The 71,744-nt window shown below is 51.1% G+C and overlaps 1 protein-coding gene across 1 annotated transcript; it reads left to right on the top strand.

Moving 5' to 3' along the window:
- The first annotated feature begins 16,677 nt into the window (after positions 1-16,677).
- LOC147116818 (zona pellucida sperm-binding protein 4-like) lies at positions 16,678-70,532 on the top strand. Its single transcript, XM_085987173.1, has 13 exons — positions 16,678-16,738; positions 27,412-27,601; positions 27,845-27,992; positions 28,144-28,216; positions 28,837-28,950; positions 67,408-67,586; positions 67,744-67,841; positions 67,917-68,050; positions 68,135-68,324; positions 68,568-68,715; positions 68,867-68,939; positions 69,560-69,673; positions 69,746-70,532. The coding sequence occupies exons 1-13, from the start codon at positions 16,678-16,680 to the stop codon at positions 69,895-69,897; spliced, it is 1,674 nt and encodes a 557-aa protein (XP_085843299.1). The 3' UTR covers positions 69,898-70,532.
- Positions 70,533-71,744: the final 1,212 nt, after the last annotated feature.

The following is a 71,744-nucleotide window of genomic DNA, read 5'->3' as shown; positions in this document are numbered from 1 at the left end:
GGACAGGGCGGCAGCGAGGGAGGCATGAGTGCTGCTATGCACTGCATTGGTTCGATAGTGGCAAAGGATGCTGGTGTGAGGCACAAGTGGAAAGAGAGAGGTCAAAAAGGTGATGACCTTGCCATTGCTGTCCAGAACAGGGTCAGCATCTCCACTGGCGACGGGGCCAATCAGCCGGCCTGCCATAATGCGCTCCACACGCTGCTCCAGGTCGCTGAGTTGTTTGAGGTCAGGATGGCCTCCCCCAGTCCGTAGCTGCTGCCTGGGATTGTGGGCCAGCTTGCCCTGCAAGAGAAAGGACGGCCTCTGAGTACAATGTCAAGCCCTGATCTTGCCTGCACTGCTTCCCATGGTGGAATAGCCCTGACAGTGTCAAGCCCTCATCTTGCCTGCACTGCCTCCCATGGTGGAATAGCCCTGACAGTGTCAAGCCCTGATCTTGCCTGCACTGCCTCCCATGGTGGAATAGCCCTGACAGTGTCAAGCCCTCATCTTGCCTGCACTGCCTCCCATGGTGGAATAGCCCTGACAGTGTGTAAAGTGCTGAATGTGCAAGTGGTTTTCATGAGAGTCCCATAGCTCTTGGATGAGGGCTGGGCATTGGGGTTTTCAGGTCCCTTTGGCCAGAAACTTAGGTGCACATGCCGGGATGAAGAGGATAGTGGAAAGGGTACTCACCCTGATAACCCGAGTGAGGTCGTTGAAATTTTTTCTGCATTGAACTGGAGTCCTGGCAACCATGCTGTTGGTGGTCACCCTGTTTGCCACCTTCCTCCAGGCTTTTCGGTACTTGCTGGGAAGCAGCCTCCTCCCACTGTCAGGGAAGAGGACAGGTCGCCTGCGCTCCACTGCGCCAACCGGTAGCCTCGGCACCCTCGCTGAAGCGCTCCGCTCGCTTCCTAGCCATCTCCATTGTCCTGGGCATTGAACTGTTGAACCAGCAATGGTCAGGCCTTGCTTCAGGGCTGCAGTGTGCAGGGTGTGGCAGCCAAACAAATCGACCCTCCCCCTTTAAGAGCTGACCGGCGCCAGCGTGTCTGCCTTCAATCAGCAACTTGCCGCACCTGCGCTGCGCCCGCCCTCGGTGTTAGCACCTTGGCTCGCCGGCTTAGCGCCTTATGATAGGCGTGCATCGCCTGCTTTAGCGCAGCAGCAACCTCTTGGGGCGATGCAACTCAATTTCGGCGAAGGTGGCGCTAAGTTGCGCCGGACGCTAAATTTAGCGAACGCCCGGCTGTAGCGCCCCAAACGTGGCGATACTGAATTTCTAGGCCATTGAACTTTCTTTCCTCCAATGCCCCCAGGGCTGCGAATGTTAGGACAATTGGAATGGCCAAGGTTGAGCTTCAGGTTTAACTCTGGTAACGAGGGATATAAATCGAATGGGCTCGGTTCAGTGTTCACTCACTGATACAATTTGCTCTTTTGGTGCAAAACTGATGAAATATCTAACTTGAGAGGGACCCAGGAATGGAATGCAAACTAATTTCTAATTGGTTCCTGATGGTGCACTGGAACACGGGCCGGAGAGACGATGGCAAATGACACTGATGGCCAGCATTCTCGGGTCAGTTTTTAAAATTGTGTTTGAGATGTGGGTGTCACTGGCAAGGCTGGCATTTATTGCCCATCCCTAATTGCCCTTGAGGAGGTGGTGAGCTGCCGTCTTGAACCACTGCAGTACGTGTGGTGAAAGTGCTCCCACAGTGCTATTAGGGAGTTCCAGGACTTTGATCCAGTGACGATGAAGGATCGACAATATATTTCCAAGTCAGGATAGTGTAACTTGGAGGGGAATTTGGAGGTGGTGGTGTTCCCATGCGCCTGCTGCCCTTGTCCTTCTAGGTGGAAGAGGTCGTGGGTTTGGGAGGTGCTGTCAAAGAAGCCTTGGCGAGTTGCTGCAGTGCATCTTGTAGATGGTACACACTGCAGCCACAGTACGCCACTTTCAGCCCAATAACCTCTCTACACTGTCCCATCAGTCTCTTCCAGGTCAAGTATGGCACAGGGCTTTGTAACTTGGACTTGCTGTCCATTTCATGTCCAGTGGATGGGAAATCTGATTTAATGCTCCCTCTTCAGCATCATCTACCCTCCTTTCCATTTCCCACACCAGCGTTCCTAGTGGTCTCCCTAAGGGAGGATTGTAGTGCCACCAGGTTTTTGCTGCACCCATTGGGACAGGCTCAAAATCCCTGATCTTTCTCATGGGACCTGTGTAAGTAGTGGAGAGAAGCTACACGCCCCTACACGTGGGCAAGGGGGAGCTCTTGTGAGAAGCGCAGAGAGAATGCTGTTAATGCACAGAATGTCTGTATGAAATTTAAAAGTTCAAGCTGAGAATTTGACCTTCAGTGTTTGCCCATGTGAAGGGGCTTCAGCCTCACTGCTGTATAATTCTGGAACCAATTCCCTCAGAGCTCTGGTGCTGAGTGTCCTGGGCCCCCAAGAGAAAGCTAGGTGCGCAAACTCATTGACCCCCGCCCTGCCCACTGCTCCCTAACCACCCCCCCACAAAGTCTGCTGACCATCCAAGTTACTGCTGGAACCCCCAGACTGGGGCTACCTGTGGCTGCAGGGTGAAGGACTGATGCTGGTCTCACTGACTGGCAAACAATAAGGGTCCTTGCAGGAAAGGGGCAGACTTGCATTTCTGTAGCACCTTTCACAATGTCCCAAGTGATTTACAGCCAAGAGAAGTACTTTTATTTTTCAAGTGTTGTCACTGTTGAAGTGTAGGTAACACAGCTGCCAATTTGTGCACAGCAAGCTGCCACACACAGCAATGAGAGAATCTGCTTTCACAATGTAGGTCGAGGGGGTAAATGTGTGGCCAGCACACCTGGGTGAACTCCCCTGCTTTTGGTTGACAGTGCCCTGGGATCTTGTATGCCCACCTGAGAGGGCACCATTAGAGAGATGGCCCCTCCCACAGTGCAGCACCCCCTCAGTACTGCCCTGAAGTGTTAGTCTGGATTTTTGGCTTCAGTCTCTGGAGCGGGGCTTGAACCCACAACACTCTGACTCAGGGGTGAGAGAGCTACTCACTGAACCAAGGCTGACAATAGGGGTACTTGGGACTCCATGGGATTATACCAGGGAAAAGTGTTCCTTTGTTTGCGGTTTTGAACCATTATAGACTTAATGATAAAACTATTAGGACACGATTGGTCTGCGTACAGCACATTCAAGAAGTTTATTTTGGATTAGTTTAGAGTTAGTCAGTGTTACACTAAATCATTGCGATGCATCAGTAAATGCAGCTGCTGTTAATGGTCTTTCCAACACAAGCCAATCAGCTGCCCTTGAGAAATCGCACCCCGAGATCTGAAATGAACAAATAAAGAGCGTTAGAATTGGCTTCCTCAATTCCAGAAGAAAGAACAGATGTGCAGTGATCCAGGATTTCACCAGCATAGCCCAACATCGCAACCACTGGCTCACTTTTGAAGTATTGACACTGGTGCAGTTAAACATGGCAGTCATTGGTGTACAGCAAGATCCCACAGACAACAATGGGATGTAAAACCAGTTGGTCTGTATTTGTTTGGTGGTAGTGGAGAGCAGAATGTTCCCTATCCTTCCAATAGTGTCCTTTACCTGACCCATAAATGGAACCTTCGGCTACGGTCTCATCAAAGAGATAGCAGCTCTGACAATGCAGCACTCCCTCAGTACTGACCCGTCGACAGTGCAGCGCTCCCTCAGTAATGACCCGTCAACAGTGCAGCGCTCCCTCAGTAATGACCCTCCGACAATGCAGCGCTCCCTCAGTACTGTCCCTCCGACAGTGCGGCGCTCCCTCAGTACTGCCCCTCTGACAGTGCAGTGCTCCCTCAGTACTGCCCCTCCGACAGTGCAGTGCTCCCTCAGTACTGACCCGCCGACAGTGTGGCGCTCCCTCAGTACTGTCCCTCCGACAGTGCGGCGCTCCCTCAGTACTGCCCCGCCGACAGTGCAGTGCTCCCTCAGTACTGACCCGCTGACAGTGTGGCGCTCCCTCAGTACTGCCCCTCCGACAGTGCAGCGCTCCCTCAGTACTGACCCGTCGACAGTGCAGCGCTCCCTCAGTACTGACCTGCCGACAGTGCAGCACTCCCTCAGTACAGATCCTCCGACAGTGCAGCACTCCCTCAGATCTTCCCCCCGTGGCCACCAACCTCATAGTTCCCCAACCCCACACAACCCGCTTCTACCTCCTTCCCAAGATCCACAAACAGGACTGCCCCGGTAGACCCATCGTTTCAGCCTGTTTTTGCCCCACGGAACTTATCTCTTCCTATCTCGACTCTATCTTTTCTCCCCTTGTCCAGTCTCTTCCCACCTACATCCGCGACTCTTCTGACACCCTCCGCCACTTTAACAGTTTCCACTTTCCTGGCCCCAACCGCTTCCTTTTCACCATGGACGTACAATCCCTCTACACCTCCATCCCCCACCAGGATGGCCTGAGGGCGCTCCGCTCCTTCCTTGAACAGAGGCCCAACCAGTCCCCATCCACCACCACCTTCCTCTGCCTGGCTGAACTTGTTCTCACATTGAACAACTTCTCCTTTGACTCCACTCATTTCCTCCAAATCAAAGGTGTTGCCATGGGTACCAGCATGGGTCCTAGCTATGCCTGCCTTTTCCTGGGATATGTGGAACACTCTTTGTTCCAGTCCTACTCGGGTCCCCTCCCTCACCTCTTTTTCCGGTACATTGATGACTGTATTGGTGCCGTTTCCTGCTCTCGCCCTGAACTAGACAATTTCATTCACTTTGTCCCCAATTTCCACCCTTCCCTCACCTTCACATGGTCCATCTCTGACTCTTCCCTTCCCTTCCTCGACATCTCCGTCTCCATCTCTGGGGATAGGTTACTGACCAACATTCACTATAAGCCCATTGACTCCCACAGCTACCTGGACTACACTTCCACCCACCCCGCCTCCTGTAAGGACTCTATTCCATTCTCCCAGTTTCTCCGTCACCGCCGCATCTGCTCCGACGATGCCACCTTCCACACCAGTGCTTCCGACATGTCTTAATCTAGAGCCGTCTTTTGTCTCTTTACTGGTCCCATCACCATCTCGTCTGGTTTTGAATATCTCTTAATGTCTCTTCACTTCTCTTTTGTTCTTTATCCCCATTTCCCAGCCTCCAAACTGGCCTTTTAATCTGTTTCATTTCCTGTGTTTTTTCTGAGTCCTGTCGAAGGGTTTTGATCTGAAACGTTGACTCTGTTTCTCTCTCTATGGATGATGCCTGGCCTGCTGAGTTTTTCCACCAGTTTCTGTTGTTATTTCGGATTTCCAGCATCCGCAGTATTTTGCTATCAGAAATAAACCAGTACCGCAGCCTCTTCTACAGCAGCGCCCCTCGCAGACAGTCACCGGTACTGCAGCCTCACCTACAGCAGCGCCCCTCGCAGGCAGTCACTGGTACCGAAGCCTCTTCTACAGCAGCGCCCCTCGCAGACAGTCGCCGGTACCGCAGCCTCATCTACAGCAGCGCCCCTCGCAGACAGTCGCCGGTACCGCAGCCTCATCTACAGCAGCGCCCCTCGCAGACAGTCGCCGGTACCGCAGCCTCATCTACAGCAGCGCCCCTCGCAGACAGTCGCCGGTACCGCAGCCGCATCTACAGCAGCGCCCCTCGCAGACAGTCGCCGGTACCGCAGCCTCATCTACAGCAGCGCCCCTCGCAGACAGTCACCGGTGCCGCAGCCTCATCTACAGCAGCGCCCCTCGCAGACAGTCGCCGGTACAGCAGCCTCATCTACAGCAGCGCCCCTCGCAGACAGTCACTGGTACTGCAGCCTCATCTACAGCAGCGCCCCTCGCAGACAGTCGCCGGTACCGCAACCTCATCTACAGCAGCGCCCCTCGCAGACAGTCACCGGTACCGCAGCCTCATCTACAGCAGCGCCCCTCGCAGACAGTCACTGGTACCGCAGCCTCATCTACAGCAGCGCCCCTCGCAGACAGTCACCGGTACCGCAGCCTCATCTACAGCAGCGCCCCTCGTAGACAGTCACCGGTACTGCAGCCTCAACTACAGCAGCGCCCCTCGCAGACAGTCGCCGGTACTGCAGCCTCTTCTGCAGCAGCTTCCCTCGCAGACAGTCGCCGGTACCGCAGCCTCATCTACAGCAGCGCCCCTCGCAGACAGTCGCCGGTGCCGCAGCCTCATCTACAGCAGCGCCCCTCGCAGACAGTAGCCGGTACCGCAGTCTCATCTGCAGCAGCGCCCCTCGCAGACAGTCACCGGTACCGCAGCCTCACCTACAGCAGCGCCCCTCGCAGACAGTCGCCGGTGCCGCAGCCTCAACTACAGCAGCGCCCCTCGCAGACAGTCGCCGGTACTGCAGCCTCTTCTACGGCAGCTTCCCTCGCAGACAGTCGCCGGTACCGCAGCCTCATCTACAGCAGCGCCCCTCGCAGACAGTCGCCGGTGCCGCAGCCTCATCTACGGCAGCGCCCCTCGCAGACAGTCGCCGGTACAGCAGCCTCATCTACGGCAGCGCCCCTCGCAGACAGTCACCGGTACCGCAGCCTCATCTACAGCAGCGCCCCTCGCAGACAGTCACCGGTACTGCAGCCTCATCTACGGCAGCGCCCCTCGCAGACAGTCGCCGGTACCGCAGCCTCATCGACAGCAGCGCCCCTCGCAGACAGTCGCCGATACCGCAGCCTCATCTACAGCAGCGCCCCTCGCAGACAGTCGCCGGTACCGCAGCCTCATCTACAGCAGCGCCCCTCGCAGACAGTCGCCGGTACTGCAGCTTCTTCTACAGCAGCGCCCCTCGCAGGCAGTCGCCGGTACCGCAACCTCATCTACAGCAGCGCCCCTCGCAGACAGTAGCCGGTACTGCAGCCTCATCTACAGCAGCGCCCCTCGCATACAGTAGCCGGTACTGCAGCCTCATCTACAGCAGCGCCCCTCGCAGACAGACGCCGGTACCGCATCCTCATCTACAGCAGCGCCCCTCGCAGGCAGTCACCGGTACCGCAGCCACATCTACAGCAGCGCCCCTCACAGACAGTCGCCGGTACTGCAACCTCATCTACAGCGGCGCTCCTCGCAGACAGTAGCCGGTACCGCAGCCTCATCTACAGCAGCACCCCTCGCAGATAGTCGTCGGTACTGCAGCTTCATCTACAGCAGCGCCCCTCGCAGTTAACAGGAGGAGGCGGCTCCAAAAATATCCCCATCCTCATTGATGGTGGAGCCCAGCATGTGAGTGCAAAAGACAAGGCTGAAGCATTTGCAACTACCTTCAGCCAGAATTGCCGAGTGGATGATCCATCTCGGCCTCCTCCTCAGGTCCCCAGCATCACAGATGGCGGTCTTCAGCCCATTCAATTCACTCCACGTGATGTCAAGAAACGGCTGAAGACACTGGATACTGCAAAGGCTATGGGCCCTGACAACATTCCGGCAATAGTACTGAAGACTTGTGCTTCAGAACTAGCTGCGCCCCTAGCCAAGCTGTTCCAGTACAGCTACAACACTGGCAGCTACCCGGCAATGTGGAAAATTGCCCAAGTATGTCCTGTTTACAAAAAGCAGGACAAATCCAACCTGGCCAATTACCGTCCCATCAGTCTACTCTCAATCATCAGCAAAGTGATGGAAGGTGTCGTCGACAGTGCTATCAAGCGGCACATACTCAGCAATAACCTGCTAACTGACGCCCAGTTTGGGTTCCGCCAGGGCCACTCAGCTCCTGACCTCATTTCAGCCTTGGTCCAAACATGGACAAAAGAGCTGAACTCAAGAGGTGAGGTGACAGTGACTGCCCTTGACATCAAGGCAGCATTTGATCGAGTGTGGCATCAAGGAGCTCTAGCAAAACTGAAGTCAATGGGAATCAAGGGGAAAACTCTCCATTGGTTGGAATCATACCTAGCACAAAGGAAGTTGGCTGTGGTTGTTGGAGGTCATTCATCCCAATCACATGACATCACTGCAGGAGTTGCTCAGGGCAGTGTCCTAGGCCCAACCATCTTCAGCTGTTTCATCAATGACCTTCCCTCCAATGTGGAAGTACAGTTTCTCATTTAGACATAAAATGGCTTCCTGGGCATAGAATGAAATCCATTTAAACTTTAAAATGGCCAACAGCATGATTCACTAATCATGTTTCAAGGGAACGAGATAATTTAGGAATGCTATATACGTACTCCTTGTTTGTGATAAGCTTAACAAGGAGCCTCATTTACCAAACAAACAGCCAAGGACATGATAAGGTAAACATCGGCCCACAGGCCCAGTTGGTACAGTGAGAGAACAGAGGGAACAGAGAGATGCCATAATAAAGGATTAGTTAATCTTATCCCAAGGTATTTCCGTTCGTTATTCTAACGCAGCCCGGAATACGTTGTTTCAATAATTCGCAAGGTCTGTGCCTTTGTAATCAGTTATGATTCAATACTATGTCATGTGGCATAGAAAGCCTGTTTTGCTTCTGTACTGTATAAATATACTACAACTCCTGTATTACTTTGAAGAGGTCTGATGTAGCCCTTGTCTACACAACTCTTCCCTTGCAAGCAAATAAAGCCTGTCTTTAACGATACTTTGTGTTTAAGAGTCTTACTCGGGAGTCGAGACTTCGACACCATCATAAGGTCAGAAGTGGGGATGTTCGCTGATGATTGCACACTGTGCAGCACCATTCGAGACTCGTCAGATACTGACGCAGTCCGTGTCCATATGCAGCAAGACCTGAACAACATTCAGACTTGGGCTGACAAGTGGCAAGTAACATTCGCATCACACAAGTGCCAGGCAATGACCATCTCCAACAAGCGAGACTTTAACCATCTCCCCTTGACATTCAATGGCATTACCATCGCTGAATCCCCCACTATCAACATCCTGGGGGTTACCATTGATCAGAAACTGAACTGGACCAGCCATATAAATACTGTGGCTACAAGAGCAGGCCAGAGGCTGGGAAATCTGCGGCGAATGTCTCACCTCCTGACTCCCCAAAGCCTTTCCACCATCTACAAGGCACAAGTCAGGAGTGTGATGGAATACTCTCCACTTGCCTGGATGAGTGCAGCTCCAACAACACTCAAGAAGCTCGACACCATTCAGGATAAAGCAGCCTGCTTGATTGGCACTCCATCCACCTTCAACATTCACTCCCTCCACCACCGGCGCACTGTGGCTGCAGTGTGTACCATGTATAAGATGCACTGCAGCAACTCGCCAAAGCTCCTTCAACAGCACCTTCCAAACCCGCGACCTCTACCACTTAGAAGGACAAGGGCAGCAGACGCATGGGAACATCACCACCTACAAGTTCCCCTCCAAGCCACACACCACCCTGACTTGGACCTGTATCGCCGTTCCTTCACTGTCACTGGGCCAAAATCCTGGAACTCCCTTCCTAACAGCATTGTGGGTGTACCTACACCATATGGACTGCAGCGGTTCAAGAAGGTGGCTCACCACCATCTTCTTAAGGGCAATTAGGGATGGGCACTAAATGCAGGCCAAGCCAGCCAGCGACGCCTGTTATGTGTTTTGTGTTCTCCTCCCACCTGTGGTGGCGCTGTCACAGGAGATAAATGGTTGGGTGTTCTCTGTTAAGTTTAGCTCTCTTTGTTCGGAACTTTCCAGAACTTCCTTTCCTTCCAATAAAGCACTTCATGTTTGAATCTCTGAGCTCTGAGTCCTAAATTGTGTCTTGGTAGAAAGGTACCGACACAACAAGTGGCAACAAGGAGCGGATGAATCTGTGTACGTTACGGGTGCAGCGAGTAAACAGAAATTTTAATTTGAAACGTGAGATGGCAACTATATTAGGAAACATCAGTGATTTTGATGAAAATGTGGAGCAATGGAGCGCATATACGGAACGTTTTGACTATTTTGTATTGGCGAATGCGGTGGCAAATGAAAAGGTCGTGCCTACCTTTTTGAGAGTAATCGGGCCGAAGACATTCAATTTACTTCGCAGCCTCGTGCAGCCAGATAAGCCAGGAACTAAAACATATAAGCAACTAGTGGAAATTCTTGGAGCACATTTTTCACCAAAACCTCTGGTTATTGCTGAGAGATTTAGATTTCACAAACGGAATCAAGAGGAGGGGGAATCAGTGACGATATTTATTGCTGCTTTAAAAAGGTTATCAGAACACTGCGAGTTCAAGGAGGTGCTGAAGGACACCATTAGAGACAGACTCGTGTGTGGTCTGCAAAATGCAGCCACACAGAAGCGCCTTCTTACTGTGGACAACCTTACTCTTGAAAAGGCCATTGAAGTTAGTGTCTCCATGGAGATGGCAGAAAAGGAGGCTCACCAGTCGAGTTCAACAGGGAGAGTTCACAAGGTGTCGTCTGAGCCTAAAGGTGCGCGGAACGGCACATGTTGCCGTTGTGGGAAAATGGGCCATCACGCTAATGACTGCTGGTGTACGGACCTGGAATGCCAAAATTGTGGCACAAAGGGTCATATTGAACGCGCCTGTAGAGGTAAAAAAAGAACAGACAGAGCTGGGAAGCATGGAAGCAAAATGTCTGTATTTGTACAAGAGAGGAAAAAGAGTGTTCATTCAGTGCAGTATGATGGAACAAGCAAAACAGAGGGGAGCGACACCTCTGAGGAGGAAGAGGTGCACATACTGATGGTTGCAGGTGATTCAAATGGCTACTGGGTGTCTGTGGTAAACCACGTTCACTATCGTATCACTGTTAGTAGTTAGCACTGTTCACCACTGTTCGTTATAACTGTATCACTGACCACTATTGTATCACGGTACGAGGTCGCCTCTTGCCACACTGCTATACCTGGGATGACCACTGCCGACTCCGCCTTGGCTCCACCCACCAGGCCAGGTATAAAGGTGAGCGACTGGCTGGTATTCCTCCTGCTTCGATCGGATCACCCACGAGAGTGGGCTCTGTTATTTAGTCAATAAAAACCTTTAGTCACCTTCGTAACTCTTCGCCTTTTATTGGAGGAATTGATAGGTATATCAATTTTATTGACTAAATTTAATGATGTCCGACAACGAGTCACAACCGGCGGAGGAGCCACCAGCGCAGCTCCCAGGAGCACAGCCACACCAGCCAGCTTGGCTGCGAGCCCTCAGACCGCCGTACCTGGACCTGAACCCACGAGCAGCAAACTCAGCCGCAGACTTTAAACACTGGCTGGTCTGCTTCGAATCATACCTGAGAGAATCCAGCGTCCCTCAGGCATCCAAACTAAGTGTCCTGCAGGCACAACTGAGCCCGAGAGTATACACTCTCATCGAGGACATGACTACCTACGAGACCGCCATCAACCTGCTGAAACAGAAGTACCGGACCCCGGTAAACTACATGTACGCTAGGCACCTCCTAAGATCACGGCCGCAACAGCCAGGAGAATCAGTAGCCGAATTCTCACAGGCGCTATATGCACTCGCCAGGAACTGTGACTTTAAATCGGTGTCGGCAGCCGAAAATACTGAAGATAATATCCGCGACGCATTCCTGAAAGGCCTACGGTCCGAGTACTCACGGCAAAGACTGCTGGAAGCTAAAGACCTCAGCATGGAAAAAGCTGAAGCCCTCGCTATCTCCCTGGAAGTGGCCCACCAAGATCAGGAAGCATTCACCAGGTACTGCTCGCGACCCTGGGACTCGGGCCCGACCCCTACCACAGCACCCTTCCCAGCGCCGCCCCCGGGACCTACCTCTGCGTCGGCGTCCCGGACCCGACCGGCCCCGCCACCCCCGGCACCGGCCCCGACATCGGGCATCCGCGATCGGGCCGCCGGCTGTTTTTTTTGTGGCCAGGAGAAGCACCCGAGGTCGCGCTGCCCAGCCAAGAACTCCATATGCAAAACCTGCCTGAAGAAAGGCCACTTCTCCAAGGCCTGCAGGAGCGGATCCTCAGAGGCCAGCAGTGCTGCATGCGAACTATGGGGGCGGCCATCTTCGTTTAGGGCAACTGAGGCCAGCATCCCCACACATGAGTCATGGGGCGGCCATCTTTGTTTAGGGCAACTGAGGCCAGCATCCCCACACATGAGTCATGGGGGCGGCCATCTTTGATTAAGGCAACCGACCCCAATAGTGCCTCATGGGGCCCTACCTCGTGGGAGACGCCATTTTACTCACCACGCCCGACCACCTCGCCCGCAGATGACAACGACTCGCTCAGCTACGCACTAGCTTCCGTCACCCTGGACCAAGCCCGCCCGCACCATCTGTCCAAGTCAATGATGGACATCAAAGTGAACGGCCACGCCACAACCTGCCTGTTCGACAGCGGAAGCACGGAGAGCTTCATCCACCCAGACACGGTGAGCCACTACTCCCTCTCTGTCCTACCAACGTGCAGCCGAATCTCGATGGCATCGAGGTCCCACGCCACGGACATCAGCAGCTACTGTGTCGTGACCCTGTCGGTTAAGGGCACGGAGTATAAAAACTTTCAACTCCTCGTCCTCCCCCATCTCTGCGCTGCCGTCCTACTAGGGCTGGACTTCCAATCCCACCTCCAAAGCATAACCCTAGCATACGGTGGACCCCTCCCCCCACTCACAGTCAACAACCAGCAAACGTTAAACCGCCCACCGCGTAACACCTGCAGCCTCTCCACCCTCAAGGTCCCGCCACCCTCTCTGTTTGCTAACCTTACCCCTGACTGCAAACCCGTCGCTACCAAGAGCAGGCGGTATAGCGCCGGGGACAGAGCCTTCATTAGCTCTGAGGTGCGGCGCCTCCTGAAAGAGGGCATTATCGAGGGGAGCAGCAGCCCCTGGCGTGCCCAGGTCGTAGTCGTAAAGACCGGCGATAAAAACCGCCTGGTCATCGACTACAGCCAGACCATAAACAGATATACCCAGCTGGACGCATACCCCCTCCCCCGCATATCTGACATGGTCAATCAGATTGCACAGTATAAAGTATTCTCGACCATCGACTTGAAGTCGGCCTACCACCAACTCCCTATCCACCCTGAGGACCGCCAGTATACCGCCTTCGAGGCGAATGGGCGCCTATACCACTTCCTTAGGGTCCCCTTCGGTGTCACTAATGGGGTCTCGGTCTTCCAAAGGGAGATGGACCAGATGGTTGACCAGAACGAACTGCAGGCTACATTCCCCTACCTAGATAACGTCACTATCTGCGGCCGTGACCGGCAGGAACATGATGCGAATCTGGAGAAATTCCTCCGTACGGCCCAACGGCTGAACCTCACCTACAATAAGGAGAAATGCGTGTTTAACACCACGCGCCTTGCCATCCTCGGCTGCGTAGTGGAGAACGGAATCATCGGCCCCGACCCAGAAAGAATGCGCCCCCTCATGGAGCTACCCCTCCCCCACTGCCCTAAAGCACTTAGGAGAACCCTGGGGCTTTTCGCCTACTATGCCCAATGGGTACCCAATTACTCGGACAAAGCCAGACCCCTCCTGAAAGCCACTTCCTTCCCCCTCATGGAGGAGGCGTGCGCGGCCTTCTCCCTCATTAAGGGAGACATAGCCAAGGCCACGATGCACGCAGTGGACGAGTCCATCCCCTTTCAGGTGGAGAGCGACGCATCCGAATTCGCCTTAGCCGCCACCCTAAACCAGGAGGGGAGGCCAGTGGCCTTCTTCTCAAGGACCCTACAGGGCCCCGAGATCCGACATTCGTCGGTCGAGAAAGAGGCCCAGGCGATCGTGGAGGCAGTACGGCGCTGGAGGCACTACCTGGCAGGCAAACGATTTACCCTCCTCACCGACCAGCGTTCGGTGGCTTTCATGTTTAATAACAAGCTGAAGGGCAAAATCAAGAATGACAAGATTTTGAGATGGAGAATCGAGCTCTCCACCTACGATTATGAGATCTTGTACCGGCCAGGCAAGCTGAACGAATCCCCTGATGCCCTTTCACGAATGACATGCGCCAGCGCGCATATCGATAGGCTTCAGACCCTCCACGACCAGCTCTGCCACCCCGGAGTCACCAGACTCTACCATTTCATTAAGGCCCGCAACCTGACCTACTCCATCGAGGAGGTCAGGACCATGACCAGGAACTGCCAGACCTGTGCGGAGTGCAAACCGCACTTCTATAGGCTGGACCGAGCAAGCCTGATCAAGGCCACCCGCCCCTTCGAGCGCCTGAGCATCGACTTTAAGGGGCCCCTCCCGTCCTCTGACCGTAATGTGTACTTCCTCAACATCGTTGATGAGTACTCCCGTTTCCCCTTTGCCTTCCCCTGCCCCGACATGACCAGTAGCACGGTCATTAAGTGCCTGAATGCCCTCTTCGCCTTGTTCGGGTTCCCGAACTATATACACAGCGACCGGGGCTCCTCCTTCATGAGCGAGGAACTCCGGCAATTCCTCCTAGAGAGAGGTATTGCAGCAAGCAGGACCACCAGCTACAACCCCAGAGGTAACGGTCAGGTGGAAAGAGAGAACGCGACGGTATGGAAGGCCGTCCTCTTAGCCTTAAAGTCTAAGGGCCTCCCAACCTCCCGCTGGCAAGAAGTCCTCCCGACAGCGCTGCACTCCATCCGGTCATTACTTTGCACGGCCACTAACACCACCCCCCATGAACGAATGTTCGTTTTCCCCAGGAAGTCGACTACGGGAACCACTCTACCAACCTGGCTGACCGCCCCGGGGCCGGTCTGGCTGCGGAAACACGTGAGGACCCATAAAACGAACCCCCTGGTCGAGAGGGTGAACCTCCTGCACGCCAACCCCCAGTATGCCTACGTGGCGTACCCAGACGGGCGGGAGGACACTGTCTCCCTACGAGACCTCGCACCCTCAGCCGATCCGGAAACACCGCCACCACCCCCCCCAACCTCAGTCCAGGTAGACGGCATGCCGGAACCCCACGAGCCCTCGCCGACCATGCAAACACCAGCATCAACACCGGATAAGGCAACACCACCGCTGCAGCGATCGGAGAGGCTCACGAAGCCTCCGGACAGACTGACCTACCAGAATTGGTAGTACACTTCACCCCGCCGGACTTAATTCTAAACAAGGGGTGAATGTGGTAAACCACGTTCACTATCGTATCACTGTTAGTAGTTAGCACTGTTCACCACTGTTCGTTATAACTGTATCACTGACCACTATTGTATCACGGTACGAGGTCGCCTCTTGCCACACTGCTATACCTGGGATGACCACTGCCGACTCCGCCTTGGCTCCACCCACCAGGCCAGGTATAAAGGTGAGCGACTGGCTGGTATTCCTCCTGCTTGGATCGGATCACCCACGAGAGTGGGCTCTGTTATTTAGTCAATAAAAACCTTTAGTCACCTTCGTAACTCTTCGCCTTTTATTGGAGGAATTGATAGGTATATCAGTGTCACCACTGGTGGAGGGACAATCAGTGCGGATGGAGGTGGACACAGGCGCGGCTGTGTCCCTTGTTTCAGAAACTGTCTACAACAAAATGCTAAAGCATCTTACCCTTCAGCCGACAAACATTGTGCTAAAGACGTATACCGGCGAACCTGTGGCCATGAGAGGCGTCATTGAGGTGACAGTTAAATTGAACGGACAGACTGCAAAACTGCCACTACATGTGGTAAAGGGAAATTACCCATCGCTACTGGGATGTGCGTGGCTAGAGAAAATCACGCTGGACTGGCCTGCAGTCCGCATGATGTCAAAAGGGGAGTCAGGTCTGACTGCAGTGTTAAACAAACATGCAGAACTCTTCAATGGGGAACTTGGGAGCATGAAAAAGATCAGCGCGAGGCTGGACTTTAAACCTGACAGCAAGCCGAAGTTTCACAAAGCCCGACCTGTACCCTATGCAATTAGGCCAAAAGTTGAGGCTAACTTGGAGGCCTTAGTCGAGAATGGAGACCTGGAGCCTGTGAGCATGAGCAAATGGGCCACACCCATTGTTCCTGTCCTGAAAAAGGATGGATCTGTTCGAATCTGCGGGGATTTTAAAGTGACTATTAACCCGGTGCTGTTTGCGGAACAGTACCCTCTTCCCCTCATTGATGATCTTTTTACGGGCCTGGCCGGAGGGCCAAAGTTCAGCAAAATAGACTTATGCCAGGCTTATCTACAAATGCATGTCGATGACAAATCATAGGAGCTGCTGACAATTGTGACACACAAAGGGCTATACAGGTACTGCCGTCTTCCGTTTGGAATTACGTCGGCCCCTGCTCTATTCCAAAGGGCAATGGATCAGATTTTGAGTGGACTGCCAGGAGTCCAGTGCTACCTGGACGACATCCTTGTCACTGGGACAAATGAGGAGGATCATCTTCTGAACTTGGATGCGACACTACAACGACTGAAAGAGTACGGACTCAGAGTTCGTAAAGACAAATGTGAATTCTTTCAGTCTTCAGTTGAGTACCTGGGGCATGTGATTGACGCTACTGGCCTGCATAAGGCGCCGTCAAAGGTCAAGGCGATCGTGGAGGCCCCAGCACCCCAGAATGCGAGCCAGTTACGTTCATTTCTGGGGCTACTTAACTACTATGGGAAGTTTATTCCAGACTTAGCAACATTGCTGAAGCCGTTACATCAGTTGCTATGTCAAGGCAAAACATGGAAATGGACTGAACTGTGCAACGAAGCTTTCGCCCAAGCAAAGAAAGCATTGCTGAAATCGGAGGTCCTGACACACTTCGACCCAAAGCTACCCATGCAGCTAGCATGTGATGCATCACCAGATGGTGTGGGAGCAGTCAAATCCCACATCATGCCTTTGGGTGAAGAGAAATCTATCGCCTCTGCATCAAGCACCTTGAACAAGGCCGAGAGTAACTATGCGCAGATCGAGCGCGAGGCCTTGGGAATCGTTTTTGGAATTCGAAAATTTCATCAGTACCTGTTTGGGAGAAGGTTCACACTCCTGACAGACCACCGTCCATTGACTTCAATCTTCGGGCCCCACACCGGAATTCCATCTCTCGCTGCAAGCAGGATGCAAAGGTGGGCTTTACTGTTGTCAGGACACACATACGACATCAAATATCGCAAATCAGAATTGCACGGCAACGCAGGCGGTCTCTCGAGGCTACCCTTGCCTGTTACTCCCCCAGAGCCTCGTCAGATAGACATCTTCTACTTTAGACAAGTGGAGGGAGCACCTGTCACTGCAGTTCAGGTGCGAAGGTACACCCGCAACGATCCAGTCCTGTCTGAGGTAATGGACGATGTCATTCGAGGGAGAGCTATAGGAGATTCTCCTAGTTTGAAACCTTACGTTTCAAAAAGAAATGAGCTCTCCATCCAGGCAGGTTGTCTTCTTTGGGGACGCCGTGTCATCATTCCGCCACCTCTGAGGGAATCTATACTGCAACAACTTCATACAGGCCACAGTGGGATGGTTCGGATGAAGGAAATGGCAAGAAGCTACTTCTGGTGGCCAGGTCTCAATGGGAATATTGAGGAGAAAGCCAAAACATGTTCCCCATGTCAAAGGGTCCAGAATGTTCCACAGCTGGCAACCCTACACCCCTGGGATTGGCCTGCAGAAGTGTGGCAGCGAGTACATGTGGACTTCGCCGGTCCTTTCGAAGAGAAGATGTTTATGGTGGTTGTAGATGCTCGTAGCAAGTGGCCGGAGGTCGCTGTAATGAGGTCTACCATGGCAGAGAAAACAATTGAGAAACTTGGTGAGATGTTCAGCCGTTATGGCTCACTGGAACAACTCGTAAGTGACAACGGTCCACAATTTGTATCACAGGAGTTTGCAACCTTCCTGCATGTGAATAGTGTCCAACACATCGGGTCTGCGCCCTATCATTCCTCTACTAACGGCCAGGCAGAAAGGTTCATGCAAACTTTGAAGCACGCCTTGAAGGCATCGCAAGGTCAGGACACAATCCACCAACGTCTGAACAGCTTCCTGTTGTCCTACAGGAACGAGCCGCATGCCACAACCAAAACTTCCCCCGCTTCGCTCATGATGAAGAGGCAGTTGCGGACAAGTTTTGACTTACTCAAACCTCCAAGGGCAGAGCAGGTTGTCCATCGTCAACAACAAGCTCAAGTTGAAAAGAGAGAGAAAAGAGCCAAGGAGAGACGGTTTCATCCGGGAGAGCACGGCCTAGCTCGAAACTACAACACTGGACCGAAATGGGTTCCTGCTACAGTGATCGTGCAGACGGGCCCTGTGTCTTACACGGTTGAGACTGCTGAGGATGTCGTCTGGAGAAGACACACAGATCAACTGTTGGTAGGAGCAGAGACAGCCACAGAGGCTCCAACGGCTGTTTGGCCTGAACTGTTTCCAGATGATACCGCAAACCAGCATCCTTTGCCACAGTGCTCTTCTCCAACACAGGAAGTCAAAGAGACTGTTCCACCTGTGCAAACTCCTGACTTTCGACTGACACAGGCACCTTCTCCATCCAGGCCTGTGTCAATGCCTACTGCTGTGGAAGCCAGCGATGACCGCCGGTATCCTGTCAGAGAGCGGCGGCCTCCAAGACGCTTGGATCTGTAGGCTTAGTGACTTACCCACAAGACTGGGGCAGAATAAACCCCAGGGTAAAGTCAGTGGTTGAGGCAGTCTACCTCTACCCTAGGTTCGTTGAGTGCAATGAAAGTAACTTACCTGTTGAGGAATAATGTGGACCTTCCATTTAAGAGGGGAGGAAATGTTATGTATTTTGTGTTCTCCTCCCACCTGTGGTGCCGCTGTCACAGGAGATAAATGGTTGGGTGTTCTCTGTTAAGTTTAGCTCTCTTTGTTTGGAACTTTCCAGAACTTCCTTTCCTTCCAATAAAGCACTTCATGTTTGAATCTCTGAGTCCTAAATTGTGTCTAGGTAGAAAGGTACCGACACAACAACGCCCACATCCCATCAATGAATAAAAAAAAAGATAGTCGCCGGTACCGCAGCCTCATCTACAGCAGCGCCCCCCTCGCAGACAGTCGCCGGTACTGCAGCCTGATCTTCAGCAGCGCCCCCTCGCCGACAGTCGCCGGTACTGCAGCCTCATCTACAGCAGCGCCCCTCGCAGACAGTCATAGAAACATAGAAGATAGGAGCAGGAGTAGGCCATTCGGCCCCTCGAGCCTTCTCCGCCATTCAATGAGATCATGGCTAATCATCCAAATTCAGTACCCTGTCCCTTCCTTCTCCCCATATCCCTTGATCCCTTTAGCCTTAAGAAATATATCTAAATCCTTCTTGAATATATTTAATGAATTGGCCTCCACTGCCTTCTCTGGTAGAGAATTCCACAGGTTCACCACTCTCTGGGTGACGAAATTCCTCCTCATCTCTGTCCTAAATGGCTTACCCCTTATCCTTAGACTGAGACCCCTGGTTCTGGACTCCCTGGCCATCGGGAACATCCTTCCTGCATCTAGTCTGTCTAGTCCTGTCATAATTCTATAAGTTTCAATGAGATCCCCTCTCATTCTTCTAAACTCCAGCGAGTATAAGCCCAATCGACCCAATCTCTCCTCATATGTCATTCCTGCCATCCCAGGTATCAGTCTGGTGAATATTCACTGCACTCCCTCCATGGCAAGAACATCCTCCCTCAGATAAGGCGACCAAAACTGCACACAATACTCAAGGTGTGGTCTCACCAAGGCCCTGTACAACTGCAGCAAGACATCCTTGTTCCTGTACTCGAACCCTCTCGCTATGAAGGCCAACATACCATTTGCCTTCTTAACCGCCTGCTGCACCTGCATGCTTACCTCCAGCGACTGGTGCACAGGGGCACCCAGGTCTCGTTGCACTTCCCCTTCTCCCAATCTATTGCCGTTCAGATAATAATCTGCCTTCCTGTTTTTGCCACCAAAGTGGATAACCTCGCATTTATCCACATTATACTGCATCTGCCATGCTTTTCACAGAATCACAGAATCACAGAAACACCACAGTGCAGATAGAGGCCATTTCGGCCCATCGAGCCTGCACTGACACATATCCCACCCGATCCCCGTAACCCCTACACCGACACATATCCCACCCGATCCCCGTAACCCCTACACCAACACATATCCCACCCTATCCTTGTAACCCCACGTATTTAATCCCCCTAACAATAAGGGTCAATTTATCATAGCCAATCAACCTAACCCGCACATCTTTGGACTGTGGGAGGAAACCGGAGCACCCGGAGGAAACCCACGCAAACACGGGGAGAATGTGCAAACTCCACACAGATGGATCTTTTGCCCAATCACCTCTTCCTCCTCCTCTATGTCTGACTCGGACACAGTGTCAGCTTGAGGGGCCGCCTGCTCACCTGGCGAGTCACCATCTGAAAGCAGGGAGGCACAAGAGTTGCTTTAGAGTGAGGACAGGGCGGCAGCGAGGGAGGCATGAGAGCTGCTGTGCACTGCATTGGTTCGATAGTGGCAAAGGATGCTGGTGTGAGGCGCAAGTGGAAAGGGAGAGGTCAAAAAGGTGATGACCTTACCATTGGTGCCCAGAACAGGGTCAGCATCTCCAGTGGCGACGGGGCCACTCAGCCGGCCTGCCATGATCTGCTCCACTCTCTGCTCGAGGTCGCTCAGCTGTTTCAGGTCAGGACGGCCTCCCCCGGTCTGTCGCTGCTGTCTTCTGTTATGCGCCAGCTTGGACTGCAAGAGAAAGGACCGCCTCTAAGTGCAGTGTCAAGCCCTGATATTGCCCGCACTGCCTCCCATGGTCGAATAGCCCTGACAGTGTCTAAAGTCCTGAATGTGCAAGTGCTTTTCATGACAGTCCCATAGCTGCTGGATGAGGGCTGGCCATTAGAGCTTTCAGACTCGTTTGGCCATAAAGTGAGGTGCACATGCAGGGATGAGGAGAATACTGGAAAGGGTACTCACCCTGACAACCCGCGTGAGGACGTTGAATTTTTTCCGACACTGGGTTGGTGTCCTGCCAACCACGCTGTTGGACATGACCTTGTTTGCCACATCCCTCCATGCTTTCCAATATTCGGAGGGCAGCGGCCTCCTGCCACCCTCAGGGAAGAGGATATGGCACCTGCGGTCCACTGCACCAACCAGCAGCCTCAGGTCACCCTCGCCGAAGCGCTGCACTCTCTCCCTGGCCTTCTCCATTCTCCTGGGCATGGAGCTGTTCCAGAAGCAGTGTTCAGGCCTTGCCTTAGGGCTGCAGTGTGCAGGGCGTGGCAGCCAAGCAATTCCACCCTCCCCCTTTAAGTGCTGACCGGCGCCTGACTGTCTGCCCTCGATGAGCAACTCGCCGCACCTGCGCTGCGCCCACCCTCGGTGTTTGCGCCCTGGATCGCCGGCTTAGCGCCTAATGATAGTCGTGCATCGCCTGCTTTAGCGCAGCAGCAACCTCTTGGGGCGATGCAACTGAATATCGGCGAAGGTGGTGCTAAGTTGCGCCGGGCGCAAAAGTTAGCGAACGCCATGCCGTAGCGCCCCAAACGTGGCTATACTGAATTTCTAGGCCTTGGTGTCTAAATTCTATTGGTGCTGCCTCCTTAAGAGGGACACTTGTGGAGCTGACTCTTCTTATTACTGGCAATTGCCAATTTAAAGTCAACTACAATTTCCACACTTTTGTACTCTACACCTCTATTTATGAAGCCCAGAATCCCGTAAGCCTTTTTAACTGCTTTTTCAACCTGTCCTTCCACCTTCAACGATTTGTGCACACATACCCCCAGGTCTCTCTGTTCCTGCACCCCCTTCAGGATTGTACCAGTTAGTTTATATGTCCTCTCCTCATTCTTTCTAACAAAATGTATCACTTCACACTTTTCTGCGTTAAATTTCATCTGCCACGTGTCCGCCCATTTCACCTGCCTGTCTATGTCTTCCTGACTTCTATCACTCTCCTCCTCACTGTTCACTATACTTCCAAGTTTAGTCTCATCTGCATATTTTGAAATTGTGCTCTGTACACCCACGTCCAAGTCATTAATATGTATCAAGAAAAGCAGTGGTCCTAGAACCGACCCCTTAGGATCACCACTGTATACCTTCCTCCAGTCCAAAAAATAACCGTTCACCACTACCCTCTGTTTCCTGTCACTCAGCCAATTCTGTATCCATGTCCACTGTCCCTTTTATACCATGGGCTTCAACTTTGCTGGCAAGCCTATTATGTGGCACTTTGTCGAACGCCTTTTTGAAATCCATGTTCACTACGTCAACTGTATTACCCTCATCAATCCTCGCTGTTGCCTCATCAAAGAACTCGTGAAGTTAGTTAAACACGATTTGCCTTTAACAAATCCGTGCTGGCTTTCCTTAATTAAACCACACTTGTCCAAGTGACTGTTAATTTTGTCCCTGATTACCGTTTCTAAAAGCTTCCCCACTACCGAGATCAAACTGAATGGCCTGTAGTTGCTGGGTTTATCTTTACACACGTTTTTGAACAAGGGAATAAAATTTGCAGTTCTCCAGTCCTCTGGCACCACCACCGTATCTAAGGAGGATTTGACGATTATGGCCAGTACCACCGCGATTTCCTCCCTAAATTCCCGCAGCATCCTAGGATGCATCCCATCCACTCCTGGTGATTTATCTACTTTAAATACAGCCAGCCTTTCTAATACCACTTTTTTATTAATTTTTATCCTATCAACTATCTCCACTACCTCCTCCTTTACTATGCCTGTGGCAGCATCCTCTTCCTTGGTGAAGACAGATGCAAAGTATTCATTTAGTACCTCAGCCATACCTTCTGCCTCCATGAATAGGTCTCCTTTTTGGTCCCTAATCGGCCCCATCACTCCTCTTACTACCCTTTTACTACTTATATGCCTATAGAAGACTTTTGGATTACCTTTTATGTTGGCTGCCATTCTATTCTCATACCCTCTCTTTTCCCGTCTTATTTGATTTTTCACTTCTCCTCTGACCTTTCAATATATAGCCAGATTCTCAGATGCATTTGCAACTTGACATCTGTCATACGCACTCTTTTTTCTGCTTCATCATATTCTCTATCTCTTTCATCATCCAGCGAGCCCTGACTTTAGTTGCCCTGCCTTTCCCCCTCGTTGGAAAGTTCCTCAACTGCACCTGAACTATTTCCTCTTTAAAGGCAGCCTTTTGTTTATTACAGTTTTGCCTGCCAATCTTTGATTCCAGTTGACGAGGGCCAGATCCATTCTCATCCCACTGAAATTGCATTTCCCCCTGTTAAACATTTTTACTCTAGATTGCTCCCTATCCTTTTTCATAGCTAACCAAAACCTTCTGATATTATGATCACTGTTCCCTAAATGTTCACCTATTGAAACTTGCTCCACCTGACCAACCTCATTCCCCAGTCTGGAGTACAGTTACGTTGAAAGACTGAAGAAGCTGGCGTTGTTCTCCTTGGAGCAGAGAGAATTGAGAGGAGATTTGATAGAGGTGTTCAAATCCATGAGGGGTGTGGACAGAGTAGATAGAGAGAAACTGTTCCCATTGGCAGAAGGGTGGAGAACCGGAGGACACAGATTTAAGGTGATTGGCAAAAGAACCAAAGGCCACGTAAGAAAGACTTTTTTATACAGCGAGTGGTTAGGATTTGGAATGTTCTCCCTGAAAGGGTGGTGGAGGCAGATGCAATCACAGCTTTCAAAAGGGAGTTGGATAAGTATCTGAAGGGAAGAAATGTGCAGGGCTACGGGGAAAGGGCGGGGGAGTGGGACTGGCTGAAGTGCTCTTGCAGAGAGCCGGCACGGGCTCGACGGGCCGAGTGGCCTCCTTCCCCGCTGTAACCATTCTATGATTCGATGGTTCTATGACCATGTGCTGTAACTTTGAAAAAGGTTAAAAGGAAATTGAACAAATTAAATTAAAGTACTGTTCCTTATGGTGATGCAGCACTCCAGTCCCTGCGGTGCCCACCGGTCTCGGAAGGCCTCGCGCGTGCCGGCGGACACCGCGTGCTCCATCTCCAGGGCCAGCCAGGGGTGAACGTGGCCGCGGAAGGGAGGCAGGCAGTCGGGCCGAACGACCCCCTGGACCGCCCGCTGCCTGGACCAGTTAATGGCCACTTTGGCGCCCAGGAGCAGTCCCACGAGGAGGTCCGCTGACCTGCCCGCTCCATTCCGCACCGGGTGACCGAAGATCAGGAGCGTGGGACTGAAGTGCAGCCAATAATCGAGGAGCAGCCCCTTCAAATTCGCTCCCCAGGATGGAGGTCGGCATCCTATTGGGTGAGCGTGAGGCCTGTCTGGACAGATGAACGAACGCACGCATGCACGCAGGGAGACAAATGACACGCACGCACGCAGACATTCACGATGGAATTTACACTTGAGCGAACGAACAGAGGAATGAATGACTGAATGATTCAGCGATGCCAGTAGGACTGGCGAATGCGGGTTCTTTCTTTTCTTGGTTTATTAAACAGTGGCAGTTTGTACTGTAAACATTATTGATTTACCTGTAAAAATGTATTATTGTATTTATATTTGTGGTAAACCACTGTTATTGTATATTGTTACCTCTGGGTGGCACTGTGTACCAAGGCATGCCTCAGCTGACTCCGCCCACATGACCAGGTATAAAGGTGGGGGTTTCGCCGACTCACTTCCTTCTTGGAACCAGCCACCCACGAGAGGCATGCTCTGTTCTCTAGTTAATAAAAGCCTTTTCATCACCTTCCTGATTCATCGTCTTTTATGGAGTAATTGATAAGCGTATCAATATTGTTGACCATTAAGCTGTTTTCGAGGCTTTATCCTTTTTATTGTGGTCAATGAATGTAATGGATTTACTATGTAACTGATGAGTTGCATAAGTAATGTTGTACATGAATATTAAAATTTTAAAACAGGACAGCAGGTAATACCAAGCAAAAATGAAGAGTTACTACATTGCCAATAGGACTGGCGTAAAATTGTTTTTCACTATGGGTACCTGTACTGTTAATATTGTTGATTTGTCTGTAAAATTTACCACTGCATTTGTACTGTTAGTCCTAAAGCTGTTTTTAAGGCTTTGTTTTATTGCGGCTAATGAATGTAATGGATTTACTATGTAATTGATGAGTTGTGACAAGTACTACCATATTGAAAAAATGTATTATTTTATTTGTATTGTTAATCTTAAAGTTGATTTTTTGTTAAAATTAGCCTTATTGTGGTTAATGAATGTAATGGATTTATTATGAAGTTGATGTATTGTAATAAGTATTACCAGATTTAAATAAAAGATTAGTACTACCATATTGAAAAAATGTATTATTTTATTTGTATTGTTAATCTTAAAGTTGATTTTTTGTTAAAATTAGCCTTACTGTGGTTAATGAATGTAATGGATTTATTATGAAGTTGATGTATTGTAATAAGTATTACCAGATTTAAATAAAAGATTAGTACTACCATATTGAAAAAATGTATTATTTTATTTGTATTGTTAATCTTAAAGTTGCTTTTTTGTTAAAATTAGCCTTATTGTGGTTACTGAATGTAATGGATTTATTATGAAGTTGATGTATTGTAATAAGTATTACCAGATTTAAGTAAAAGATTAGTACTACCATATTGAAAAAATGTATTATTTTATTTGTATTGTTAATCTTAAAGTTGATTTTTTGTTAAAATTAGCCTTATTGTGGTTAATGAATGTAATGGATTTATTATGAAGTTGATGTATTGTAATAAGTATTACCAGATTTAAATAAAAGATTAGTACTACCATATTGAAAAAATGTATTATTTTATTTGTATTGTTAATCTTAAAGTTGATTTTTTGTTAAAATTAGCCTTATTGTGGTTAATGAATGTAATGGATTTATTATGAAGTTGATGTATTGTAATAAGTATTACCAGATTTAAATAAAAGATTAGTACTACCATATTTAAATAAATATGTTCGACACAAAAAAAGAAAAAAATAAGTTTAAACAAGGCCCCAATATCTCCGTGTGCCCCGTGGGAATGCGGGTTCACATGGGGAGCCCGTGGGCCAATGAGACCATTCATTTACTGCCGGTTAAACAGGGGATAAAAAGGGGGAGTCGGCTCTACAGCCTCACTTATCTGGGAGCCTTGCTTGTTAGAATGGAGGGGCTGCGGGTTCTGGGCTTGTTCTTTCTTACAATCTGTTCATCTCAGCCGCCCTCTCTCCTTCTCCCCGCCGATCAATGTTGGCTGTCTCCCAAATTCCGCCAAGACTGCGGGTTTGGGGGAATTGAAGGCAGTGAGTGTGTGCGGAGAGGCTGCTGCTTTGATGCCGGGAGCCGGGATGTGCCGTTGTGTTTCTATTCACTCCACAATCTGCCAGGTGGGTGTATTCTCGGCTCGCCTATATTCTGGGCCAGGGCTTCCCAGGACCAGTCGCAATCCAACTGCACTGGGGATTCCCTGGACAGTATCCTCTCTCTCCTCCTGTCCTGAAACATCAGCTGGAGTCTCCAACCTCTCCAGTCCGGGAGCTGGCGGGTTTAGGAAGTGTGTTCAGTTCTACAGTTTGAAAGTCTGATCATTGAGATCCTGACCCAGGATCTCTCCTTCCTTCTCTATGCGACTTGGGACTTCTGATGGTTGAATTGCGCCCCAGGATAGGAGGGCAGAGTGAAGATCAGTCCCTGGCTGGCACTGACCGGACAGGCTGTGGATTTGATGCCGGTCTTGTGTAACCAGTCCAGTAGGGATGGAGTTGGTGACCCGTCTCCATTAGATGGAGAATTGGGGTGTGGACGGGGAGAGAAGGAAACTAGAAGCTGGTGCTGCGCTGGGCGGAGTTTCTCCCCCTCCCGGTAACGGTTCCCTTGCCATTCCCCGTGCAGCAACTAACCGCCTTTCATTGACTCTCTCCTGCAGTGTGCACCAAGGATGGGCGGGTCCTGATCGCCATCTCCAAGGATTTGACGCTGCCTCCTGTAAACCTGACAACGGTCCATCTGAAGGATGGACACGGAGCGGAGTGCAGTCCGACCGTGGCCTCTGCAGACACTGTGCTCTTTCAGTTCGCAGTCACTGAGTGTGGCACTACTCAGCGGGTAGGTATTGTGGGCTGGGAGCCCCATCAATGGCTGTCAGTCGGGTGGGAAAGAGGGGGTCTAAAGGGCAATGGGGGCCCTTAAAGACACTACATGTGATAAGGCAATGGCAGACTTGCTCAATTTCTCTGTAATGATGGTCTTCTGTCTCTTGTAGCTGGACGGGGTGAACGCCGTCTATGAAACGGATGTGTTGGGTCAGTTTGAGATCTTGGATGGAGCTTTGGGATCGGTGACCCGGGACAGCCCCTTCAGGTGAGACTGGGAGCACATGGAGCGGGTAGAGAAGGTGAGGAGCTGAATTCTCCAGCCGTGTCCGTTCTCTTGCAGGCTCCATGTCCAGTGCAGTTACAAGGGGAGCCAGGAGTCTGAATTGCAGGTGAAGCCCAGAGTTTACAGCCTTTCTCCGCCACTGCCTGCCACTGAGGCCGGGATCCTGGTTCTGGAGCTGAGAATAGCGAGAGGTAGCGAGTGCTGCTGATGGTTAGTGTCCAACTTCAGGCTCTCTCTCCAAATAGTGGCCGTCCTTCATCGTCTTCTCTTTCCAGATGGTGGCTACCGGAGCTGGTACGTGGCCAGTGACTACCCGATCCTGAGTGTGCTCCGGGACCCCGTGTTTGTGGAGGTTCGAGTCCTGAACCGGAACGATCCGTCCCTTGTGCTGGTGCTCAATGACTGCTGGGCGACCCCCACCCCCGAGCCGCATTCGGGGCTCCGATGGGACCTCCTGGTGGGCAGGTAAGGCAGCGAGTGAGGGACCTTGGGGCAGGCTGGTGATCGGGGAGGGGGGCGACATGGACTGGGTGAAGGAACGGCCAATAATCAAACCAATCTGAGCTCCAGGTTGACGATTGATGACTTGAATGGCCTGGTTTCTTTATCTCGTCTAATCTCGGGACTTTGCTTTGATGTGCCGCTGTAACTCTGTAGTTGGGAGTTCCAGGTGCCCTCTCCATATAACCCGCTCTTTCTCTGTTCCAGGTGCCCCTTTACTGGAGACAATTACAAAACCCGCCTCCTCCCGGTAGACGCCGCTTCCCATTCGCCGTTCCCAACTCACCAGAATCGGTTTGTAGTCAGCACTTTCGCTTTCTGGGACCGAGTTTCGGGCCGGGCTCTGAGCGGGCAGGTGAGTTTCCTTCAGTCTTGCTCTCTTGGTTGAACTTGTTCCCTGGGTCTTGCTCACAGTGAGGAGGCCCCTGTTGACCCTTTGACTGTAGAAGCATGAATCTCCTGACTGGGAGCTGTGGCACTGAGCACACCGCACTGTCTCTTTCCAGGTTCACTTCCACTGCAGTGCTGAGGTTTGCTTCCCTTCCACCCGAGAGAACTGCACGGCTCCCTGCAGCCCCAGTAAGTAGCTGGGATCTGACTAGAAACTGAACCCTGATGGGGAAGGGTGGGTGTGGGGCATCTGGACACTGGGCCCAACAGTGGGCACAGGAGCAGTGTCCTCAATCTGCCCGCTCAACTCTATCCCAGTTAGTCTACAGCAGGATGGCAATCTGGCTCCGCGGCTCTGAGCACATCTTGCACTGGTTCTGAATGGAATCCACCTCTGGCCTTAAACATTGATCTAGCATCCTGCTGTCACCGGGAGTTCCAGGGTGGAACCGAACCGATATCTGGGGGAGACTTGGGCAATGTGTGTATGTCCAGTGTAACCGCTGGTCAAACTAGTGCTTAAAACGGGTCACTTTCCCTCCCCCGCCCCCAGGAGACCAGACTGGCCATTGGACCCGTCAACGACTGCAAACTTTGCTGGGTTGAAGCGGGTCTTTCTGAGAATAGGGAGTGAATCTTAGTCTGACAGTGAGGGAACCGTATTTAACTAGTACAATCTCACTCCGGTACTCACTGCCCGAGGGTTTTTGCATTGGGCCATCGGATTGACCATCTGATTTGGGGCTTCAGACAGCTGCACATTGAATCGCCCACCTTGAAGTCTTGTCTCTGCCTCTTGTCTCCCCCAGAGAGGCGAAGAAGCGCCGATGACCGGGCTGGGTCCTTGGTGACTGCTGATGGAGCCATCATTTTCCTGGAAGATGAGGAGAGATTGGCTGCTGGGATCCACCAGGAAGAGAAAGGTAAAGGAGGCCCCTGCTACACTCTAGTGATGGAGTAACTAGTGCCCATCTAACCCTCCCTTCTCCCCACAGATGCTGCTGCTGATTCCCCCTCCCGTGTTCTTCCTGGAGTCGCGGTTGGGGTAGCTCTGCTCTCCGTGGCCCTGTTGGTCGGGACTGTTGCCATGTGGAAAATGGACCATCGCCGCAGGGTGGGCTCCGAGTGCAGCTCCGTGGAACTGTAGATGTGTCTGTTGGATAATAAACCCCTGTTATACATGAAACCTGATCTCGTTATATTCAAAGTTCTGGCTGGATTTTACTGTCCTTGTGTTAATTGGTAGCCTGTTTTGGGAATCTATTGGGCCGCTTCTCTCAGCTGCCTTAACAATTGTGCCTCCCAAAAAGAAATCAGCCAAATTTGAGTTCCAGAGCAGTTTTCTATTCGTTCCTGGGATGTGGGTGTCACTGCAAGGGCAGCGTTTATTGCCCTTGTGGTGGTGGTGAGGTGCCTTTTTGAACTGCTACAGTCTGTGGTGAAGATACACTCCCAGTGCTGTTAGGGAGGGAGTTTCAGGATTTTGACCCAGTGATGAAGGAATAGCGATACTGTATTACCAAGTCAGGATGTTGTGATTTGTAGGTGGTGGTGTTCCCATGCACTTGCTGCCCTTGTCATTCTAGGTGGAAGAGGTCACCGGTTTGGGAGGTGCTGCTGGAGCAGCCTTGGCGAGTTGCTGCAGTGCATCTTGTCGATGGTCCACAGTGCACCGGTGGGGCAGTGATTGTGTAAGATGGTGGATGGGGTGCCAATCAAGTGGGCTGCTTTGTCCTGGATGGAGTAGCGCTTCAAGTGGTGTTGGATCTGTACTCATCCAGGCAAGTGGAGAGTATTCCATCACACTTAGTCTTGAAGTCCAGATGCTTGGAGATTACTGGATCTGTGACTGGAGCCTGGCAGAGATACAGGTCTCCAGGCTCCCGTTGTTTCAGGGGTGATGTGGGTACATGTGACTGGCATTCTCTACAGATAAACTACAATAAATGGTTGGGTTGGGCCTCACTAAAGCGGCAGTGGAAACATTGGCTACAAATTCAGTTGTTAGCGCCGGAGAAGTGGGGCGCAAAGCAGCTAGCACCCAGGCATGGCGCGATCTGCGCCTCTCGTGAACTTCAGTCAAGATTTAGCGGCAGCGCAAAACTGCAGTGCCCACTCAGAAGCGCGCACAGATCCTGAAGTCATTTCATGGTGCAACGCCCTTGGTGTTCCCTGATCTGGAACTTCATTGGCACCCCCTCTGTGCGCCTGGCGCCCCAGCGACTGGTAGGGGGAACGGTTCCCAGTTGCTGCGGGGGGTGCTATTTAAAGGGGACTCCTCCTGCATTATAAGTGGCAGCCATTTTGTGCCAATCCTTCTGGGAGAGACAAGGGGAGAGCTTTCTGCTTTGACTCAGTGCTCGCACAGGTACTTCTGGCTTTAGGCCAGAGCTTTGTACTTGGATTTAACTTTCAGTGCCACAGCCTAGAGTCACCACATCTAATAGGGGCTGCAATGGGTGGAAACGTTGGCTTTCTGCATTGCATTCAAATGACTTGGATGCCGTGAGTGCCAATCGTGGCCAGACAGCAGGGCCAACAGGTGTTGGCACAGGAGGCCTTACCCACCCAGGCTATACCGCCAGCAGTTCTCATATCTGAACATGTCTGAGGAGTAGTGTTTGGAGGCTGTGATGCAGAAGGGAGGTGGTCACTGAGATCTGCCACCTGCTTCGCAGAGATCTGCAGCCACAGATGAGGAGCAGGATGTCTGTCGGTGGCAGTGAAGGTGATGGTGGCTCAACTTCTATGCCACTGGCTCCTTCCAATCTGCTATTGGGGACATTGCCAATATCTCCCAGTTCGCGGTACATTGCTGCATCTAGCAGGTGACCAAGGCCCTTGTCAGAAGACCGAGGTTCTGCTGAGTGAGTTTGAGCAGCTAGGGGTCAAATTAAAAAGCAGAACCACAAGGGTAATAATCTCTGGATTACTACCTGAGCCACGTGCAAATTTGGCTAGGGTAAATAAAATTAGTTAAATATGTGGCTCAAAGCCTGGTGTGGGAGAAATGGGTTTTGCTTCCTTGGACACTGGCATCAGTACTGGGACAAGAGAGAGCTGTTCTGTTGGGATGCACTTCACTTGGCCAGTGCTGGGACGAGTGCGGGCGAATCGAATAACTAGGGCTGTAGAGAGGGCTTTAAACTAATTAGTGGGGGGGGGGGGGAGGTTTTAAGAGCTAAAAATGACAGCAGAGAAGGCAATAGAGTAAGGTAGCAGTGGGGGAATTAAAAACCAGAGCGTGTCAGGAAGGGACAGAATGTATAATAAAGGTAAAGTAGTAAAAGCAGGAATAAATTGCCAAAAAATATTTGAAAGTTCTTTATCTGAATGCACGCAGCATTCGTAACAAAATTGACGAGTTGACGGTACAAATAACTACACATGGGTATGATCTGGTGGCCATTACGGAAACATGGCTGCAAGATAATCATGACTGGGAACTAAACATACAAGGGTATTTAACTATTAGGAAGGACAGACAGGAAGGAAAGGGAGGTGGGGTTGCTATGTTAATCAAGGATGGAATCACTGCAATAGTCAGAAATGATATTGGGTCAAAGGATCAGGGTAGTGAAATAGTTTGGGTGGAGATGAGGAATAAGAAGGGGGGGGGGGAAAGTCACTAGTGGGCGTAGTCTATAGGCCTCCTAACAGTTGTAACTCTCTGGGTCGGATTATAAATCCGGAAATAGTTGGGGCTTGTAATAAGGGAACAGCTATAATCATGGGGGATTTTAACTTTCATATTGACTGGACTAATCAAATTGGGCATGGCAGCCTTGAGGAAGAGTTCATAGAGTGTATTAGGGATGGGTTCCTTGAGCAGTATGTAACTGAACCAACCAGGGGGCAGGCAATCTTAGATCTGGTCCTGTGTAATGAGACCGGATTAATAAAAAATGTCCTAGTAAAGGATCCCCTTGGAATGCGTGACCATAATATGGTTGAATTCCAAATTCTGTTTGAGGGTGAGTTGGATCTCAAACCAGCATACTGAGCTTAAATAAAGGAGACTATGAAGGTATGAGTAGAATTGACTAAAGTGGACTGGGAAAACAGGGAAAACAGATTAAAGTGTAAGACGGTACAAGAGCAGTGGTCTGCATTCAAGGAGATATTTCACATCTTTCAAGATAAATATATTCCACTGAGGAAAAAGGGAGTAAAAGAAAAGACAGCCATCTGTGGCTTGGTAAAGTAATAAAGGATAGTATCCAACTGAAAACAAGGGCATATAAAGTAGCCAAATCTAGTGGGAGGATAGAAGATTGGGAAGCATTTAAAAGCCAGCAAACAATAACTAAAAGATTAATTAAGAAAGGGAAGATAGATTATGAAAGTAAACTAGCAAAAAATATAAAAACATAGCAAGAGATTCTACGGCTATATTTAGGAAAAGAAAAAGGGTGGCTAAAGTGAACGTTGGTCCCTTAGAGGATGGGACCGCGACACTACTGGTGGGGAACATGGAGATGGCAAAGATGCTGAACAAATATTTTGTATCAGTCTTTATGGTAGAGGGCACTAAATATCCCAACACTGGACAAACAGGGGGCAATGAGGGGGGAGAGAGGAGCTAAAGACGATTAAAATCACTAAGGAGATGATCTCAGTAAAATAATGGGACTTAAGGCGGATAAATCCCCCGGACCTGATGGCTTGCATCCTAGGGTTTTGAGAGAAGTGGCGGTAGGGATTGTGGATGCATTGGTGATTATTTTCCAGAACTCCCTGGACTCGGGAAAGGTCCTGGCAGATTGGAAAACTGCTAATGTAACACCCTTATTTAAGAAGGGAAGTAGACCAAAAAGCTGGAAACTATAGACCAGTTAGCCTAACATCTGTGGTTGGCAAAATGTTGCAGTCCATTATTAAGGAAACAGTAACAGAGCATTTGGATAAACATAATTTAATAGGACAGAGTCAGCATGGTTTTATGAAGGGGAAGTTGATGTGCCTTCAATAACCACAAAACTAGAAATTTTAGACTTTAACAAGTTGGCTATTAATCACTAAGATCAGAGCTAACATCTCAACACACTGACTGGCTCGCAGGAATGAGTCATACAGATCCTGGGATCTTTATGTAAGAGAAGTCAGGGGCGGAGCCAAGACCTGGAACATTCCAGGTTAGTCAGGAAAGAGGAAGTGAAACTATACACTGTGTGGGGGAGGGTAATATACATGAGTGCAAAAACGAATACAGGCAAGCCAAACACATTTCATTACATTCACCCCTTCTTTAGATTTAGCCCATTGGGGTGATGTTTCTTCAAAGTTGGTATAAGTGAGTCTGTCAGGAGGTTTTGCGGTTCTCGGTGATTGGCGCAAAGCCGGTTGGGGTGCCTCTAGGGGAGTGGATTCTGGTTCCTCCGCTGTCCGGGCCTCCGCAGTGTCTTCCAGGTTAAAGTTGGGTATTGATACCTCTGGGCGTCCTGTCTCTTTTTGGTGTAGTCTTCCTCGGGTAGTCTCTCATCGTTCTCTCCACTCCCCGAGGGAGCGAGGTCTTTTATGGAAACAGTGTCCTCTCACCCGTCAGAGTATTCGATATAGGCGTACTGAGGGTTTGCATGGAGGAGCTGTACCTTTTCCACAAGGGGGTCCGTTTTATGGCCTCTCGCGTGCTTCCGCAATAGTACTGTCCCCGGAGACATCAGCCACATGGGTAGAGATATGCCCGAGGTAGATTTCCGGGGGAAAACGAACATCTTTTCGTGAGGGGTAGCGTTAGTGGCTGTACCTAACAGAGACCTTATGGAGTGGAGCACGTCTGGGAGGACTTCCTGCCAGCGGGAGGTCGGAAGGCCTTTTGACTTTAAGGCTAACGTGACAGCCTTCCAAACAGTAGCATTCTCCCTTTCCACTTGCCCATTACCCCGGGGGTTGTAGCTAGTGGTTCTGCTAGTGGCTATCCCCTTTGAGAGCAAGAACTGGCGCAGTTCGTCACTCATAAATGACGTCCCCCTATCGCTGTGTATGTAGTTCGGCATGCCAAACATGCAGAATAGATTACAGAGACACTTGATGACCGTGGCACTGGTCATGTCTGGGCAGGGAATGGCGAAGGGGAAGCGGGAATATTCATCGATGATATTGAGGAAGTATACGTTACGGTCGGCAGAGGGAAGGGGTCCCTTGAAGTCCAGACTTAGGCGCTCGAATGGCCGTGTGGCTTTGATAAGGTGTGCACGGTCAGGCCTGTAGAAACGAGGCTTGCATTCCGCACAGATGCGGCAGGCTCTGGTCATTGCCCTGACCACCTCGATGGAGTGGGGTAGATTGCGGGACTTTATAAAATGGTATAGTCGGGTGACCCCCTGGGTGACAGAGGTCGTTGTGGAGACCCTGTAATTTCTCCGTATGAATGCTGGCACACATTCCCCGTGATAGGGCGTCTGGGGATTCATTAAGGGCTCCCGGCCTGTACATAATATCATAGTCGAACGTGGATAGTTCGATCCTCCACCTGAGTATTTTGTCATTCTTGATTTTGCCCCTTTTGTTTGTTATTAAACATGAAAGCCACCGACCGCTGGTCGGTGAGCAGGGTGAAACGTTTGCCGGCTAGGTAGTGTCTCCAGTGCCGCACTGCCTCCACTATAGCCTGTGCCTCCTTCTCGACAGAAGAGTGCCTGATTTCAGGTCCCTGAAGGGTTCGGGAGAAGAAGGCCACAGGTCTCCCAGCCTGATTGAGTGTCGCAGCTAAAGCAAAGCCTGGCGCGTCGCTTTCGACTTGAAAGGGAATGCTTTCGTCCACTGCACACAGTGCAGCCCTTTCAATGTTCTGTTTGATACTGGTGAAAGCCTCCCGAGCTTCAGCTGATAGTGGGAAGGACGTCGATTTAATGAGGGGTCGGGCCTTATCAGAGTAATTGGGCACCCATTGGGCATAATACGAAAAAAATCCCAGGCACCTTTTTAAAGCTTTGGGATTGTGTGGCAGGGGCAGTTCTTTTTAGGGGGCGTAATCAGTCAGGGTCCGGTCCAATTACACCATCTTCCACCACACAGCCGAGGATACAGAGACAGGTTGTGTTGAAGACACATTTGTCTTCGTTGTAGGTTAGATTCAGCTTTAGGGCAGTTTTTAAAAATCTCGCAAGATTTAGATCGTGGTCTTGCTGGTTGTGCCCGCAGATAGAGACATTCTCCAGATAGGGGTAGGTAGCTTGTAGTTTATTCTCGTCAACCATGCGGTCCATCTCACGTTGGAAGACCGAGACCCCATTTGTTACCCCGAAGGGCACTCTGAGAAAATGGTAGAGGCATCCGTTCGCCTCGAAGGCGGTGTATGGGCGGTCCTCCGTTCTAATGGGGAGCTGGTGATACGCGGATTTGAGGTCGATAGTCGAGAAGACTCGGTATTGCGCGATCTGGTTGACCATTTCTGATATGCGGGGTAAAGGGTAGGCATCCAGCTGGGTATAAATATTAACAGTCTGGCTGTAGTCAATTACCATCCGTTTCTTTTCGCTATTTTTAACTATGACTACTTGGGCACGCCACGGACTGGTACTGCATTCAATAATGCCTTCCCGCAGGAGTCTGTCCACTTCCGCCTTGATAAAGTGTCTGTCTTCCAGACTGTACCGTCTACTTTTGGTCGCTATGGGCCTACAGTTCGGAGCGAGATTAGCGAATAAAGAGGGCGGGCTGATTTTTAAGGTTGATAGGCCACAGACTGTGAGCGGCGGCTGGGACCCGCCATATGCTAGCGTGACACTTTCGTGGTGGCACTGGAAGTCCAGGCCCAAGATTACATTAACACAGAGTTCTGGCATCACGAGGAGTTTAAAATCCTTGTAGTCCGTGCCTTTTACAGTCAGTGTTACCACACAGTAGCCCAAAATGTCCGAAATGTGGGGCTTAGCAGCCATAGCAATTCTGCTCCGTGTAGGGGTTACCGTTAATGAGTGCTGCCGTACCAGGCTAGGGTGGATAAAACTCTCGGTACTCCCACAGTCAATTAAACATTTCGTTAAATTCCCGTTTACCTGTATGTCCATCATGGATTTTGTCAACGGGTGTGGAATCGCGGACCAATTCGTCATAGTACGCGTTGGCCATCACGGCCTTGCAGTTACAGTCCCGGACCAAGTCCTTTAGGCCCTGTAAGAAATCGTCCATTGATTCCTCAGGTTGCTGCTTGCGTGTAGCCAGCAGGTGTCTGGCGTACACTTCATTTACTGGCCTCTGGTATTGGGCCTTCAGGATAGTGATGGCCTCCATGTAAGAGGTGGCGTCCCGGATGGACGAATAAATCCGATGATTAACGTGAGTAGTCAGTAGACTCAGTTTATCTACCTTGCTAGCGGATGAGGCCCTTGCGAAGAGTTCGAAGCATTTGAGCCAGTGTCCAAATTGATTTGATGCTTCAGCAGAATATGGATCCAAGTCCAGACGCTCTGGTTTTAGGAGTCGATCCACCCTAGTATTCTTCAGTGATTAAAATTGATGTGCCTTCAATAACCACAAAACTAGAAGTTTTAGACTTTAACAAGTTGGCTTTTAATCACTAAGATCAGAGCTAACATCTCAACACACTGACTGGCTCGCAGGAATGAGTCATACAGATCCTGGGATCTTTATGTAAGAGAAGTCAGGGGCGGAGCCAAGAGCCAAGACCTGGAACATTCCAGGTTAGTCAGGAAAGAGGAAGTGAAACTATACACCGTGTGGGGGAGGGTAATATACATGAGTGCAAAACGAATACAGGCAAGCCAAACACATTTCATTACAGAAGTCATGTTTGACAAATTTGCTCGTATTCTTTGAGGATGTAACATACAGGTTGGATAAAGGGGAACCAGTGGATGTAGTCCATTTGGACTTCCAAAAGGCATTTGACAAGGTTCCACACTAGATTACTGATCAAGATAAGAAATCATGGGATTGGGGGTAATATACTGGCATAGGTGGAAGATTGGCTATCTAACAGAAAACAAAGAGTTGGGATAAATGGTTCATTCTCGGGCTGGCAATCGGTAACTAGTGGTGTTCCGCAGGGGTCAGTGCTGGGACCCCAACTCTTTACAATCTATATTAACGATTTGGAGGAAGGGACCGAGTGCAACATATCCAAGTTTGCCGACGGTACAAAGATGTGAGGGAAAGCAATGAGTGAGGAGGACATAAAAAACCTGCAAAAGGACATAGACAGGCTAAGTGAGTGGGCAGAGATTTGGCAGATGCAATATAATGTTGGAAAGTGTGAGGTTATGCACTTTGGCAGAAAAAATCAAAGAGCAAGTTATTATCTAAATGGAGAGAAACTGCAAAGTGCTACAGTACAAAGGGATCTGGGGGTCCTGGTGCATGAAACACAAAAAGTTAGTATGCAGGTGATCAAGAAGGCCAATGGAATCTTGGCTTTTATTGCAAGGGGGATGGAGTATAAAAACAGGGAAGTCTTGCTGCAGTTATACAGGGTATTGTTGAGGCCACACCTGGAATACTGCGTGCAGTTTTGGTTTCCATATTTAAGAAAAGATATACTTGCTCTCGAGGCGGTTCAGAGAAGGTTCATTCGGTTGATTCCGGAGATGAGGGGGTTGACGTATGAGGAAAGGTTGAGTAGGTTGGGACTCTACTCATTGGAGTTCAGAAGAATGAGAGGCGATCTTATCGAAACATATAAGATTGTGAGGGGGCTTGATCGGGTGGATGCGGGGAGGATGTTTCCACTGATGGGTGAGACTAGAACTAGGGGGCATAATCTAAGAATAAGGGGCTGCGCTTTCAAAACTGAGATCAGGAGAAACTTCTTCACTCAGGGTAGGAAATCTATGGAATTTGCTACCCCAGAGAGCTGTGGAAGCTGCAACATTAAATAAATTAAAAATGGAGATAGACAATTTCCTAGCAGATAAGGGAATTAGGGGTTACGGGGAGAGGCCAGGGAAGTGGACGTGAATCTAGATTCGGATCAGCCATGATCCTATTGAATGGCGGAGCAGGCCTGAAGGGCCGTATGCCCTACTCCTGCTCCTACTTCTTATGTCCTTCCCCATGACCCTGGACAAGCAGCAAGAGCGTGCAATGGGATTTGGGAGAATAGCGGGATTCCCCGTGGTGCAGGGCGCCATTGACTGCACGCATGTGGCTTGACGGGCACCTTTACAGCATGCTGAGGATTACCACAACCACAAGGGCTACCATTCACTCAACGTCCAGTTGGTGTGTGACCACAGGCAGCTCATACTGGCTGTTAATGCCTGCTTTCCAGGCAGAAGCCACGATGCCTTCATCCTGCGCCAGACTTCTGTGGCATACATTTTCGAAGCCCAGGCTCACCCATGAGGATGGCTTCTCGGGGACAAGGGCTATCCTTTGTGCACCTGCCTGATGACCCCGCTCCCTGCGCCTAGCACCCCTGCTGAAGAGCGATACAATGACAGCCATCAAGCTACCAGGAACATCATTGAGCACACAATTGCTATGCTCAAGTAACGGTTCCACTGTCTAGACTGTTCCTGCCATGGAAGGAGTGCAGCAAAGATTCATCAGGATGATACCTGGGGTGGCAGGGATGACTTATGAGGAGAGATTGTGTCGATTGGGCTTATACTCACTGGAGTTTAGAAGATTGAGAGGGGATCTCATTGAAACCTATAAATTCTGTCAGGCCTGGATAGACTAGATGCAGGAAGGATGCTCCCGATGGCCGGGGAGTCCAGAACCAGGGGTCATAGTCTAAGGATAAGGGGTAAGCCATTTAGGACTGAAATGAGGAGGAATTTCTTCACCCAGAGAGTGGTGAACCTGTGGAATTCTCTGCCACAGAGGGTGGTGGAGGCCAGTTCATTAAATATATTCAAGAAGTAGTTGGATATATTCAGGCTAAAGGGATATGGGGAGAAGGCCGGGACAGGGTACTGAATTTGGATGATCAGCCATGATCTCATTGAATGGTGGAGCAGGCTCAAAGGGCCGAATGGCCTGCTCCTATCTTCTATGTGCCACAGGAGCCCTACCATACTCGCCTGAGTGAGTCTCCCATTTCATTGTAGTGTGATGCATGCTGCACAACCTGGCTATCCTCAGGACTCAGCCACTGCCAGCAGACATTGGAGGACCACCAGAGGAGGAGAACCAAGACGGCAGGGAGGCACAAAGTGCAAGGGCCGTCCGTCGGTGGCTTATTGCAACTCAGTTCTAGGCCCCCTTTCCGGGAATGGCTTGTGCCAATGAAAGAACATGAATGGAGCTGCTCCGCAAGCCCTCAGCCGGTTAAGGCAACAACTAGTTCAAAGTGCAAACATGGACAATGTGAATAAAGGGAATTTTTTATTGTGTAAACTCTGTGCCCTTCCCGCATGACAAACTAATTCAGATAAACCCCCCAAAAAACAGTCAGAGACATAACTGGCTCTCACAACCTTCAGAAAATCAAAAAAACAGTTAAACAAAAATGACCATGACCCTTGGCCTTCATATAAAAAACAAACATTCCTGCCCCGCATATAAAAAACAAACACAACATTCCTGGCCCTCATATAAAAAACAAACCCAACAGTCTCAGCCTTCATATATAAAAAGAACATTCTCGGCCTTCATATGTAAACACAACATTTGGCCACACCTACTTTTTTCCCTGCGAGGGTGATCTGCCTCACTTCCGCGAGTGGCCCCTTCCCGCCCTGCAGCTCCTCCTCAATGGGACCCCAGTGGCTGCAGCAAGGCTGGGGGAAGGCTGCTGAGGGTCAGATGGTGAGACGGCAGATGCCCTTTGGGGACGGCCTGGACCAGCTCTGGGCTTGGAGGGCCTGGCTGCTGTCTGCTCCAACTCTGCTTGGGCGGCAGCAGTCTGTCCTACGGGTGATGGCAGCTGCAGTGGAGGAGGAATGCTGCCAACCTGACAGAGCACAGGCACTCCCTGGTCGGCTGATACACTGGCATTCGCACGGGCCAGCACTGCAGCATGCGCAGCAATCTGCTGAAGCACAGACTGCTGGGCTTCTGCGGCACGGCGAGACCTCGGCGATGCCTCGCCGATCCAGCGAGGGTGTCAGCAGTTAGTGCCCGTGTGGCCCTGATCTGTGTCTGCATCAGACCAGCCATTGAATGCACGGCACGACTGAGCACTTGGCTGGAAGCCGCCTGTGATGCAGCGAAGTCCTGCTGACTCCTAGCCTGTGCTGCCGCGAAGTCCTGCAGACTCCTTGCCTGTGCTGCACTGAATTTCTGCAGACCCCTGGCCTGTGCTGCCCTGAATTCCTGCAGACTCCTGGCCTGTGCTGCCCCGAATTCCTGAACACTCCTTGCCAGTGACTCTATGGAGTCAGGCATCCTTGCCACTGTAGCCATGAGCTCAGTGTGCCTGCGCTCAGCCTGGATGCCCATTTCACCAAGGAGCCGCAACTCCTCTGCGCTCACCGTAGCAGGACTGGAGGCCGCACTCACCCTCCGGGGAGAAGGCCGCCGAGCTTCCCCACCGCTCCCACGTTGCTGCTGCCCGCTGGGCCCAGGAGCTTCACTCTCCTCAGACCCTTCCCCCCTGCTCCCCTCCAGGGAAGACGTGTCCCCATCATGGCCATGGGCTGCCTCGGCTGAGGGTGTCACTGATGGGCCAGCTTCCTCTTCCTCCTCCTTGAATTCAGAATCACTGACAGTGGCAGCTTGAGGGGCCGCCTCCTCACCTGGCGAATCAACATCTGAAAGCAGGGAGGCACAAGAGTTGCTTTAGAGTGAGGACAGGGCGGCAGCGAGGGAGGCATGAGTGCTGCTATGCACTGCATTGGTTCGATAGTGGCAAAGGATGCTGGTGTGAGGCACAAGTGGAAAGAGAGAGGTCAAAAAGGTGATGACCTTGCCATTGCTGTCCAGAACAGGGTCAGCATCTCCACTGGCGACGGGGCCAATCAGCCGGCCTGCCATAATGCGCTCCACACGCTGCTCCAGGTCGCTGAGTTGTTTGAGGTCAGGATGGCCTCCCCCAGTCCGTAGCTGCTGCCTGGGATTGTGGGCCAGCTTGCCCTGCAAGAGAAAGGACGGCCTCTGAGTACAATGTCAAGCCCTGATCTTGCCTGCACTGCTTCCCATGGTGGAATAGCCCTGACAGTGTCAAGCCCTCATCTTGCCTGCACTGCCTCCCATGGTGGAATAGCCCTGACAGTGTCAAGCCCTGATCTTGCCTGCACTGCCTCCCATGGTGGAATAGCCCTGACAGTGTCAAGCTCTCATCTTGCCTGCACTGCCTCCCATGGTGGAATAGCCCTGACAGTGTGTAAAGTGCTGAATGTGCAAGTGGTTTTCATGAGAGTCCCATAGCTCTTGGATGAGGGCTGGGCATTGGGGTTTTCAGGTCCCTTTGGCCAGAAACTTAGGTGCACATGCCGGGATGAAGAGGATAGTGGAAAGGGTACTCACCCTGATAACCCGAGTGAGGTCGTTGAAATTTTTTCTGCATTGAACTGGAGTCCTGGCAACCATGCTGTTGGTGGTCACCCTGTTTGCCACCTTCCTCCAGGCTTTTCGGTACTTGCTGGGAAGCAGCCTCCTCCCACTGTCAGGGAAGAGGACAGGTCGCCTGCGCTCCACTGCGCCAACCGGTAGCCTCGGCACCCTCGCTGAAGCGCTCCGCTCGCTTCCTAGCCATCTCCATTGTCCTGGGCATTGAACTGTTGAACCAGCAATGGTCAGGCCTTGCTTCAGGGCTGCAGTGTGCAGGGTGTGGCAGCCAAACAAATCGACCCTCCCCCTTTAAGAGCTGACCGGCGCCAGCGTGTCTGCCTTCAATCAGCAACTTGCCGCACCTGCGCTGCGCCCGCCCTCGGTGTTAGCACCTTGGCTCGCCGGCTTAGCGCCTTATGATAGGCGTGCATCGCCTGCTTTAGCGCAGCAGCAACCTCTTGGGGCGATGCAACTCAATTTCGGCGAAGGTGGCGCTAAGTTGCGCCGGACGCTAAATTTAGCGAACGCCCGGCTGTAGCGCCCCAAACGTGGCGATACCGAATTTCTAGGCCATTGAACTTTCTTTCCTCCAATGCCCCCAGGGCTGCGAATGTTAGGACAATTGGAATGGCCAAGGTTGAGCTTCAGGTTTAACTCTGGTAACGAGGGATATAAATCGAATGGGCTCGGTTCAGTGTTCACTCACTGATACAATTTGCTCTTTTGGTGCAAAACTGATGAAATATCTAACTTGAGAGGGACCCAGGAATGGAATGCAAACTAATTTCTAATTGGTTCCTGATGGTGCACTGGAACACGGGCCGGAGAGACGATGGCAAATGACACTGATGGCCAGCATTCTCGGGTCAGTTTTTAAAATTGTGTTTGAGATGTGGGTGTCACTGGCAAGGCTGGCATTTATTGCCCATCCCTAATTGCCCTTGAGGAGGTGGTGAGCTGCCATCTTGAACCACTGCAGTCCGTGTGGTGAAAGTGCTCCCACAGTGCTATTAGGGAGTTCCAGGACTTTGATCCAGTGACGATGAAGGATCGACAATATATTTCCAAGTCAGGATAGTGTAACTTGGAGGGGAATTTGGAGGTGGTGGTGTTCCCATGCGCCTGCTGCCCTTGTCCTTCTAGGTGGAAGAGGTCGTGGGTTTGGGAGGTGCTGTCAAAGAAGCCTTGGCGAGTTGCTGCAGTGCATCTTGTAGATGGTACACACTGCAGCCACAGTACGCCACTTTCAGCCCAATAACCTCTCTACACTGTCCCATCAGTCTCTTCCAGGTCAAGTATGGCACAGGGCTTTGTAACTTGGACTTGCTGTCCATTTCATGTCCAGTGGATGGGAAATCTGATTTAATGCTCCCTCTTCAGCATCATCTACCCTCCTTTCCATTTCCCACACCAGCGTTCCTAGTGGTCTCCCTAAGGGAGGATTGTAGTGCCACCAGGTTTTTGCTGCACCCATTGGGACAGGCTCAAAATCCCTGATCTTTCTCATGGGACCTGTGTAAGTAGTGGAGAGAAGCTACACGCCCCTACACGTGGGCAAGGGGGAGCTCTTGTGAGAAGCGCAGAGAGAATGCTGTTAATGCACAGAATGTCTGTATGAAATTTAAAAGTTCAAGCTGAGAATTTGACCTTCAGTGTTTGCCCATGTGAAGGGGCTTCAGCCTCACTGCTGTATAATTCTGGAACCAATTCCCTCAGAGCTCTGGTGCTGAGTGTCCTGGGCCCCCAAGAGAAAGCTAGGTGCGCAAACTCATTGACCCCCGCCCTGCCCACTGCTCCCTAACCACCCCCCCACAAAGTCTGCTGACCATCCAAGTTACTGCTGGAACCCCCAGACTGGGGCTACCTGTGGCTGCAGGGTGAAGGACTGATGCTGGTCTCACTGACTGGCAAACAATAAGGGTCCTTGCAGGAAAGGGGCAGACTTGCATTTCTGTAGCACCTTTCACAATGTCCCAAGTGATTTACAGCCAAGAGAAGTACTTTTATTTTTCAAGTGTTGTCACTGTTGAAGTGTAGGTAACACAGCTGCCAATTTGTGCACAGCAAGCTGCCACACACAGCAATGAGAGAATCTGCTTTCACAATGTAGGTCGAGGGGGTAAATGTGTGGCCAGCACACCTGGGTGAACTCCCCTGCTTTTGGTTGACAGTGCCCTGGGATCTTGTATGCCCACCTGAGAGGGCACCATTAGAGAGATGGCCCCTCCCACAGTGCAGCACCCCCTCAGTACTGCCCTGAAGTGTTAGTCTGGATTTTTGGCTTCAGTCTCTGGAGCGGGGCTTGAACCCACAACACTCTGACTCAGGGGTGAGAGAGCTACTCACTGAACCAAGGCTGACAATAGGGGTACTTGGGACTCCATGGGATTATACCAGGGAAAAGTGTTCCTTTGTTTGCGGTTTTGAACCATTATAGACTTAATGATAAAACTATTAGGACACGATTGGTCTGCGTACAGCACATTCAAGAAGTTTATTTTGGATTAGTTTAGAGTTAGTCAGTGTTACACTAAATCATTGCGATGCATCAGTAAATGCAGCTGCTGTTAATGGTCTTTCCAACACAAGCCAATCAGCTGCCCTTGAGAAATCGCACCCCGAGATCTGAAATGAACAAATAAAGAGCGTTAGAATTGGCTTCCTCAATTCCAGAAGAAAGAACAGATGTGCAGTGATCCAGGATTTCACCAGCATAGCCCAACATCGCAACCACTGGCTCACTTTTGAAGTATTGACACTGGTGCAGTTAAACATGGCAGTCATTGGTGTACAGCAAGATCCCACAGACAACAATGGGATGTAAAACCAGTTGGTCTGTATTTGTTTGGTGGTAGTGGAGAGCAGAATGTTCCCTATCCTTCCAATAGTGTCCTTTACCTGACCCATAAATGGAACCTTCGGCTACGGTCTCATCAAAGAGATAGCAGCTCTGACAATGCAGCACTCCCTCAGTACTGACCCGTCGACAGTGCAGCGCTCCCTCAGTAATGACCCGTCAACAGTGCAGCGCTCCCTCAGTAATGACCCTCCGACAATGCAGCGCTCCCTCAGTACTGTCCCTCCGACAGTGCGGCGCTCCCTCAGTACTGCCCCTCTGACAGTGCAGTGCTCCCTCAGTACTGCCCCTCCGACAGTGCAGTGCTCCCTCAGTACTGACCCGCCGACAGTGTGGCGCTCCCTCAGTACTGTCCCTCCGACAGTGCGGCGCTCCCTCAGTACTGCCCCGCCGACAGTGCAGTGCTCCCTCAGTACTGACCCGCTGACAGTGTGGCGCTCCCTCAGTACTGCCCCTCCGACAGTGCAGCGCTCCCTCAGTACTGACCCGTCGACAGTGCAGCGCTCCCTCAGTACTGACCTGCCGACAGTGCAGCACTCCCTCAGTACAGATCCTCCGACAGTGCAGCACTCCCTCAGATCTTCCCCCCGTGGCCACCAACCTCATAGTTCCCCAACCCCACACAACCCGCTTCTACCTCCTTCCCAAGATCCACAAACAGGACTGCCCCGGTAGACCCATCGTTTCAGCCTGTTTTTGCCCCACGGAACTTATCTCTTCCTATCTCGACTCTATCTTTTCTCCCCTTGTCCAGTCTCTTCCCACCTACATCCGCGACTCTTCTGACACCCTCCGCCACTTTAACAGTTTCCACTTTCCTGGCCCCAACCGCTTCCTTTTCACCATGGACGTACAATCCCTCTACACCTCCATCCCCCACCAGGATGGCCTGAGGGCGCTCCGCTCCTTCCTTGAACAGAGGCCCAACCAGTCCCCATCCACCACCACCTTCCTCTGCCTGGCTGAACTTGTTCTCACATTGAACAACTTCTCCTTTGACTCCACTCATTTCCTCCAAATCAAAGGTGTTGCCATGGGTACCAGCATGGGTCCTAGCTATGCCTGCCTTTTCCTGGGATATGTGGAACACTCTTTGTTCCAGTCCTACTCGGGTCCCCTCCCTCACCTCTTTTTCCGGTACATTGATGACTGTATTGGTGCCGTTTCCTGCTCTCGCCCTGAACTAGACAATTTCATTCACTTTGTCCCCAATTTCCACCCTTCCCTCACCTTCACATGGTCCATCTCTGACTCTTCCCTTCCCTTCCTCGACATCTCCGTCTCCATCTCTGGGGATAGGTTACTGACCAACATTCACTATAAGCCCATTGACTCCCACAGCTACCTGGACTACACTTCCACCCACCCCGCCTCCTGTAAGGACTCTATTCCATTCTCCCAGTTTCTCCGTCACCGCCGCATCTGCTCCGACGATGCCACCTTCCACACCAGTGCTTCCGACATGTCTTAATCTAGAGCCGTCTTTTGTCTCTTTACTGGTCCCATCACCATCTCGTCTGGTTTTGAATATCTCTTAATGTCTCTTCACTTCTCTTTTGTTCTTTATCCCCATTTCCCAGCCTCCAAACTGGCCTTTTAATCTGTTTCATTTCCTGTGTTTTTTCTGAGTCCTGTCGAAGGGTTTTGATCTGAAACGTTGACTCTGTTTCTCTCTCTATGGATGATGCCTGGCCTGCTGAGTTTTTCCACCAGTTTCTGTTGTTATTTCGGATTTCCAGCATCCGCAGTATTTTGCTATCAGAAATAAACCAGTACCGCAGCCTCTTCTACAGCAGCGCCCCTCGCAGACAGTCACCGGTACTGCAGCCTCACCTACAGCAGCGCCCCTCGCAGGCAGTCACTGGTACCGAAGCCTCTTCTACAGCAGCGCCCCTCGCAGACAGTCGCCGGTACCGCAGCCTCATCTACAGCAGCGCCCCTCGCAGACAGTCGCCGGTACCGCAGCCTCATCTACAGCAGCGCCCCTCGCAGACAGTCGCCGGTACCGCAGCCTCATCTACAGCAGCGCCCCTCGCAGACAGTCGCCGGTACCGCAGCCGCATCTACAGCAGCGCCCCTCGCAGACAGTCGCCGGTACCGCAGCCTCATCTACAGCAGCGCCCCTCGCAGACAGTCACCGGTGCCGCAGCCTCATCTACAGCAGCGCCCCTCGCAGACAGTCGCCGGTACAGCAGCCTCATCTACAGCAGCGCCCCTCGCAGACAGTCACTGGTACTGCAGCCTCATCTACAGCAGCGCCCCTCGCAGACAGTCGCCGGTACCGCAACCTCATCTACAGCAGCGCCCCTCGCAGACAGTCACCGGTACCGCAGCCTCATCTACAGCAGCGCCCCTCGCAGACAGTCACTGGTACCGCAGCCTCATCTACAGCAGCGCCCCTCGCAGACAGTCACCGGTACCGCAGCCTCATCTACAGCAGCGCCCCTCGTAGACAGTCACCGGTACTGCAGCCTCAACTACAGCAGCGCCCCTCGCAGACAGTCGCCGGTACTGCAGCCTCTTCTGCAGCAGCTTCCCTCGCAGACAGTCGCCGGTACCGCAGCCTCATCTACAGCAGCGCCCCTCGCAGACAGTCGCCGGTGCCGCAGCCTCATCTACAGCAGCGCCCCTCGCAGACAGTAGCCGGTACCGCAGTCTCATCTGCAGCAGCGCCCCTCGCAGACAGTCACCGGTACCGCAGCCTCACCTACAGCAGCGCCCCTCGCAGACAGTCGCCGGTGCCGCAGCCTCAACTACAGCAGCGCCCCTCGCAGACAGTCGCCGGTACTGCAGCCTCTTCTACGGCAGCTTCCCTCGCAGACAGTCGCCGGTACCGCAGCCTCATCTACAGCAGCGCCCCTCGCAGACAGTCGCCGGTGCCGCAGCCTCATCTACGGCAGCGCCCCTCGCAGACAGTCGCCGGTACAGCAGCCTCATCTACGGCAGCGCCCCTCGCAGACAGTCACCGGTACCGCAGCCTCATCTACAGCAGCGCCCCTCGCAGACAGTCACCGGTACTGCAGCCTCATCTACGGCAGCGCCCCTCGCAGACAGTCGCCGGTACCGCAGCCTCATCGACAGCAGCGCCCCTCGCAGACAGTCGCCGATACCGCAGCCTCATCTACAGCAGCGCCCCTCGCAGACAGTCGCCGGTACCGCAGCCTCATCTACAGCAGCGCCCCTCGCAGACAGTCGCCGGTACTGCAGCTTCTTCTACAGCAGCGCCCCTCGCAGGCAGTCGCCGGTACCGCAACCTCATCTACAGCAGCGCCCCTCGCAGACAGTAGCCGGTACTGCAGCCTCATCTACAGCAGCGCCCCTCGCATACAGTAGCCGGTACTGCAGCCTCATCTACAGCAGCGCCCCTCGCAGACAGACGCCGGTACCGCATCCTCATCTACAGCAGCGCCCCTCGCAGGCAGTCACCGGTACCGCAGCCACATCTACAGCAGCGCCCCTCACAGACAGTCGCCGGTACTGCAACCTCATCTACAGCGGCGCTCCTCGCAGACAGTAGCCGGTACCGCAGCCTCATCTACAGCAGCACCCCTCGCAGATAGTCGTCGGTACTGCAGCTTCATCTACAGCAGCGCCCCTCGCAGTTAACAGGAGGAGGCGGCTCCAAAAATATCCCCATCCTCATTGATGGTGGAGCCCAGCATGTGAGTGCAAAAGACAAGGCTGAAGCATTTGCAACTACCTTCAGCCAGAATTGCCGAGTGGATGATCCATCTCGGCCTCCTCCTCAGGTCCCCAGCATCACAGATGGCGGTCTTCAGCCCATTCAATTCACTCCACGTGATGTCAAGAAACGGCTGAAGACACTGGATACTGCAAAGGCTATGGGCCCTGACAACATTCCGGCAATAGTACTGAAGACTTGTGCTTCAGAACTAGCTGCGCCCCTAGCCAAGCTGTTCCAGTACAGCTACAACACTGGCAGCTACCCGGCAATGTGGAAAATTGCCCAAGTATGTCCTGTTTACAAAAAGCAGGACAAATCCAACCTGGCCAATTACCGTCCCATCAGTCTACTCTCAATCATCAGCAAAGTGATGGAAGGTGTCGTCGACAGTGCTATCAAGCGGCACATACTCAGCAATAACCTGCTAACTGACGCCCAGTTTGGGTTCCGCCAGGGCCACTCAGCTCCTGACCTCATTTCAGCCTTGGTCCAAACATGGACAAAAGAGCTGAACTCAAGAGGTGAGGTGACAGTGACTGCCCTTGACATCAAGGCAGCATTTGATCGAGTGTGGCATCAAGGAGCTCTAGCAAAACTGAAGTCAATGGGAATCAAGGGGAAAACTCTCCATTGGTTGGAATCATACCTAGCACAAAGGAAGTTGGCTGTGGTTGTTGGAGGTCATTCATCCCAATCACATGACATCACTGCAGGAGTTGCTCAGGGCAGTGTCCTAGGCCCAACCATCTTCAGCTGTTTCATCAATGACCTTCCCTCCAATGTGGAAGTACAGTTTCTCATTTAGACATAAAATGGCTTCCTGGGCATAGAATGAAATCCATTTAAACTTTAAAATGGCCAACAGCATGATTCACTAATCATGTTTCAAGGGAACGAGATAATTTAGGAATGCTATATACGTACTCCTTGTTTGTGATAAGCTTAACAAGGAGCCTCATTTACCAAACAAACAGCCAAGGACATGATAAGGTAAACATCGGCCCACAGGCCCAGTTGGTACAGTGAGAGAACAGAGGGAACAGAGAGATGCCATAATAAAGGATTAGTTAATCTTATCCCAAGGTATTTCCGTTCGTTATTCTAACGCAGCCCGGAATACGTTGTTTCAATAATTCGCAAGGTCTGTGCCTTTGTAATCAGTTATGATTCAATACTATGTCATGTGGCATAGAAAGCCTGTTTTGCTTCTGTACTGTATAAATATACTACAACTCCTGTATTACTTTGAAGAGGTCTGATGTAGCCCTTGTCTACACAACTCTTCCCTTGCAAGCAAATAAAGCCTGTCTTTAACGATACTTTGTGTTTAAGAGTCTTACTCGGGAGTCGAGACTTCGACACCATCATAAGGTCAGAAGTGGGGATGTTCGCTGATGATTGCACACTGTGCAGCACCATTCGAGACTCGTCAGATACTGACGCAGTCCGTGTCCATATGCAGCAAGACCTGAACAACATTCAGACTTGGGCTGACAAGTGGCAAGTAACATTCGCATCACACAAGTGCCAGGCAATGACCATCTCCAACAAGCGAGACTTTAACCATCTCCCCTTGACATTCAATGGCATTACCATCGCTGAATCCCCCACTATCAACATCCTGGGGGTTACCATTGATCAGAAACTGAACTGGACCAGCCATATAAATACTGTGGCTACAAGAGCAGGCCAGAGGCTGGGAAATCTGCGGCGAATGTCTCACCTCCTGACTCCCCAAAGCCTTTCCACCATCTACAAGGCACAAGTCAGGAGTGTGATGGAATACTCTCCACTTGCCTGGATGAGTGCAGCTCCAACAACACTCAAGAAGCTCGACACCATTCAGGATAAAGCAGCCTGCTTGATTGGCACTCCATCCACCTTCAACATTCACTCCCTCCACCACCGGCGCACTGTGGCTGCAGTGTGTACCATGTATAAGATGCACTGCAGCAACTCGCCAAAGCTCCTTCAACAGCACCTTCCAAACCCGCGACCTCTACCACTTAGAAGGACAAGGGCAGCAGACGCATGGGAACATCACCACCTACAAGTTCCCCTCCAAGCCACACACCACCCTGACTTGGACCTGTATCGCCGTTCCTTCACTGTCACTGGGCCAAAATCCTGGAACTCCCTTCCTAACAGCATTGTGGGTGTACCTACACCATATGGACTGCAGCGGTTCAAGAAGGTGGCTCACCACCATCTTCTTAAGGGCAATTAGGGATGGGCACTAAATGCAGGCCAAGCCAGCCAGCGACGCCTGTTATGTGTTTTGTGTTCTCCTCCCACCTGTGGTGGCGCTGTCACAGGAGATAAATGGTTGGGTGTTCTCTGTTAAGTTTAGCTCTCTTTGTTCGGAACTTTCCAGAACTTCCTTTCCTTCCAATAAAGCACTTCATGTTTGAATCTCTGAGCTCTGAGTCCTAAATTGTGTCTTGGTAGAAAGGTACCGACACAACAAGTGGCAACAAGGAGCGGATGAATCTGTGTACGTTACGGGTGCAGCGAGTAAACAGAAATTTTAATTTGAAACGTGAGATGGCAACTATATTAGGAAACATCAGTGATTTTGATGAAAATGTGGAGCAATGGAGCGCATATACGGAACGTTTTGACTATTTTGTATTGGCGAATGCGGTGGCAAATGAAAAGGTCGTGCCTACCTTTTTGAGAGTAATCGGGCCGAAGACATTCAATTTACTTCGCAGCCTCGTGCAGCCAGATAAGCCAGGAACTAAAACATATAAGCAACTAGTGGAAATTCTTGGAGCACATTTTTCACCAAAACCTCTGGTTATTGCTGAGAGATTTAGATTTCACAAACGGAATCAAGAGGAGGGGGAATCAGTGACGATATTTATTGCTGCTTTAAAAAGGTTATCAGAACACTGCGAGTTCAAGGAGGTGCTGAAGGACACCATTAGAGACAGACTCGTGTGTGGTCTGCAAAATGCAGCCACACAGAAGCGCCTTCTTACTGTGGACAACCTTACTCTTGAAAAGGCCATTGAAGTTAGTGTCTCCATGGAGATGGCAGAAAAGGAGGCTCACCAGTCGAGTTCAACAGGGAGAGTTCACAAGGTGTCGTCTGAGCCTAAAGGTGCGCGGAACGGCACATGTTGCCGTTGTGGGAAAATGGGCCATCACGCTAATGACTGCTGGTGTACGGACCTGGAATGCCAAAATTGTGGCACAAAGGGTCATATTGAACGCGCCTGTAGAGGTAAAAAAAGAACAGACAGAGCTGGGAAGCATGGAAGCAAAATGTCTGTATTTGTACAAGAGAGGAAAAAGAGTGTTCATTCAGTGCAGTATGATGGAACAAGCAAAACAGAGGGGAGCGACACCTCTGAGGAGGAAGAGGTGCACATACTGATGGTTGCAGGTGATTCAAATGGCTACTGGGTGTCTGTGGTAAACCACGTTCACTATCGTATCACTGTTAGTAGTTAGCACTGTTCACCACTGTTCGTTATAACTGTATCACTGACCACTATTGTATCACGGTACGAGGTCGCCTCTTGCCACACTGCTATACCTGGGATGACCACTGCCGACTCCGCCTTGGCTCCACCCACCAGGCCAGGTATAAAGGTGAGCGACTGGCTGGTATTCCTCCTGCTTCGATCGGATCACCCACGAGAGTGGGCTCTGTTATTTAGTCAATAAAAACCTTTAGTCACCTTCGTAACTCTTCGCCTTTTATTGGAGGAATTGATAGGTATATCAATTTTATTGACTAAATTTAATGATGTCCGACAACGAGTCACAACCGGCGGAGGAGCCACCAGCGCAGCTCCCAGGAGCACAGCCACACCAGCCAGCTTGGCTGCGAGCCCTCAGACCGCCGTACCTGGACCTGAACCCACGAGCAGCAAACTCAGCCGCAGACTTTAAACACTGGCTGGTCTGCTTCGAATCATACCTGAGAGAATCCAGCGTCCCTCAGGCATCCAAACTAAGTGTCCTGCAGGCACAACTGAGCCCGAGAGTATACACTCTCATCGAGGACATGACTACCTACGAGACCGCCATCAACCTGCTAAAACAGAAGTACCGGACCCCGGTAAACTACATGTACGCTAGGCACCTCCTAAGATCACGGCCGCAACAGCCAGGAGAATCAGTAGCCGAATTCTCACAGGCGCTATATGCACTCGCCAGGAACTGTGACTTTAAATCGGTGTCGGCAGCCGAAAATACTGAAGATAATATCCGCGACGCATTCCTGAAAGGCCTACGGTCCGAGTACTCACGGCAAAGACTGCTGGAAGCTAAAGACCTCAGCATGGAAAAAGCTGAAGCCCTCGCTATCTCCCTGGAAGTGGCCCACCAAGATCAGGAAGCATTCACCAGGTACTGCTCGCGACCCTGGGACTCGGGCCCGACCCCTACCACAGCACCCTTCCCAGCGCCGCCCCCGGGACCTACCTCTGCGTCGGCGTCCCGGACCCGACCGGCCCCGCCACCCCCGGCACCGGCCCCGACATCGGGCATCCGCGATCGGGCCGCCGGCTGTTTTTTTTGTGGCCAGGAGAAGCACCCGAGGTCGCGCTGCCCAGCCAAGAACTCCATATGCAAAACCTGCCTGAAGAAAGGCCACTTCTCCAAGGCCTGCAGGAGCGGATCCTCAGAGGCCAGCAGTGCTGCATGCGAACTATGGGGGCGGCCATCTTCGTTTAGGGCAACTGAGGCCAGCATCCCCACACATGAGTCATGGGGCGGCCATCTTTGTTTAGGGCAACTGAGGCCAGCATCCCCACACATGAGTCATGGGGGCGGCCATCTTTGATTAAGGCAACCGACCCCAATAGTGCCTCATGGGGCCCTACCTCGTGGGAGACGCCATTTTACTCACCACGCCCGACCACCTCGCCCGCAGATGACAACGACTCGCTCAGCTACGCACTAGCTTCCGTCACCCTGGACCAAGCCCGCCCGCACCATCTGTCCAAGTCAATGATGGACATCAAAGTGAACGGCCACGCCACAACCTGCCTGTTCGACAGCGGAAGCACGGAGAGCTTCATCCACCCAGACACGGTGAGCCACTACTCCCTCTCTGTCCTACCAACGTGCAGCCGAATCTCGATGGCATCGAGGTCCCACGCCACGGACATCAGCAGCTACTGTGTCGTGACCCTGTCGGTTAAGGGCACGGAGTATAAAAACTTTCAACTCCTCGTCCTCCCCCATCTCTGCGCTGCCGTCCTACTAGGGCTGGACTTCCAATCCCACCTCCAAAGCATAACCCTAGCATACGGTGGACCCCTCCCCCCACTCACAGTCAACAACCAGCAAACGTTAAACCGCCCACCGCGTAACACCTGCAGCCTCTCCACCCTCAAGGTCCCGCCACCCTCTCTGTTTGCTAACCTTACCCCTGACTGCAAACCCGTCGCTACCAAGAGCAGGCGGTATAGCGCCGGGGACAGAGCCTTCATTAGCTCTGAGGTGCGGCGCCTCCTGAAAGAGGGCATTATCGAGGGGAGCAGCAGCCCCTGGCGTGCCCAGGTCGTAGTCGTAAAGACCGGCGATAAAAACCGCCTGGTCATCGACTACAGCCAGACCATAAACAGATATACCCAGCTGGACGCATACCCCCTCCCCCGCATATCTGACATGGTCAATCAGATTGCACAGTATAAAGTATTCTCGACCATCGACTTGAAGTCGGCCTACCACCAACTCCCTATCCACCCTGAGGACCGCCAGTATACCGCCTTCGAGGCGAATGGGCGCCTATACCACTTCCTTAGGGTCCCCTTCGGTGTCACTAATGGGGTCTCGGTCTTCCAAAGGGAGATGGACCAGATGGTTGACCAGAACGAACTGCAGGCTACATTCCCCTACCTAGATAACGTCACTATCTGCGGCCGTGACCGGCAGGAACATGATGCGAATCTGGAGAAATTCCTCCGTACGGCCCAACGGCTGAACCTCACCTACAATAAGGAGAAATGCGTGTTTAACACCACGCGCCTTGCCATCCTCGGCTGCGTAGTGGAGAACGGAATCATCGGCCCCGACCCAGAAAGAATGCGCCCCCTCATGGAGCTACCCCTCCCCCACTGCCCTAAAGCACTTAGGAGAACCCTGGGGCTTTTCGCCTACTATGCCCAATGGGTACCCAATTACTCGGACAAAGCCAGACCCCTCCTGAAAGCCACTTCCTTCCCCCTCATGGAGGAGGCGTGCGCGGCCTTCTCCCTCATTAAGGGAGACATAGCCAAGGCCACGATGCACGCAGTGGACGAGTCCATCCCCTTTCAGGTGGAGAGCGACGCATCCGAATTCGCCTTAGCCGCCACCCTAAACCAGGAGGGGAGGCCAGTGGCCTTCTTCTCAAGGACCCTACAGGGCCCCGAGATCCGACATTCGTCGGTCGAGAAAGAGGCCCAGGCGATCGTGGAGGCAGTACGGCGCTGGAGGCACTACCTGGCAGGCAAACGATTTACCCTCCTCACCGACCAGCGTTCGGTGGCTTTCATGTTTAATAACAAGCTGAAGGGCAAAATCAAGAATGACAAGATTTTGAGATGGAGAATCGAGCTCTCCACCTACGATTATGAGATCTTGTACCGGCCAGGCAAGCTGAACGAATCCCCTGATGCCCTTTCACGAATGACATGCGCCAGCGCGCATATCGATAGGCTTCAGACCCTCCACGACCAGCTCTGCCACCCCGGAGTCACCAGACTCTACCATTTCATTAAGGCCCGCAACCTGACCTACTCCATCGAGGAGGTCAGGACCATGACCAGGAACTGCCAGACCTGTGCGGAGTGCAAACCGCACTTCTATAGGCTGGACCGAGCAAGCCTGATCAAGGCCACCCGCCCCTTCGAGCGCCTGAGCATCGACTTTAAGGGGCCCCTCCCGTCCTCTGACCGTAATGTGTACTTCCTCAACATCGTTGATGAGTACTCCCGTTTCCCCTTTGCCTTCCCCTGCCCCGACATGACCAGTAGCACGGTCATTAAGTGCCTGAATGCCCTCTTCGCCTTGTTCGGGTTCCCGAACTATATACACAGCGACCGGGGCTCCTCCTTCATGAGCGAGGAACTCCGGCAATTCCTCCTAGAGAGAGGTATTGCAGCAAGCAGGACCACCAGCTACAACCCCAGAGGTAACGGTCAGGTGGAAAGAGAGAACGCGACGGTATGGAAGGCCGTCCTCTTAGCCTTAAAGTCTAAGGGCCTCCCAACCTCCCGCTGGCAAGAAGTCCTCCCGACAGCGCTGCACTCCATCCGGTCATTACTTTGCACGGCCACTAACACCACCCCCCATGAACGAATGTTCGTTTTCCCCAGGAAGTCGACTACGGGAACCACTCTACCAACCTGGCTGACCGCCCCGGGGCCGGTCTGGCTGCGGAAACACGTGAGGACCCATAAAACGAACCCCCTGGTCGAGAGGGTGAACCTCCTGCACGCCAACCCCCAGTATGCCTACGTGGCGTACCCAGACGGGCGGGAGGACACTGTCTCCCTACGAGACCTCGCACCCTCAGCCGATCCGGAAACACCGCCACCACCCCCCCCAACCTCAGTCCAGGTAGACGGCATGCCGGAACCCCACGAGCCCTCGCCGACCATGCAAACACCAGCATCAACACCGGATAAGGCAACACCACCGCTGCAGCGATCGGAGAGGCTCACGAAGCCTCCGGACAGACTGACCTACCAGAATTGGTAGTACACTTCACCCCGCCGGACTTAATTCTAAACAAGGGGTGAATGTGGTAAACCACGTTCACTATCGTATCACTGTTAGTAGTTAGCACTGTTCACCACTGTTCGTTATAACTGTATCACTGACCACTATTGTATCACGGTACGAGGTCGCCTCTTGCCACACTGCTATACCTGGGATGACCACTGCCGACTCCGCCTTGGCTCCACCCACCAGGCCAGGTATAAAGGTGAGCGACTGGCTGGTATTCCTCCTGCTTGGATCGGATCACCCACGAGAGTGGGCTCTGTTATTTAGTCAATAAAAACCTTTAGTCACCTTCGTAACTCTTCGCCTTTTATTGGAGGAATTGATAGGTATATCAGTGTCACCACTGGTGGAGGGACAATCAGTGCGGATGGAGGTGGACACAGGCGCGGCTGTGTCCCTTGTTTCAGAAACTGTCTACAACAAAATGCTAAAGCATCTTACCCTTCAGCCGACAAACATTGTGCTAAAGACGTATACCGGCGAACCTGTGGCCATGAGAGGCGTCATTGAGGTGACAGTTAAATTGAACGGACAGACTGCAAAACTGCCACTACATGTGGTAAAGGGAAATTACCCATCGCTACTGGGATGTGCGTGGCTAGAGAAAATCACGCTGGACTGGCCTGCAGTCCGCATGATGTCAAAAGGGGAGTCAGGTCTGACTGCAGTGTTAAACAAACATGCAGAACTCTTCAATGGGGAACTTGGGAGCATGAAAAAGATCAGCGCGAGGCTGGACTTTAAACCTGACAGCAAGCCGAAGTTTCACAAAGCCCGACCTGTACCCTATGCAATTAGGCCAAAAGTTGAGGCTAACTTGGAGGCCTTAGTCGAGAATGGAGACCTGGAGCCTGTGAGCATGAGCAAATGGGCCACACCCATTGTTCCTGTCCTGAAAAAGGATGGATCTGTTCGAATCTGCGGGGATTTTAAAGTGACTATTAACCCGGTGCTGTTTGCGGAACAGTACCCTCTTCCCCTCATTGATGATCTTTTTACGGGCCTGGCCGGAGGGCCAAAGTTCAGCAAAATAGACTTATGCCAGGCTTATCTACAAATGCATGTCGATGACAAATCATAGGAGCTGCTGACAATTGTGACACACAAAGGGCTATACAGGTACTGCCGTCTTCCGTTTGGAATTACGTCGGCCCCTGCTCTATTCCAAAGGGCAATGGATCAGATTTTGAGTGGACTGCCAGGAGTCCAGTGCTACCTGGACGACATCCTTGTCACTGGGACAAATGAGGAGGATCATCTTCTGAACTTGGATGCGACACTACAACGACTGAAAGAGTACGGACTCAGAGTTCGTAAAGACAAATGTGAATTCTTTCAGTCTTCAGTTGAGTACCTGGGGCATGTGATTGACGCTACTGGCCTGCATAAGGCGCCGTCAAAGGTCAAGGCGATCGTGGAGGCCCCAGCACCCCAGAATGCGAGCCAGTTACGTTCATTTCTGGGGCTACTTAACTACTATGGGAAGTTTATTCCAGACTTAGCAACATTGCTGAAGCCGTTACATCAGTTGCTATGTCAAGGCAAAACATGGAAATGGACTGAACTGTGCAACGAAGCTTTCGCCCAAGCAAAGAAAGCATTGCTGAAATCGGAGGTCCTGACACACTTCGACCCAAAGCTACCCATGCAGCTAGCATGTGATGCATCACCAGATGGTGTGGGAGCAGTCAAATCCCACATCATGCCTTTGGGTGAAGAGAAATCTATCGCCTCTGCATCAAGCACCTTGAACAAGGCCGAGAGTAACTATGCGCAGATCGAGCGCGAGGCCTTGGGAATCGTTTTTGGAATTCGAAAATTTCATCAGTACCTGTTTGGGAGAAGGTTCACACTCCTGACAGACCACCGTCCATTGACTTCAATCTTCGGGCCCCACACCGGAATTCCATCTCTCGCTGCAAGCAGGATGCAAAGGTGGGCTTTACTGTTGTCAGGACACACATACGACATCAAATATCGCAAATCAGAATTGCACGGCAACGCAGGCGGTCTCTCGAGGCTACCCTTGCCTGTTACTCCCCCAGAGCCTCGTCAGATAGACATCTTCTACTTTAGACAAGTGGAGGGAGCACCTGTCACTGCAGTTCAGGTGCGAAGGTACACCCGCAACGATCCAGTCCTGTCTGAGGTAATGGACGATGTCATTCGAGGGAGAGCTATAGGAGATTCTCCTAGTTTGAAACCTTACGTTTCAAAAAGAAATGAGCTCTCCATCCAGGCAGGTTGTCTTCTTTGGGGACGCCGTGTCATCATTCCGCCACCTCTGAGGGAATCTATACTGCAACAACTTCATACAGGCCACAGTGGGATGGTTCGGATGAAGGAAATGGCAAGAAGCTACTTCTGGTGGCCAGGTCTCAATGGGAATATTGAGGAGAAAGCCAAAACATGTTCCCCATGTCAAAGGGTCCAGAATGTTCCACAGCTGGCAACCCTACACCCCTGGGATTGGCCTGCAGAAGTGTGGCAGCGAGTACATGTGGACTTCGCCGGTCCTTTCGAAGAGAAGATGTTTATGGTGGTTGTAGATGCTCGTAGCAAGTGGCCGGAGGTCGCTGTAATGAGGTCTACCATGGCAGAGAAAACAATTGAGAAACTTGGTGAGATGTTCAGCCGTTATGGCTCACTGGAACAACTCGTAAGTGACAACGGTCCACAATTTGTATCACAGGAGTTTGCAACCTTCCTGCATGTGAATAGTGTCCAACACATCGGGTCTGCGCCCTATCATTCCTCTACTAACGGCCAGGCAGAAAGGTTCATGCAAACTTTGAAGCACGCCTTGAAGGCATCGCAAGGTCAGGACACAATCCACCAACGTCTGAACAGCTTCCTGTTGTCCTACAGGAACGAGCCGCATGCCACAACCAAAACTTCCCCCGCTTCGCTCATGATGAAGAGGCAGTTGCGGACAAGTTTTGACTTACTCAAACCTCCAAGGGCAGAGCAGGTTGTCCATCGTCAACAACAAGCTCAAGTTGAAAAGAGAGAGAAAAGAGCCAAGGAGAGACGGTTTCATCCGGGAGAGCACGGCCTAGCTCGAAACTACAACACTGGACCGAAATGGGTTCCTGCTACAGTGATCGTGCAGACGGGCCCTGTGTCTTACACGGTTGAGACTGCTGAGGATGTCGTCTGGAGAAGACACACAGATCAACTGTTGGTAGGAGCAGAGACAGCCACAGAGGCTCCAACGGCTGTTTGGCCTGAACTGTTTCCAGATGATACCGCAAACCAGCATCCTTTGCCACAGTGCTCTTCTCCAACACAGGAAGTCAAAGAGACTGTTCCACCTGTGCAAACTCCTGACTTTCGACTGACACAGGCACCTTCTCCATCCAGGCCTGTGTCAATGCCTACTGCTGTGGAAGCCAGCGATGACCGCCGGTATCCTGTCAGAGAGCGGCGGCCTCCAAGACGCTTGGATCTGTAGGCTTAGTGACTTACCCACAAGACTGGGGCAGAATAAACCCCAGGGTAAAGTCAGTGGTTGAGGCAGTCTACCTCTACCCTAGGTTCGTTGAGTGCAATGAAAGTAACTTACCTGTTGAGGAATAATGTGGACCTTCCATTTAAGAGGGGAGGAAATGTTATGTATTTTGTGTTCTCCTCCCACCTGTGGTGCCGCTGTCACAGGAGATAAATGGTTGGGTGTTCTCTGTTAAGTTTAGCTCTCTTTGTTTGGAACTTTCCAGAACTTCCTTTCCTTCCAATAAAGCACTTCATGTTTGAATCTCTGAGTCCTAAATTGTGTCTAGGTAGAAAGGTACCGACACAACAACGCCCACATCCCATCAATGAATAAAAAAAAAGATAGTCGCCGGTACCGCAGCCTCATCTACAGCAGCGCCCCCCTCGCAGACAGTCGCCGGTACTGCAGCCTGATCTTCAGCAGCGCCCCCTCGCCGACAGTCGCCGGTACTGCAGCCTCATCTACAGCAGCGCCCCTCGCAGACAGTCATAGAAACATAGAAGATAGGAGCAGGAGTAGGCCATTCGGCCCCTCGAGCCTTCTCCGCCATTCAATGAGATCATGGCTAATCATCCAAATTCAGTACCCTGTCCCTTCCTTCTCCCCATATCCCTTGATCCCTTTAGCCTTAAGAAATATATCTAAATCCTTCTTGAATATATTTAATGAATTGGCCTCCACTGCCTTCTCTGGTAGAGAATTCCACAGGTTCACCACTCTCTGGGTGACGAAATTCCTCCTCATCTCTGTCCTAAATGGCTTACCCCTTATCCTTAGACTGAGACCCCTGGTTCTGGACTCCCTGGCCATCGGGAACATCCTTCCTGCATCTAGTCTGTCTAGTCCTGTCATAATTCTATAAGTTTCAATGAGATCCCCTCTCATTCTTCTAAACTCCAGCGAGTATAAGCCCAATCGACCCAATCTCTCCTCATATGTCATTCCTGCCATCCCAGGTATCAGTCTGGTGAATATTCACTGCACTCCCTCCATGGCAAGAACATCCTCCCTCAGATAAGGCGACCAAAACTGCACACAATACTCAAGGTGTGGTCTCACCAAGGCCCTGTACAACTGCAGCAAGACATCCTTGTTCCTGTACTCGAACCCTCTCGCTATGAAGGCCAACATACCATTTGCCTTCTTAACCGCCTGCTGCACCTGCATGCTTACCTCCAGCGACTGGTGCACAGGGGCACCCAGGTCTCGTTGCACTTCCCCTTCTCCCAATCTATTGCCGTTCAGATAATAATCTGCCTTCCTGTTTTTGCCACCAAAGTGGATAACCTCTCATTTATCCACATTATACTGCATCTGCCATGCTTTTCACAGAATCACAGAATCACAGAAACACCACAGTGCAGATAGAGGCCATTTCGGCCCATCGAGCCTGCACCGACACATATCCCACCCGATCCCCGTAACCCCTACACCGACACATATCCCACCCGATCCCCGTAACCCCTACACCAACACATATCCCACCCTATCCTTGTAACCCCACGTATTTAATCCCCCTAACAATAAGGGTCAATTTATCATAGCCAATCAACCTAACCCGCACATCTTTGGACTGTGGGAGGAAACCGGAGCACCCGGAGGAAACCCACGCAAACACGGGGAGAATGTGCAAACTCCACACAGATGGATCTTTTGCCCAATCACCTCTTCCTCCTCCTCTATGTCTGACTCGGACACAGTGTCAGCTTGAGGGGCCGCCTGCTCACCTGGCGAGTCACCATCTGAAAGCAGGGAGGCACAAGAGTTGCTTTAGAGTGAGGACAGGGCGGCAGCGAGGGAGGCATGAGAGCTGCTGTGCACTGCATTGGTTCGATAGTGGCAAAGGATGCTGGTGTGAGGCGCAAGTGGAAAGGGAGAGGTCAAAAAGGTGATGACCTTACCATTGGTGCCCAGAACAGGGTCAGCATCTCCAGTGGCGACGGGGCCACTCAGCCGGCCTGCCATGATCTGCTCCACTCTCTGCTCGAGGTCGCTCAGCTGTTTCAGGTCAGGACGGCCTCCCCCGGTCTGTCGCTGCTGTCTTCTGTTATGCGCCAGCTTGGACTGCAAGAGAAAGGACCGCCTCTAAGTGCAGTGTCAAGCCCTGATATTGCCCGCACTGCCTCCCATGGTCGAATAGCCCTGACAGTGTCTAAAGTCCTGAATGTGCAAGTGCTTTTCATGACAGTCCCATAGCTGCTGGATGAGGGCTGGCCATTAGAGCTTTCAGACTCGTTTGGCCATAAAGTGAGGTGCACATGCAGGGATGAGGAGAATACTGGAAAGGGTACTCACCCTGACAACCCGCGTGAGGACGTTGAATTTTTTCCGACACTGGGTTGGTGTCCTGCCAACCACGCTGTTGGACATGACCTTGTTTGCCACATCCCTCCATGCTTTCCAATATTCGGAGGGCAGCGGCCTCCTGCCACCCTCAGGGAAGAGGATATGGCACCTGCGGTCCACTGCACCAACCAGCAGCCTCAGGTCACCCTCGCCGAAGCGCTGCACTCTCTCCCTGGCCTTCTCCATTCTCCTGGGCATGGAGCTGTTCCAGAAGCAGTGTTCAGGCCTTGCCTTAGGGCTGCAGTGTGCAGGGCGTGGCAGCCAAGCAATTCCACCCTCCCCCTTTAAGTGCTGACCGGCGCCTGACTGTCTGCCCTCGATGAGCAACTCGCCGCACCTGCGCTGCGCCCACCCTCGGTGTTTGCGCCCTGGATCGCCGGCTTAGCGCCTAATGATAGTCGTGCATCGCCTGCTTTAGCGCAGCAGCAACCTCTTGGGGCGATGCAACTGAATATCGGCGAAGGTGGTGCTAAGTTGCGCCGGGCGCAAAAGTTAGCGAACGCCATGCCGTAGCGCCCCAAACGTGGCTATACTGAATTTCTAGGCCTTGGTGTCTAAATTCTATTGGTGCTGCCTCCTTAAGAGGGACACTTGTGGAGCTGACTCTTCTTATTACTGGCAATTGCCAATTTAAAGTCAACTACAATTTCCACACTTTTGTACTCTACACCTCTATTTATGAAGCCCAGAATCCCGTAAGCCTTTTTAACTGCTTTTTCAACCTGTCCTTCCACCTTCAACGATTTGTGCACACATACCCCCAGGTCTCTCTGTTCCTGCACCCCCTTCAGGATTGTACCAGTTAGTTTATATGTCCTCTCCTCATTCTTTCTAACAAAATGTATCACTTCACACTTTTCTGCGTTAAATTTCATCTGCCACGTGTCCGCCCATTTCACCTGCCTGTCTATGTCTTCCTGACTTCTATCACTCTCCTCCTCACTGTTCACTATACTTCCAAGTTTAGTCTCATCTGCATATTTTGAAATTGTGCTCTGTACACCCACGTCCAAGTCATTAATATGTATCAAGAAAAGCAGTGGTCCTAGAACCGACCCCTTAGGATCACCACTGTATACCTTCCTCCAGTCCAAAAAATAACCGTTCACCACTACCCTCTGTTTCCTGTCACTCAGCCAATTCTGTATCCATGTCCACTGTCCCTTTTATACCATGGGCTTCAACTTTGCTGGCAAGCCTATTATGTGGCACTTTGTCGAACGCCTTTTTGAAATCCATGTTCACTACGTCAACTGTATTACCCTCATCAATCCTCGCTGTTGCCTCATCAAAGAACTCGTGAAGTTAGTTAAACACGATTTGCCTTTAACAAATCCGTGCTGGCTTTCCTTAATTAAACCACACTTGTCCAAGTGACTGTTAATTTTGTCCCTGATTACCGTTTCTAAAAGCTTCCCCACTACCGAGATCAAACTGAATGGCCTGTAGTTGCTGGGTTTATCTTTACACACGTTTTTGAACAAGGGAATAAAATTTGCAGTTCTCCAGTCCTCTGGCACCACCACCGTATCTAAGGAGGATTTGACGATTATGGCCAGTACCACCGCGATTTCCTCCCTAAATTCCCGCAGCATCCTAGGATGCATCCCATCCACTCCTGGTGATTTATCTACTTTAAATACAGCCAGCCTTTCTAATACCACTTTTTTATTAATTTTTATCCTATCAACTATCTCCACTACCTCCTCCTTTACTATGCCTGTGGCAGCATCCTCTTCCTTGGTGAAGACAGATGCAAAGTATTCATTTAGTACCTCAGCCATACCTTCTGCCTCCATGAATAGGTCTCCTTTTTGGTCCCTAATCGGCCCCATCACTCCTCTTACTACCCTTTTACTACTTATATGCCTATAGAAGACTTTTGGATTACCTTTTATGTTGGCTGCCATTCTATTCTCATACCCTCTCTTTTCCCGTCTTATTTGATTTTTCACTTCTCCTCTGACCTTTCAATATATAGCCAGATTCTCAGATGCATTTGCAACTTGACATCTGTCATACGCACTCTTTTTTCTGCTTCATCATATTCTCTATCTCTTTCATCATCCAGCGAGCCCTGACTTTAGTTGCCCTGCCTTTCCCCCTCGTTGGAAAGTTCCTCAACTGCACCTGAACTATTTCCTCTTTAAAGGCAGCCTTTTGTTTATTACAGTTTTGCCTGCCAATCTTTGATTCCAGTTGACGAGGGCCAGATCCATTCTCATCCCACTGAAATTGCATTTCCCCCTGTTAAACATTTTTACTCTAGATTGCTCCCTATCCTTTTTCATAGCTAACCAAAACCTTCTGATATTATGATCACTGTTCCCTAAATGTTCACCTATTGAAACTTGCTCCACCTGACCAACCTCATTCCCCAGTCTGGAGTACAGTTACGTTGAAAGACTGAAGAAGCTGGCGTTGTTCTCCTTGGAGCAGAGAGAATTGAGAGGAGATTTGATAGAGGTGTTCAAATCCATGAGGGGTGTGGACAGAGTAGATAGAGAGAAACTGTTCCCATTGGCAGAAGGGTGGAGAACCGGAGGACACAGATTTAAGGTGATAGGCAAAAGAACCAAAGGCCACGTAAGAAAGACTTTTTTATACAGCGAGTGGTTAGGATTTGGAATGTTCTCCCTGAAAGGGTGGTGGAGGCAGATGCAATCACAGCTTTCAAAAGGGAGTTGGATAAGTATCTGAAGGGAAGAAATGTGCAGGGCTACGGGGAAAGGGCGGGGGAGTGGGACTGGCTGAAGTGCTCTTGCAGAGAGCCGGCACGGGCTCGACGGGCCGAGTGGCCTCCTTCCCCGCTGTAACCATTCTATGATTCGATGGTTCTATGACCATGTGCTGTAACTTTGAAAAAGGTTAAAAGGAAATTGAACAAATTAAATTAAAGTACTGTTCCTTATGGTGATGCAGCACTCCAGTCCCTGCGGTGCCCACCGGTCTCGGAAGGCCTCGCGCGTGCCGGCGGACACCGCGTGCTCCATCTCCAGGGCCAGCCAGGGGTGAACGTGGCCGCGGAAGGGAGGCAGGCAGTCGGGCCGAACGACCCCCTGGACCGCCCGCTGCCTGGACCAGTTAATGGCCACTTTGGCGCCCAGGAGCAGTCCCACGAGGAGGTCCGCTGACCTGCCCGCTCCATTCCGCACCGGGTGACCGAAGATCAGGAGCGTGGGACTGAAGTGCAGCCAATAATCGAGGAGCAGCCCCTTCAAATTCGCTCCCCAGGATGGAGGTCGGCATCCTATTGGGTGAGCGTGAGGCCTGTCTGGACAGATGAACGAACGCACGCATGCACGCAGGGAGACAAATGACACGCACGCACGCAGACATTCACGATGGAATTTACACTTGAGCGAACGAACAGAGGAATGAATGACTGAATGATTCAGCGATGCCAGTAGGACTGGCGAATGCGGGTTCTTTCTTTTCTTGGTTTATTAAACAGTGGCAGTTTGTACTGTAAACATTATTGATTTACCTGTAAAAATGTATTATTGTATTTATATTTGTGGTAAACCACTGTTATTGTATATTGTTACCTCTGGGTGGCACTGTGTACCAAGGCATGCCTCAGCTGACTCCGCCCACATGACCAGGTATAAAGGTGGGGGTTTCGCCGACTCACTTCCTTCTTGGAACCAGCCACCCACGAGAGGCATGCTCTGTTCTCTAGTTAATAAAAGCCTTTTCATCACCTTCCTGATTCATCGTCTTTTATGGAGTAATTGATAAGCGTATCAATATTGTTGACCATTAAGCTGTTTTCGAGGCTTTATCCTTTTTATTGTGGTCAATGAATGTAATGGATTTACTATGTAACTGATGAGTTGCATAAGTAATGTTGTACATGAATATTAAAATTTTAAAACAGGACAGCAGGTAATACCAAGCAAAAATGAAGAGTTACTACATTGCCAATAGGACTGGCGTAAAATTGTTTTTCACTATGGGTACCTGTACTGTTAATATTGTTGATTTGTCTGTAAAATTTACCACTGCATTTGTACTGTTAGTCCTAAAGCTGTTTTTAAGGCTTTGTTTTATTGCGGCTAATGAATGTAATGGATTTACTATGTAATTGATGAGTTGTGACAAGTACTACCATATTGAAAAAATGTATTATTTTATTTGTATTGTTAATCTTAAAGTTGATTTTTTGTTAAAATTAGCCTTATTGTGGTTAATGAATGTAATGGATTTATTATGAAGTTGATGTATTGTAATAAGTATTACCAGATTTAAATAAAAGATTAGTACTACCATATTGAAAAAATGTATTATTTTATTTGTATTGTTAATCTTAAAGTTGATTTTTTGTTAAAATTAGCCTTACTGTGGTTAATGAATGTAATGGATTTATTATGAAGTTGATGTATTGTAATAAGTATTACCAGATTTAAATAAAAGATTAGTACTACCATATTGAAAAAATGTATTATTTTATTTGTATTGTTAATCTTAAAGTTGCTTTTTTGTTAAAATTAGCCTTATTGTGGTTACTGAATGTAATGGATTTATTATGAAGTTGATGTATTGTAATAAGTATTACCAGATTTAAGTAAAAGATTAGTACTACCATATTGAAAAAATGTATTATTTTATTTGTATTGTTAATCTTAAAGTTGATTTTTTGTTAAAATTAGCCTTATTGTGGTTAATGAATGTAATGGATTTATTATGAAGTTGATGTATTGTAATAAGTATTACCAGATTTAAATAAAAGATTAGTACTACCATATTGAAAAAATGTATTATTTTATTTGTATTGTTAATCTTAAAGTTGATTTTTTGTTAAAATTAGCCTTATTGTGGTTAATGAATGTAATGGATTTATTATGAAGTTGATGTATTGTAATAAGTATTACCAGATTTAAATAAAAGATTAGTACTACCATATTTAAATAAATATGTTCGACACAAAAAAAGAAAAAAATAAGTTTAAACAAGGCCCCAATATCTCCGTGTGCCCCGTGGGAATGCGGGTTCACATGGGGAGCCCGTGGGCCAATGAGACCATTCATTTACTGCCGGTTAAACAGGGGATAAAAAGGGGGAGTCGGCTCTACAGCCTCACTTATCTGGGAGCCTTGCTTGTTAGAATGGAGGGGCTGCGGGTTCTGGGCTTGTTCTTTCTTACAATCTGTTCATCTCAGCCGCCCTCTCTCCTTCTCCCCGCCGATCAATGTTGGCTGTCTCCCAAATTCCGCCAAGACTGCGGGTTTGGGGGAATTGAAGGCAGTGAGTGTGTGCGGAGAGGCTGCTGCTTTGATGCCGGGAGCCGGGATGTGCCGTTGTGTTTCTATTCACTCCACAATCTGCCAGGTGGGTGTATTCTCGGCTCGCCTATATTCTGGGCCAGGGCTTCCCAGGACCAGTCGCAATCCAACTGCACTGGGGATTCCCTGGACAGTATCCTCTCTCTCCTCCTGTCCTGAAACATCAGCTGGAGTCTCCAACCTCTCCAGTCCGGGAGCTGGCGGGTTTAGGAAGTGTGTTCAGTTCTACAGTTTGAAAGTCTGATCATTGAGATCCTGACCCAGGATCTCTCCTTCCTTCTCTATGCGACTTGGGACTTCTGATGGTTGAATTGCGCCCCAGGATAGGAGGGCAGAGTGAAGATCAGTCCCTGGCTGGCACTGACCGGACAGGCTGTGGATTTGATGCCGGTCTTGTGTAACCAGTCCAGTAGGGATGGAGTTGGTGACCCGTCTCCATTAGATGGAGAATTGGGGTGTGGACGGGGAGAGAAGGAAACTAGAAGCTGGTGCTGCGCTGGGCGGAGTTTCTCCCCCTCCCGGTAACGGTTCCCTTGCCATTCCCCGTGCAGCAACTAACCGCCTTTCATTGACTCTCTCCTGCAGTGTGCACCAAGGATGGGCGGGTCCTGATCGCCATCTCCAAGGATTTGACGCTGCCTCCTGTAAACCTGACAACGGTCCATCTGAAGGATGGACACGGAGCGGAGTGCAGTCCGACCGTGGCCTCTGCAGACACTGTGCTCTTTCAGTTCGCAGTCACTGAGTGTGGCACTACTCAGCGGGTAGGTATTGTGGGCTGGGAGCCCCATCAATGGCTGTCAGTCGGGTGGGAAAGAGGGGGTCTAAAGGGCAATGGGGGCCCTTAAAGACACTACATGTGATAAGGCAATGGCAGACTTGCTCAATTTCTCTGTAATGATGGTCTTCTGTCTCTTGTAGCTGGACGGGGTGAACGCCGTCTATGAAACGGATGTGTTGGGTCAGTTTGAGATCTTGGATGGAGCTTTGGGATCGGTGACCCGGGACAGCCCCTTCAGGTGAGACTGGGAGCACATGGAGCGGGTAGAGAAGGTGAGGAGCTGAATTCTCCAGCCGTGTCCGTTCTCTTGCAGGCTCCATGTCCAGTGCAGTTACAAGGGGAGCCAGGAGTCTGAATTGCAGGTGAAGCCCAGAGTTTACAGCCTTTCTCCGCCACTGCCTGCCACTGAGGCCGGGATCCTGGTTCTGGAGCTGAGAATAGCGAGAGGTAGCGAGTGCTGCTGATGGTTAGTGTCCAACTTCAGGCTCTCTCTCCAAATAGTGGCCGTCCTTCATCGTCTTCTCTTTCCAGATGGTGGCTACCGGAGCTGGTACGTGGCCAGTGACTACCCGATCCTGAGTGTGCTCCGGGACCCCGTGTTTGTGGAGGTTCGAGTCCTGAACCGGAACGATCCGTCCCTTGTGCTGGTGCTCAATGACTGCTGGGCGACCCCCACCCCCGAGCCGCATTCGGGGCTCCGATGGGACCTCCTGGTGGGCAGGTAAGGCAGCGAGTGAGGGACCTTGGGGCAGGCTGGTGATCGGGGAGGGGGGCGACATGGACTGGGTGAAGGAACGGCCAATAATCAAACCAATCTGAGCTCCAGGTTGACGATTGATGACTTGAATGGCCTGGTTTCTTTATCTCGTCTAATCTCGGGACTTTGCTTTGATGTGCCGCTGTAACTCTGTAGTTGGGAGTTCCAGGTGCCCTCTCCATATAACCCGCTCTTTCTCTGTTCCAGGTGCCCCTTTACTGGAGACAATTACAAAACCCGCCTCCTCCCGGTAGACGCCGCTTCCCATTCGCCGTTCCCAACTCACCAGAATCGGTTTGTAGTCAGCACTTTCGCTTTCTGGGACCGAGTTTCGGGCCGGGCTCTGAGCGGGCAGGTGAGTTTCCTTCAGTCTTGCTCTCTTGGTTGAACTTGTTCCCTGGGTCTTGCTCACAGTGAGGAGGCCCCTGTTGACCCTTTGACTGTAGAAGCATGAATCTCCTGACTGGGAGCTGTGGCACTGACCACACCGCACTGTCTCTTTCCAGGTTCACTTCCACTGCAGTGCTGAGGTTTGCTTCCCTTCCACCCGAGAGAACTGCACGGCTCCCTGCAGCCCCAGTAAGTAGCTGGGATCTGACTAGAAACTGAACCCTGATGGGGAAGGGTGGGTGTGGGGCATCTGGACACTGGGCCCAACAGTGGGCACAGGAGCAGTGTCCTCAATCTGCCCGCTCAACTCTATCCCAGTTAGTCTACAGCAGGATGGCAATCTGGCTCAGCGGCTCTGAGCACATCTTGCACTGGTTCTGAATGGAATCCACCTCTGGCCTTAAACATTGATCTAGCATCCTGCTGTCACCGGGAGTTCCAGGGTGGAACCGAACCGATATCTGGGGGAGACTTGGGCAATGTGTGTATGTCCAGTGTAACCGCTGGTCAAACTAGTGCTTAAAACGGGTCACTTTCCCTCCCCCGCCCCCAGGAGACCAGACTGGCCATTGGACCCGTCAACGACTGCAAACTTTGCTGGGTTGAAGCGGGTCTTTCTGAGAATAGGGAGTGAATCTTAGTCTGACAGTGAGGGAACCGTATTTAACTAGTACAATCTCACTCCGGTACTCACTGCCCGAGGGTTTTTGCATTGGGCCATCGGATTGACCATCTGATTTGGGGCTTCAGACAGCTGCACATTGAATCGCCCACCTTGAAGTCTTGTCTCTGCCTCTTGTCTCCCCCAGAGAGGCGAAGAAGCGCCGATGACCGGGCTGGGTCCTTGGTGACTGCTGATGGAGCCATCATTTTCCTGGAAGATGAGGAGAGATTGGCTGCTGGGATCCACCAGGAAGAGAAAGGTAAAGGAGGCCCCTGCTACACTCTAGTGATGGAGTAACTAGTGCCCATCTAACCCTCCCTTCTCCCCACAGATGCTGCTGCTGATTCCCCCTCCCGTGTTCTTCCTGGAGTCGCGGTTGGGGTAGCTCTGCTCTCCGTGGCCCTGTTGGTCGGGACTGTTGCCATGTGGAAAATGGACCATCGCCGCAGGGTGGGCTCCGAGTGCAGCTCCGTGGAACTGTAGATGTGTCTGTTGGATAATAAACCCCTGTTATACATGAAACCTGATCTCGTTATATTCAAAGTTCTGGCTGGATTTTACTGTCCTTGTGTTAATTGGTAGCCTGTTTTGGGAATCTATTGGGCCGCTTCTCTCAGCTGCCTTAACAATTGTGCCTCCCAAAAAGAAATCAGCCAAATTTGAGTTCCAGAGCAGTTTTCTATTCGTTCCTGGGATGTGGGTGTCACTGCAAGGGCAGCGTTTATTGCCCTTGTGGTGGTGGTGAGGTGCCTTTTTGAACTGCTACAGTCTGTGGTGAAGATACACTCCCAGTGCTGTTAGGGAGGGAGTTTCAGGATTTTGACCCAGTGATGAAGGAATAGCGATACTGTATTACCAAGTCAGGATGTTGTGATTTGTAGGTGGTGGTGTTCCCATGCACTTGCTGCCCTTGTCATTCTAGGTGGAAGAGGTCACCGGTTTGGGAGGTGCTGCTGGAGCAGCCTTGGCGAGTTGCTGCAGTGCATCTTGTCGATGGTCCACAGTGCACCGGTGGGGCAGTGATTGTGTAAGATGGTGGATGGGGTGCCAATCAAGTGGGCTGCTTTGTCCTGGATGGAGTAGCGCTTCAAGTGGTGTTGGATCTGTACTCATCCAGGCAAGTGGAGAGTATTCCATCACACTTAGTCTTGAAGTCCAGATGCTTGGAGATTACTGGATCTGTGACTGGAGCCTGGCAGAGATACAGGTCTCCAGGCTCCCGTTGTTTCAGGGGTGATGTGGGTACATGTGACTGGCATTCTCTACAGATAAACTACAATAAATGGTTGGGTTGGGCCTCACTAAAGCGGCAGTGGAAACATTGGGCTAGAAATTCAGTTGTTAGCGCCGGAGAAGTGGGGCGCAAAGCAGCTAGCACCCAGGCATGGCGCGATCTGCGCCTCTCGTGAACTTCAGTCAAGATTTAGCGGCAGCGCAAAACTGCAGTGCCCACTCAGAAGCGCGCACAGATCCTGAAGTCATTTCATGGTGCAACGCCCTTGGTGTTCCCTGATCTGGAACTTCATTGGCACCCCCTCTGTGCGCCTGGCGCCCCAGCGACTGGTAGGGGGAACGGTTCCCAGTTGCTGCGGGGGGTGCTATTTAAAGGGGACTCCTCCTGCATTATAAGTGGCAGCCATTTTGTGCCAATCCTTCTGGGAGAGACAAGGGGAGAGCTTTCTGCTTTGACTCAGTGCTCGCACAGGTACTTCTGGCTTTAGGCCAGAGCTTTGTACTTGGATTTAACTTTCAGTGCCACAGCCTAGAGTCACCACATCTAATAGGGGCTGCAATGGGTGGAAACGTTGGCTTTCTGCATTGCATTCAAATGACTTGGATGCCGTGAGTGCCAATCGTGGCCAGACAGCAGGGCCAACAGGTGTTGGCACAGGAGGCCTTACCCACCCAGGCTATCCCGCCAGCAGTTCTCATATCTGAACATGTCTGAGGAGTAGTGTTTGGAGGCTGTGATGCAGAAGGGAGGTGGTCACTGAGATCTGCCACCTGCTTCGCAGAGATCTGCAGCCACAGATGAGGAGCAGGATGTCTGTCGGTGGCAGTGAAGGTGATGGTGGCTCAACTTCTATGCCACTGGCTCCTTCCAATCTGCTATTGGGGACATTGCCAATATCTCCCAGTTCGCGGTACATTGCTGCATCTAGCAGGTGACCAAGGCCCTTGTCAGAAGACCGAGGTTCTGCTGAGTGAGTTTGAGCAGCTAGGGGTCAAATTAAAAAGCAGAACCACAAGGGTAATAATCTCTGGATTACTACCTGAGCCACGTGCAAATTTGGCTAGGGTAAATAAAATTAGTTAAATATGTGGCTCAA

Source organism: Somniosus microcephalus, chromosome 5 (assembly GCF_052327205.1).
Source record: "Somniosus microcephalus isolate GS21.2 chromosome 5, FLI_Smic_1.0, whole genome shotgun sequence".
NCBI classification, from domain to species: Eukaryota; Metazoa; Chordata; class Chondrichthyes; order Squaliformes; family Somniosidae; genus Somniosus; species Somniosus microcephalus.
Note: the sequence above shows the minus strand (reverse complement) of the source record. Positions and strands in the feature narration are given on the sequence as shown.

What these genes read in the sequence shown, in the direction of transcription:
- LOC147116818 (XM_085987173.1), top strand. Translation starts at nt 16,678, where the DNA reads ATGCCTTTGGGTGAAGAGAAATCTATCGCCTCTGCATCAAGCACCTTG. An exon ending in AGTGTGGCACTACTCAGCGG is followed by an intron (nt 67,587 to 67,743) that starts GTAGGTATTGTG and finishes TGTCTCTTGTAG; the next exon opens with CTGGACGGGGTGAACGCCGT. An exon ending in TGGGACCTCCTGGTGGGCAG is followed by an intron (nt 68,325 to 68,567) that starts GTAAGGCAGCGA and finishes TCTCTGTTCCAG; the next exon opens with GTGCCCCTTTACTGGAGACA.